This window comes from Miscanthus floridulus, chromosome 8 (genome assembly GCF_019320115.1).
Source record: "Miscanthus floridulus cultivar M001 chromosome 8, ASM1932011v1, whole genome shotgun sequence".
Taxonomy (NCBI): Eukaryota; Viridiplantae; Streptophyta; class Magnoliopsida; order Poales; family Poaceae; genus Miscanthus; species Miscanthus floridulus.
In genome coordinates, this window is record NC_089587.1 from 58,671,764 (window position 1) to 58,742,729 (window position 70,966).

At 47.3% G+C, this 70,966-nt stretch overlaps 5 protein-coding genes across 13 annotated transcripts; 2 read left to right on the top strand and 3 right to left on the bottom strand.

Annotated features, from left to right (window-relative positions):
• Positions 1–16,153: 16,153 nt before the first annotated feature.
• LOC136476468 (transcription factor BHLH6-like) lies at positions 16,154–18,405 on the bottom strand. Its single transcript, XM_066474322.1, has 4 exons — positions 18,233–18,405; positions 17,852–18,113; positions 17,341–17,721; positions 16,154–16,685 (listed from the first exon to the last, which is right to left on the bottom strand). The coding sequence occupies exons 1-4, from the start codon at positions 18,298–18,300 to the stop codon at positions 16,581–16,583; spliced, it is 816 nt and encodes a 271-aa protein (XP_066330419.1). The 5' UTR covers positions 18,301–18,405; the 3' UTR covers positions 16,154–16,580.
• A 2,482-nt stretch (positions 18,406–20,887) lies between these two features.
• Positions 20,888–36,147, bottom strand: LOC136476465 (uncharacterized). 9 transcript variants are annotated; one of them, XM_066474319.1, is made up of 8 exons: positions 36,041–36,147; positions 35,784–35,963; positions 33,319–33,372; positions 32,921–33,232; positions 32,159–32,795; positions 25,690–25,769; positions 21,868–22,430; positions 20,888–21,009 (listed from the first exon to the last, which is right to left on the bottom strand). In XM_066474319.1, exons 2-5 carry the CDS (start codon positions 35,898–35,900, stop codon positions 32,190–32,192), a joined length of 1,089 nt encoding a protein of 362 aa, XP_066330416.1. In that variant the 5' UTR covers positions 35,901–35,963; positions 36,041–36,147; the 3' UTR covers positions 20,888–21,009; positions 21,868–22,430; positions 25,690–25,769; positions 32,159–32,189. The 9 variants fall into 9 exon arrangements, with proteins under 9 accessions (XP_066330416.1, XP_066330415.1, XP_066330417.1 ...); XM_066474318.1 differs by having other exon boundaries at positions 21,868–21,994; positions 22,083–22,430; positions 35,784–36,111; XM_066474320.1 differs by having other exon boundaries at positions 32,921–33,217; positions 35,784–36,111.
• On the top strand, positions 26,570–30,083 carry LOC136476467 (pentatricopeptide repeat-containing protein At1g07590, mitochondrial-like). Its single transcript, XM_066474321.1, has 2 exons — positions 26,570–26,992; positions 27,361–30,083. The coding sequence occupies exons 1-2, from the start codon at positions 26,570–26,572 to the stop codon at positions 28,609–28,611; spliced, it is 1,674 nt and encodes a 557-aa protein (XP_066330418.1). The 3' UTR covers positions 28,612–30,083.
• A 4,667-nt stretch (positions 36,148–40,814) lies between the features above and the next one.
• Positions 40,815–42,020, bottom strand: LOC136472212 (uncharacterized). The gene has a single exon (XM_066469944.1). It carries the CDS (start codon positions 42,018–42,020, stop codon positions 40,815–40,817), a length of 1,206 nt encoding a protein of 401 aa, XP_066326041.1.
• An 11,314-nt stretch (positions 42,021–53,334) lies between these two features.
• LOC136469139 (uncharacterized mitochondrial protein AtMg00810-like) lies at positions 53,335–53,883 on the top strand. Its single transcript, XM_066467455.1, has one exon. The coding sequence runs from the start codon at positions 53,335–53,337 to the stop codon at positions 53,881–53,883; it is 549 nt and encodes a 182-aa protein (XP_066323552.1).
• The last annotated feature ends 17,083 nt before the right edge of the window (positions 53,884–70,966 follow it).

Genomic DNA, 70,966 nt, shown 5'->3' on the forward strand with positions numbered 1-70,966 from the left:
CAGAGGATGAAGCCACCTAGGAATAAGAGAGTTACCTATTGTAGCATTACCCCCACCTTTTCGCTGGCTCTGATAGTTAGTTGCTGCGCCAAAAATGTATTCCCTACCTCTTTCTCATACTAGACACATGAAATCTCGGGTCAAGATTTTGTTTTAGGGGGGTAGATTTGTAACACCCTCAGTGTTACATTGTATAGTTTTTGCTAAAACACTGCATGGGCATCATACTTATGTGTAAATATATGTAACATAAAGTATAAATCAATGTACGGCACTTGAAACATCCATCCGAAACAAGAAACAAGTGTTACGTTTCATGTCGCTTTATATCGTTTAGTATTCTAAGCGAATTTTTATCGAATAAAATGATGTAGAACGTGTATGCGAACTTTAATAAAACTTTGTAGTACGTACTTCGTAGGCGATGATGAAATATGTGCGGTCGAGGATGAGGTTCGTTAGCTAGTATATCAAGTAGGTCGGAATTTGAATTCGACGCGAAACCGTTCGAAGTTTAAGTCATTTCGCGTAAGTTTGAAAATGGGTCGACGAAGCCACATTTGACAATTTTTATATAGAGATCGGCTTAAGAAGTGGTGTGATGTCATGGCTTGGGTCGATAGCCCTACGTACCCTCTTGCGTATAGAAGAATTGGTTTGGCGTTTGGACCATCGGGTAGGATTTTGCAACAGCTTTAAAAAGCATGCACGTCACATAGTTCAACCAAGCCAGCGCTGGCTGCGGTCACCGCCTTTGCCTAGCACTGCCGCTGCCGCTGCTGGCCGCCAACAAGCACTGCCGAGCTGGCTACGTTGCCACTGCTGTGCTCGAGCGAGCACACCGCGCGCGGGCCGCTGCATTGACCGTCCCGTCCGCTGCCCTTGCCCTGGCTACGCTGCTGTGCTGGTGCACCGCAAGCATTTCCAAACTGGCCACCGTCGCGCCTACGTGTGTGCACCGCATGTTGGTCCAGCACTGCCGGCTTGGGTCCCCTTTAGTCGTGCGCTGGCACATGGCGCACGCGCGTTAGGCCCGGCAATGACTGGCAGCTCTGCTTCCCCTTCAGCGCGTCCGCCGTGGCTGCTGCTCACATTGTGTCGCGTCACTCGCATTGCGTGCCGTCCAACACTGCCGTCCTAGTACTACTCCCGTTAGCACATGGGCTCGTCCGGCTTGTCGCATTCTCACGCTTGCGTTCAAGGCCACGCCAAAGGCGCCGGTCACTTCGCCTGCAAGGTGGTCGGTCGGCCGAGCCATGCCAAGCAAACGAATCGATGCGTTGTCCTTTTTCTGTGTACCGTGCAGTGTGGTGGTCGTGTGGAAGGACGGTGTCATGCAAAACCAATCACTATGGCGCTGGTACAAGGGAAGGACGCTAATTTGGAATTTTGTCGCCGTCGGCCGCCATAAGTCCTTAGGAGTCACCACTGCAATTGGCCTCAACCACTCTACCGTTTTCCAATTAACCGTGCCCACTACGAGCCCAAATAGTTAGCATGTGAGTGAAGCCGTCCTGGCTTTCGTTTGGCCTTCAGTGAGGTGAGACGGGGCGTTTCCCTTACGACGGTCTACCATGGCTGCCTGAACGGGTGCACGGCCAGAGCGTCGTGGGGTGCTTCGCCATTTCAATTAGGTTGTGCCTTGAGTAATGGTTGACTTGGTTATCACAATCATGGAGTGGTTTCGTCGGCAAAGCAGTGGGTCACCGGAGACACCGTCACTGTGCTCTTTGGGAACCAGCGTCACCCCGTGTTCGTGGCCAACCGTCTTGCCGAGCCCTGTGCCTTCGCCTAGTCCATCCATCACACCGCTGGTGAGGTCCTCTTACTCCTAGAGTACCTAGTTGACTCGATTAGGGTAGACATGCATCGGAGCACGTGGCTGTCCCCGGTGGACGTAGGTAGATGCCATTTTCGTGGCTGACGCATTTGAAGGTAGTAGCAAACCAATCAATTAGAATTGCCACTTTGTTCAACGTAGCCTGCTGGTGGTCACTGAGTAGTATTTGAGGCGTTCAAATAGGTGATTTCGCCAGCGTCAGGCTACCGCGGCCAGTCATCGCCACGGCATGTGGCCACGCCTACATGGTGCGCCATTTTGGGTGTGTGTTACCTCAATCCGTTTTGTGTGGCACGTGGAAGCTCGTGGGGATGCTGGTGTGTGCCGGCGTGGTCGGTGCTCACCGGCGTTTGGCCGGTGAGGTCGCAGCTCTATTAAGTCCGGCCAGGGGCGTCGCGACATGAATTTGAAGTAAACAAAGGGGTTAAGTGCTAGAGTCAGTGAGAGGAGGGAATAGTGGAATGGACTGCGTTGTCATTTGATGGGAACCCAAGGGCTCTTTTGCATATTGTGGCATGCGCGCTAGTCATTCCCGCCGCGGGCCGTCGTCCGGCCGGGCCGCGCCCGCGCGTGGGCCACGCTACGCGAGTTGGGCCGTGGGTTAGAAATTGGTTTCTTCAATTTCCAGTAAAGTAGAAATACTTATTTAATTTAGTTATGAGCTAAACTTCGATAAATTGTAGTAAATTATGTAGATGTCCAAAAATAGTGAAACCAAGTTTGTTAGGTTCACAAAATTTCCATCTACCTGTTAGTGCAGTTAGATTACAGTTAGCCGTGCAAATGGTAGGTTTGTAAATTCAAAACTAGAGAGCTAATATTATGTAGATTAATATTTGTAGGAATATTTGTGAAAAATTGGTGATAGCTATAGATATAATAATTTTACAGTAGGCTCACTAGGTTATTATGTACTTGCTGTAAATTTTGTAGTCCTAGAGTTGGATGCTAAATAGAGTAGCTATTACCCTTGCTTTATCGTATATAGCGTAAATTAGTATTAGGAGTAAGAACACCTGTAGTTGCTATAATAATAATGAATGTTATGTTTCAAACTTGTTATCGGTAACAATAGATAGCTTAGCACCGTGGTCGGTAGCACTAGCGTAGTAGTTAAATCGATATACTTTTATTTTAAGAGTTGCTATTGTTATATTCCTCAGCATTGCATCATCATTTCATGCGTGTAGATCATGAGCTGGTAGACTTCGTGCCCATCGGTGAACCGGAGTACGATGAGGTGATCGAGGAGTACGAGGATGAGATCCTCGTGTAGGAGGGAGCCTCGGAGCCTGTTGGTGCTGACCTTACTGACCCGTTGCCTGCCCAAGGTAAGCCCCGGTGCATAACCCCTATTTTAATGATCACTGAATATATATATATGTGATGTGCATTTAAGTTACAGACATTTTATAAAAACTACATGCATAAATATATCTACCCATGAGTCCTACTAGTACAGATCGAGTAGCTGCTATGCTCAGGATATCGGTAGCGTGAGTAACCTGTCGTTACTCGCAAGTAGGTGATAAATATGATCACTCATGATAAAATATGTAAAGGTAATTGGTGACCGGGCAGGGATATGGTTTGGGTATTGGTGGGTGTAAAGGGTTGTGTCCTATGGCCAACAGGGCATAGCTCAGTTACATTTTTTCCCTGTCTGTGTCGATTAAGGACCGGTCGTTGCATATGACTCTAGCCAAGTCATAGATTTATTGTCTCGAGTGCATACTTGGGTATGGGTGTAGGGAAGACTTGTTGATCTCTTGTCGCGGATCCGGCTCTTTCTAGACCGACTGATTGGAGGTGGAGATGGTGGAGGTCCTTGCACCACACTGAGTTCGGGACTCAGGAGTGGGGGCTTGGAGTCTAAGTTTGGATGGGGACCTAGACACCCAGGATAGGAGAGTGATGGGTTAGTCCTACTTGTGCCTAGGGTACAAGCGGGGCATGTGTTTTCGTGGCACCCAACTAGGCACATTGATTCATGAATCGTTGGGAAATCCGGTACGACTTGTCTGCGGTTTAGCACCGTAGTAAGAACTGAAAGTTGAAAGGAGAAGAAATGGAACTGATTGCTCAACTCTTGCCTGAAAGTAGAACATGTGCTTATATAGACTGGCCAGATGATAACTTAATCCGGCTGATAATAATACATAAATAAGAACTCACTATTAGTATTGCTTTCTGCCAAAAGAAACCAGCAAACCATAAAGCTTATCATATTCCTTAGACTTAGGAAATTATTCCCACTAGTCGGATAAGTCTTGTGAGTACATTGTGTACTCAGGGTTTATTTACCCCTATTGCAGGTGATGCTTAAGAAGTATCTTTGTGTGAAGGATTCTTCTGGTGGGCTCAGATGGAATCCTCGCCCCTATTGCTAGATGTTTATTTAAATTTCGCTGTTTATCATTTCACACTCTGACATTTGGTAATGTAATAATGTACTTTTAAGAATCTCTTATGTATGAAATGGACTTGTCTTGTAACTCATTCTCATTATTTGGATCCTTGGGAGAAATGTGGATCTTTTGGGTTCTCCCTTGTGGTGTGCCTGATGGATACCGCTCGTGGTAGCCTATTTTCAGGGTGCTTAGTATCTGGTGGGAGACGAGCCCCTCTGTTAGCGTGCTATTTTGAGCAGTTCTGCCACACCTGGTCACGCACGGCCCTAGCCAGGCCGCCCTGAGCTACCGCTGCTATGCCCATACTGTGTCTGGCCTCGTGCTGCTGCCCAGTCGTGCACGGCGCGTCACCAGCTTGACCGTGCGAAGTCGTCCTATGCGACACTGTAGCCACAGCGATGGACCAGTCCTTACTTCCTTCGTACCGCTGGATTGAGCATCATGGCCACCGATTCCATAAAACCATGGCCACAGCCGTTTCTCTCTCGCCCGGCTCTCGTCCGCCATGGACGCTTGCTCGAGTTTCGGCCATTGCCGCCCGCTCCCCTTGCTCTAAGCCTCCCCGAGCACAACCCACACATCCACCATCTCCGCGACCCTCTCCTATCCTCTGTGCACATGCGCATCCAAGTCGGTGTCGCCAGTGACCGCCGCTGCCGCCAGCCGTCGGCCATCGCGCCCGACGCTGCGCGCGGCCACGTCTCTATGGCCACGATGGGGATTGCCTTGGCCACACCCATGCGCATCCAGGTCCACCGCTGCCTTGCGCCATCTCCCCACCACCGGCGGGTGTGTAGGATGGCCGGGATTTGGCCGACCTAGCCATCCCGTGCCTCCTCTGTTCGTAGAAGAAGAGGAGGTGAGAAATTGAAATAGAAACTTTTCCTTGGGTCCAGATGTGAAACACTAGACTCAGATGAATAGTACCGTGTAGTGCCTGATGTACTATGGGTTGAATTGTTAAAAGTTCAGGGGTCTTTGTGCATGTTTGCCACCGATGCCTGGGCTCGTCCGCGTGGGCTGGCCACTTTCGGCTTGCGGGCCGCTGCCTGCGAGCCTGGGCCGCCTGCACCATTACCGCGCGCCCCGCTGGGCCGACCTGTCACCGCCGCGCTTGGGCCACTCACGCCCGTGCGCGCGCCCTGCCCCGCCTGGGCTGCCTTGCCCGCTGGACCAGGCCGAGCTAGGCCGCTTTGGGCCCAAGGATCCTTTTTCTTTTTTGGTGTTGTCTTAATTTTAGTAATCGGCTGAATGCTTGAAAATTCATAGTAAATAGTAGAAAAATCATAAAAAAGGAAAATGAATATGTTTTGGAATCCTTGTTACTAGCTCTATGCAGTAGACATATTATATCATATGCTTTAGAGTAAAATTTTTGGTTGTTTGTGCAATCTAGCCTTTATGTGTATTTAATAAATCATGTTCTATTAGTCCAAATGTAGTAATTTTTTATGATAGACTAGTGTTGATATGTTTGTGCTGTGGTAAAAGTTCCAGGTGTAGTGGATGCTTAATTTCTGAGTTATTGATTTATTTCATAATACGCTTGTTCAGTGGTTTTTAAATTGCTAAAAGAAGATAAAATAGAAAATGTGACTCGGCTATGAAATTTTACTATTGGTGTGTTCTCTTAACCCATAATAGGGCTCTAGTGTTTAATAAAATGTGTTGTATAAGTTTCATGATGCTATATGCGTTATTGATTTTAATTTCACGTTGCATGCGATTAAGCTTTTATATATACTAGATGTTTAGAATAATGTTAATAACTGCTTTATATGCTATTTGTTACATATTACCCGAGTAATGTTGCTTTACTTTGTTAGTAAGTAGAAGTGTGCTTGGCACATTGCGGTAGCTCTCGTTTGTATGTATAAATGCAAAGTGGTGATTTTAATAACTTGCGGTGGTTTGATAATAGTTAAGTCACAAGAAAGTCGTTTGGGAGAAGTTGAGAGTAGAATCTAGAACATTTTATACCCTAGTTTAACCACGGTGACATGTGCTTGTCCTTTCATGCTTGTAAGTATCTTTGTGTATGCCTGTTTGACTTAACCATGCATTGCATTTATGCATATCATTTAGGAACAATGATGGATTGTGGAATCAACTGGAGTAGCTAAAAAGATGGTGCCAGGAATCATGTCACCAAGATGGAATGCTAACTTTTGGTTATATTTTACCCAAGCAAACCCCGATGGATAACCCCTACTTTTCTGCACTTTATATTATGTTTGTGCATTAAGTTTCAAGGAGTTGAATGAAACCCACATGCATATATATACCTTTATCCTATGAGTCTTACTAGTATGACAGGATCATGTAGATTGCTATGCTACAGGACTCCGGTAGAAGTCGAGTGATTGCCTATCACTCATGAGAGATAGAAAATATATTATTGTTGTTACTATATTGTTATCACCTAGAATATATATGAATGATAATTGAAGACCAGGCAGAATGGTACTTTGGATCTATACTTGGTTTGGCATTCGAGCGAGGCTCAGATTGCATTTGTTCCACCTGTGTTGGTTAAGAACCAGTCATTGCATTGGGTTCTAGGAAGATCACAGACTTATTATCCTAAACACATACTTGTGTATGGGCGCGGGAAGACTCATTGCTCTCTTGTCATGGGTTTTGGCTCTTTCCGGACCGACTGATTGGAGACAGGGATGGTGGAGGTCTAAGCACCGCACCAAGTCCGGGACTCAAGAGCGGGGGGCTTAGAGTCCAAGTTTGGATGGGGACCTAGACCCTGTGATAGGAGGGTGGTGGGTTGGTCCTGCTTGTGCCTAGGGTACAAGCGGAGCGTGTGTTTTAGGGTACCTAGCTAGGCACATTGATTCGTGAATCACCAGGCGATCCGGTACGACTTGTCTATAGTCTAGCAACATAGTAAGAACTGGAAGATGAAAGATGGTAAAACTGATTCTGATTGCTTACCACCTGCTTAAAAGTAGCACAGGTGCTTACATAGAATGGTTAGTTAATGAACTAATGCTGACTGCTAATAAAAATCAAATATAAGGACGCACACTTACTAATGCTTTCTACGGATGCAATAAACCCACAAGCCAGATAGCCTTGCATATCCTTAGAGTCTTTTCTTTTCGCCTGTCGGGTAAGTCTTGCTGAGTACAATTGAGTACTCAGGGTTTTATTTCCCCCTGTTGCAGGTGACAGGCAGATGTTAGAGCTGACTCTTGTATGTGGATTCCTCCTGGTGGGCTCAGAGGAGATTCCTTTACACTACGATCATAGTTTTTATTTATAACTCTCACCAAATGTTTTATTAAATAGAATTTCTATAATCTGTTGTCATAGCTCATATACCAATGCTTCATCTTGTCATGAATAGATATTTATTTCTGCTATAATTCTGATCACATGCTCATATTATGCTATTATAAATAATAAATATTATACTCTGATGTTACATGGAAAGTGATGTAAGAAATGGCTAAAATGTTGTAAGCTTTATTCTCTCATTTGTGACCCTGAAGGAAAAATGTGGATTTTTGGGTTCTCCCTTGGGGTGTGCTCGATGGAACCACGTAATTTGGTGTCCTCCCTTGAGTACTTAGGGTCTAATGGAAGACGAGTACTCCTGGGAGGCATTAGATTAGGCGGTTCTACCACAGGTGGTATCAAAGCATAAGTAAGGAAATAAAGCTTCAAAATCCTTTTCTAAACCAAAATTTGACAACCTATTTTTGCAAAAAGTTAGGGCATTTAACTACGAAGTTATATAAGTAGCCCTATTACTATGGTTATGTATCTAGAATAGATGGCACTCTGCTGACTTAGGTAGACTTAATCAATTTTTCTATAGGTACACTGACCCTGATGCATAGTCCGATAGTATCGACCAGTTACAGGGAGAGAACGATGTGCCAAAAATCTGAGAATGGTTGCCCTATATGGTGGCAACAGTGGAAGGATGTATAGGACGTGCATTCATGAATATCCTGTTTATGTGTTGTAGTGCCCGTATTGCTTGCGGATACGCCATCCATAGGTGTCACGCGTGTCGTATTGTGCACGACTGACTCGTTTCTGTTCTAGAGTTATTTCTACACTATGGCTTCGTGCTCCACGTTCGCATGTGGTTCACGCCTATCGTGATCTAGCAAGGTAGTCACCTCCTAGCAAAAATTAAAATACATTATTTTATTCTAAAATATACTATAACATATCCAAAGTATCTTTCCGCCCGGTCTTCGATTATCGTCCATATATATTCCATGTCCAGCAGATTTAGAAATAGGAGACTAAGAAGTCAATCATCGTGAACCCTAAGACCAAACTAATCAAAGGTGGACTTAAACTTCTTCAACAAAAACTAGATCCCTTCTTCTTCTCAGATTATGCAATCACCTCTGATAGGCGACCTTAGTTCTACGAGCGATGGCTGGATCCTATAGCTCTGCTTTAGATTTGAGGGGAATGGGGATGAAGGAGGAGAGCAAGGGCCAAGGGCATCTTATAGTGGCGAATGGAGGTGGTGGTGCAGCGCACTAGGAAGTGCAGATGGAGTGGAAGGGAAACACTGGCGGGTCACAAGGTGGGGAGAGCATCAGCCATGGTGCACTCCCTGCACGAGCTTGATTGGAGGGAGGAAAAAGGAGAGGAGAGGGGGTTCGCTCGATGAGGAGGCGTGCGGGTGGCCGTGTCCCCAAAAGAGGAAAACAGGAGGGGGGGTCCGATACAGGGACGAGGGCGAGGATCGAGAGCCAATAGGATGCCGGGAAAGGGGGAAGCGCACAGTGCACGAGGACGGTGGATGCGGCATAATGCCCTGGTTACGCGAGAATGGGGTACTAGTGGCCCCTGACATTGACGGTGTCCACAGGGCACATGGCAATAGTGACTGGCGCGCATAACGTGGTCGAGCTGGACATAGGGCTTGGGACATGACGTCCACTCAGGCTTTTCCAATCACTCCCTACTACCCGAGGCCAACTTTTCCCTGTTGCTCTTTTTTTCCTTCCCTTCCCTATCCACAATATGAGCCAACCTTTGTATGAACTGAGATCACGACATACGTGCTTCCTCCAAAACCACATTCTCTTGGTTACTTTGGGGGAACACTATCTCATCAACCCGTTGTGAATTTCCCATTCGAACACCCGAATATTTCCAAGAAGAATATTTTGTATCAAGAGCGGTATGGCGGTGTAACTTGGTAAAGGTGCTTGGTCAACAACCTCGATACCAGCGTGTGCTGAGCAACGTCACCATGTGGCAGCTGTTCCACAGGGGCCCTCGGTTTTATCGTGGCACCATAAGCTATTAACCATGCAACTATTACCAACTTACACGCAATGAAGACGGTGGGGTCATAGACCACAGAATCAGAGTATTGCAAGGGAAGATTCAGACAACAAGGGTTCCTTTCGCAATAAGGGACAATGAATTCAAATCCCACAATGCATTTGATTTAAAGAGATTCAAGTGTTCTGCTGGAACATCCACAATTAGTTGATAGTGTCCTACGTTATCCCATCATGGCTGGTCTGCTCGCATCTGAATGGTTGCTCTCTTGTAACCCACTTAACATCATCCTTGAAAACCCTAAGCACACCTAACGAGACCTAAGGGTAGATGGATGCAATAAACACAATGAAATAAAGAAAATGCACATTCCAAATGTCCTTATGCTGGTACAACATATAGACACTCACTCTCCCATTCTCGGCACATCATTCACCTTCCTTATAATCGGACGATCTCAACAACTACGGACAAAATACAGCAGAAACATTACAATACTGAAGGACAACGATGAAAGACACCACTAACTACGGGTACATCTCTCCCAAGGCAACTAATCTACTTTGTCAGACCACACATCTTCATTCCTGGGCTTGATGGTTTCTTCTACTACCCTGGCTATGGATCTGCCTCCTCTCTTAGTAGTGGCTGAGTGAGGGGAAGCAAGGGCTCTACTTCTGATACCTCCTAGGGTGGGGGTGCTGGCGGTACTACAACACCGGTTCTCCTTCTTTCCGGCGGGTGGATAGGGATTCCCTCCAAGATCAAGGGATCCTGCCTTTCAGCGGCTAGCATCCTACACTTGGCCCTGGTGACAAGGTAGGCCTCTCCTAGCTAATGGGCATGTCGATCTTCAGCCTCCTTTAGGGCTTTTGACATGGCAGTCTCACGACTCTCTGTGGCTGCCACACTGGCATGCGCTTCAGTGAGCTACACTTGGAGCATCCTGGAGAAGATCTCGGCTTCCTTGGCTCACCGGAGGCACTTCCTCATCTCCGAGGCTTGCTGGTCATACTGCTCATCTAGAGCAAGCAGGTACATGGTGCACCATGGTTGGGCTATCTTCTTGCGCATCCCGCCCTTGCAAAGCCTCCATGCGAGCCCTCCATACCCGTCGATTCTTTTCCAAAGGTGGAAAGAACCTCATGGGGGTACGTGCAATGGGCTCTTCATAGATCTGGCAAAGGTGCCGCAAGGCTTTGCGAGCCACAACTTGGTAGGTGTCGATGAAGCAAAACCCGGTTGCGATCACATTTCAGGCCTCAGTGATGTCAGGGAACTCCTCACTCTTCCTAATATAGATGGTAACTTCACACCGCTTAGTGCCATGCTTTTCATACTCACGGCCCTCATACTCGGGATGATCCTTGATTCCGAGTTTTTGTAGGGTGGCATATAGGATTTTGGGAAAACCCTCAATGTTCAGGCAGTAACTACCAACCCAGACTCCTACCATCCCTGGTGGGTGGTTGCAAGGGAGGATTGAGCGAAAAGCTTGCTCAAGAGGAAGGGCTAGGTGAGCTAGAGTGCATCGAGTGGTGCTACCAATGGCTAGGCCAGACCCTTCTTGTAATGGCAGAGCAGTTAGTGGTCCTAGCGCAGTCCACCTTCGGTTCCTACGTGAGACCACTACAAATAAACCAGCCAAAATTTTTGTGCGCTCGAGGCGAGCAGTGTCCGAGGCCATTAATGACTAGCACAGCCATAGGGCAAGGGTCTGGGAAGAGTGCTGAAAGGAGTACATAGAGACGTGGGTCACGATAGGCGTGAACCATAGGTGACGCGAAGCATGAAGCCACAGTTCAACAGTAATTTCTGAACAAGGGCCGGTCAGTTGTGCACAATACGACTCGTGTGACATCTATGAAGGGCACATCTACCAGTAATACGGTCACGATGACTAAGGTAGTAACAGCGCGACTGACTTAAAGATTGTAAATTACGCGAGAGTCAGTCCACCAAACAAAGCCTAGTTAAACCTATTTAGAATACTTAACCATAACAATAGGGCTACTTATATAATTCATAGTTAAATGCCCTAACTTTTTGCAAAAATAGGTTGTCCAATTTTAGTTTAGAAAAGGATTTTGAAGCTTTATTTCCTCATTTATTCTCTGATACCACCTGTGGCAGAACCGCCCAATCTAATGTCTCCCATAAGTACTTGTCTTTGATTAGACCCTAAGTACTCAAGAGAGGACACTAAACTACACAGTTCTGTCGAGCACACCCCAAGGGAGAACTCAAAAATCCACATTTTTCCATCAGGATCATAAATGAGAGAATAAAGCTTACAACATTCTTAAGCCATTTCTTACATCACTTTATTACAGTAATAGGATATTACCTCAACTGATTATAACAACAGAATATAACAATATTATCAAAGTTACAGAGGAAACAAAGATTAATTTAAGGACATGGTGGAGTATTAACATAGTGGACATTTATATACGAGAGATGCTAGCAGATTTTACATCTTTTCTTATAAAAACCTTTAGTGAGGGTTATAAATAAACACTATGGTCGTAGCATGAAAGGAATCCTCTCTGAGCCCACCAAGAGGTTTCCACACACAAGAGTCAGCTCTATGTATCCTCCGATCACTGCAACAAGGAGAATAAAACCCTAAGTACTCGATTGTACTCAGCAAGACTTACCCGACAGGAGAAAAATAAAAGACTCCAAGGATATGCAAGGCTTATTTGGCTTATGGGTTATTGCATCTGCGGAAGCATTACTAAATGTGCGTCCTTATATTAAATTTTATTAGCGGTTATCATTAGTTCATTAACTATCCATTCTATGTAAGCTCCTATGCAACTTTCAAGCAGATGGTGAGCAATCAGAACCATTTTACCATCTTTCATATTCTAGTTCTTACTACGGTGCGAGACCATGGCCAGGTTGGTACCGTCTCACAGAAACAACGATTCACGAACCAATGTATCCTAGCTGGGTACCCCGAAACACACACCCCGTTTGTACCCCAGGCACAAACAAGACTAATCCATTCCACTCCTATCAAGGGGTCTAGGTCCCCATCCAAACTTGGACTCCAAGCCCCCACACTTGAGACCTGGTCTCAATATGGCGCTTAGACCTCCGTTTTCCCGCCTCCAATCAGTCAGTCCAGAAAAAGCCAAAACCCATGATAAGAGCGTAACGAGCCTTCCCACTCCCATAAGTAAGTATGTGCTCAGGATAATAAGTCTGTGACCTGACTACCATCCACATCAACGAATGGTCCTCAATCGACATAGGCGGAACACGTGCAATTCGAGCCTCGCTCGAATGTCTAACCAAGTCTAGATCCAAAGTACCTTTACGCCCGGTCTCCAATTATCATCCATATATATTCCATGTGATAGTAATTTAATAACAACAATAATATCTTTCCTATCTCTCGCGAGTGACAGGTGATCACTTGACTTCTACCGGATCCTACAGCATAGCAATCTACATAATCTTGACATACTAGTAGGACTCATAGATAAGGATATATATATGCAAGTGGGTTTTCATTCAACTCCTTAAAACTTAATGCACAAGCATAAAATAAAGTGCAGAATAATAGGGGTTGGGTAAGATATAACCAAAAGTTAGCATTTCATCATGGCGATACAATCATTAGGCACCATCCTTTCCGCTACTTCGGTCGACTCCATGATGCATCGTTGTTTCTATTATGATATACGTGGATGCAACACAGAAAACGTAATTAACCAATGACAACTGCAACTCTAAATTACGATTATGCTCCGCAAGCTAACAAGCTAGCTTTAATGACTAACGTACTAGGCTATGTATTCATGTTGTCGAATAAGGCGTGATTTCCTAGAAAATGCTCTAGTTTTAAAATCCCAAGGTGTTTCGGCATTTTATTGATTAAATATATATTTTTGAATTAGGGCTCATTTAGCTACCTTAGCAAACTAATTATTATAGAGCTACAAAAATTACAGTGAGCATCTATTAATATTAGGAATTTACTGTGAAAGTTTTAGAATTAATACTTGCACTGATTAATCATAAAAATTCCTACAAGTTTATATTTTACAATATTAAGCATCTCAAATTAATCAGATAACTCCTAAAAATATTATAAAACTATGTGAACAAAATATACTAGCAGATAGATCATGATTTTAGGAACCTAACAAAATTAGTTTCATAATTTTTGACCAACTACACAAATTTATATTGTATTTACATGTTTGCCTTAGAAACTAAATTAGAAAATGCATTAGAAAAAGGAAAGGGCCGGCAGCAACCCCCTTCTGGCCTGGCAGCCTAGCGTGGCGCGGCTGCGCGCATGTCGCGGTAGCCCAATGCGGCACAAGGCTGGGGGCGCCAGCGCACGTTGGCTGTTTTGCAGAAAAGCCCCTAAACTTTTAGAGATTAATACGACTACTATGCGCACTATTCCTACCTTAGCATAAGGGGGTTACGCCGGACAACCTAGGCGTGCTACGACGGAAATAAGGGGGCAACCACCATCTACAGCTAAACACATAAGGATGGGTGGTGGTTAGAGACTCGGAGGCGCACTGTCGCGGGCTACAGCGGCGAGCGGCTATCCGCGGCGGCGGCGCGACTGTCCCGGTAGCCTAAGATCCTATCGGGGTGATAGAGATAACGGATATGCACCATTAGCTCACCAGAAGTCGTGCTGTAGTGACGGTTGAGGCAAGGAAAAGCTAAGGTGGTCTAGCCACGTGTGCCTAGGCACGGCGGCGACGCCCCGAGCCGGACACCGACGCGTCACCACGTTGCCGATGAGTTCCCTATCCAAAATAGTGCAAGCACCGGATAGAGGGAGTGAAGGCGAGTTCAGGGTTATGAGCAATTGAATTGTTACCACTCCTACGGGCCTTACCCCCAAATCTATTGGCTCGGTGGCGCGCCTGGCCGGTGGTGAGCAAAACACCAATTAGTCGGTCGGCAGTACTTGGCCAAGCTTGAGGAGGATGGAGTGCCTAATTAACTTCCTATACTACTCATGGCATGAGGAATTGGACGGAGTGCCTAATTAGAAGGGATGGTGCGCTATCGCTGCAACATCGTGGCCCGTGGCCTCGACTTAACGCAGACCGACCAAGACATGACGAGGGCACAACCACGTGGGGACATGACCGTGGAGGCGGTAATAGAGGCGCGTCGGTGAGTGAGGGGATAACGTTGGAAACGAAACAAGCAAGAGCGCCAGGCGCAGCGCGCCAAGGCGACAACGGCGCGTGAGCGGCAGGGCAGTGGGGGCGAGATCGCAGCGCTACAAGACAGCCGAGGCAGGCAATGACTCGGCGGGTAGGTGAATTGAGCGACGAGATGAGCGCCATGACAGCCAGACGACGACTACTGTGGCATCGGCTTGGCCCCATGCATGGCTAGGCCGACAGCGTGCTCACGGCAGAGACAGTGCCATCGGACAGGGCCAGACAGCGATGTAGGATTGCAGAGAGCACGGACGTGACGGCGACGCGACGGTGCCGACAGCAGGGACACGCCCACGCGTATGATGGCGAGGACAACAGCAGCACCACAGTGCAAGGCGAGAAGGGCGGCAGCGAGGGCAGTAGCGCGGCGGCCAGCTGCTGCAAGGCGATGACGGTGGCCCGCCAGGGCCGGCCACGGCCACCCACGACCAGACAGGACGACCGGGCTCGGCACCGCGGTGCACGGAACGTGGCCAGCCGCGCGGCGCCGAGCGGCCGCGCGCACGGGCCTGACATACGACGTGCACAAATTTTAAAGCGTGTCTAAAAACTAACCTAACACAGTTGAAGCTAAACTACCTCGACCATGCTAACGAGGGTACATCAGTCTACCATAAGGAGCAAAAACACATCATTGACCTTTAGCTAGATTTTCCAGAATTAATTCACCGACATGGCATTGTCACACTGTTTTCAACTTAAAATTTCTTCCAAGTCTTGAGCTGAATTTGACTTCAAGTTCCATTTTCAAGCCATTAGAAATACTAGCTACTCATATTATTTTTCTACAGCAAGAGTTGCATTGTCATCTACAAAGTTTGTACTTCAAACCTTATTTAGGTGTCACATACATGTTCTATAATACTTTTGCTCAATAAAAATTGGTTTTCCACCCTACTTAAACATAACAACACATGGATTTCAAACCTTATTGAATGAATTTCTATTTAATATTTTCATTGGTCATTTGAGGCTACAAGAAATTTATCAACACCTTCTATCACATGGATTACTACATAAACATGATGCTCATGACATAATTTAGTAGTTTGTTTAGGGCGTAATACCGAGGGTGTTACATGTGGGCTCTAGTTTGATGACCATTGCTAGAGTGCAGCCTAAAAATAGTATCCTTAAAAGTGGGGGAGCTCTAAAATGAAACGTAGGGGCCTGTTTTATTGGCTTTCATTGGCTATTGCCCGAGTTGCTCTAACATAAAGCTAGGAGTCGGCCAATAGCTTTTTATAAGATGGGTTGTTGAATAGTTCAAACTAATTTACAAGCTAGGTTGTTTAGATTAGCAAACTATTTTTTAGTAGCTAGCAACTTATTTTATTGTTCTAAATAGGGTCTCAGACTTGGTGTGAGAACATGCTGGTTCATGAAAGAAACATGTTATCAGTGGATCAGAACTTGAAAGTAATTTTTCATAATCATAGTTTCATTTGTTACAACAATTTTTTTCCCGCGAACGTGCAACTTGCTCATGTTTCATTTGTTGCAATAAAGAATCATAGAAACTATTTTTTACCATGACTTTCTTTCCTTGTAGAGACCATGCAGAGTCAATGAACTTCTTATTTCGAAATTTACACATCTCGGTTCATTGCGTCAAAGTTCTATAAAGCCCCATCGCAAAGCCCCTGACCAGCCTCTAGAGTATAGAAAAGCAGCCACCTCCTAATTCCTATAACTATAATGCGCAAGGGGCGTCGAAAAAAAGAGCAGCACATGAAACACCATTGGTTACGCATTCGTTGACTTTAACTCCTACATGGTCGACCACAACTGCTAGGCCGGCTCATGTCAGCAGCGTGATTATCCATTTATCCCATTCTAATAGCTCATCACACTTGGCGGACTCCCGGCGGTATCTAGCTGAGTCAGAGCAGCCTCAATCATGGGCTTCATTTGAACAAGATTCGCTTGATCCAAATCCACCTGAAAAAACAAAGTGACCCGATTGGACTAAGTCTTTTTATCCAAAAATAGCGAAATATCAATGCTAAAATGTCAATCAGTCACCCACATATCATATTATTCATGAAAAGAACCTCAGCTAATTAACCACATGCTAATCATATGCAAGAATTCGAGCACGTGCAGCTTGTGTTGTGCCTGACATAGGACAAGAATCAGTCGCGGCATGTGGAAAATAATTTGCTGTGTTATTATTACTAATTCATGGATGATGGAGACAGACACGGCGAGACTTGCAGAGTGTCACGAGCACGTGCGCATCGTTTTCCACCTGCTATGGGCATGTGAGGCAGCCACATGGTCGCTCTGTTTTTTCTACTCAAGCACCAATCAGACTCGCATCTGACGTGGATCACGAAAAGGAACTCGTGGCGGATTTTTTCAGTTCGTGGCGTTCGTTTTAACAGCCGCAAATGGAACAGGACGACCTTTTTCTAATAAAAAAGGAAAAGAATTCAATGTGTGAAAAAAGTCAAATTCTAAGGTCAAACCTACAAAAGCTATGGTGTCTGACGTCATCCTAACCATTCGAAAACTCCACAAGAAAAGCAGAGCAATCTGTGCTTGGCAAACAAAATACGATTGCTGCATGCTGCGTGCCGACGAAACGACGTACCTCGACGAAGATGGTGTCCATGAGGCAGCCGGCGACGGAGGTGATGTTGGAGGCGATGACGCGGAGCCGGAGCTCCTCGACGGCGCGGCACACGCGGGCCATGGCGTCGCGGCCCTTGCCGCACGTCACGTTGACCACAAGCACGCGGTCGCCCACCTCCGACACGCGCAGCTCCAGGACCTCCACGGGCGCCGGGACGACGGAGGAAGGCACGGACTGCGTACGCTTCGCCGCCTGCAGGAGCGCGCCCTCGTCGTACTCGTAGTCGACACGCTCCTCGGCGGCCTCGAGCGCGCGCACCTCCTGTAGCATCCGCCGCTCCTCCGCCTGCAGCTGCTCGATGTACTCGATCGCGTCCTTGATGATCGACGCCTTGTCCATCTGCAATGCATTGCAAACAGGATCGAGTGTGTTCAATTCGCCGCCCGCCGTCAGAACCAAGACGTACGGATCCTCACTGGATTTGATCGGCAGTGCATGCAATGCCGACGGGCGGCACGGACTCTCTCACCTTGGTGATGTTGGGCACGACGCTGCGCAGCGCGTAGAGCTTCTCGTTGAGCTTGCGCCGGCGGTCGCGCTCCATGAGGATGTTCTTGTTCGCGGCGGCGGCCGCACCTCCTCCCGTGCCGGCGGGGCCCTTCTCTTTTCCGGCCGCCGCCGTGGTCACCATCCCCGCCGCCGCCGGCGCCCAGGACGAGTTGGAGATGGAGCCGTCCGGCGAGCTGGAGTCGTAGCAGGACAGGGCGTCATCCTGCGTGCCCAGGTAGATGCTGCAGCAGCAACAACGGCAATTCCAAAGCGCCATTCAAATCAGACTCCCTGCGAAATGCAATAGCAATGGCGGCATCGCGCGGGACGAATCGATGGCGGATGGCCGGCGCGGGCGTACCTGAGCTCTTCTGACTCCAGGTACTGCTGCGTCTCCCAGTAGTACTCGAAGCTGTCGCCCATTTCCATGGCTGCCTGGCTGTCTCTTCCCCTCCTCTGTTATGCTCTGCTCGGTGCTCTCTCTGCTCCTTTTTGAGTTCTTGCTCGCTGTGCTGGAGTGATGAGTTCACTGGTCTCCCTCCAGCTCTTTTATAGGCTCCGGCACGTGAGCCTTACAGGTAGGGCACCGCACCCGACGCGGACGCGACTTCGTGTAACGACCAGGAGGGAAACGTGCGGGAATTGAACCCGACGCGGACGCGCATGTCTCCCGGACAGCTCCTCTGCCTCTGCGTGACTCCGTGTAACGACCAGGAGGGGAACGTGCGGGAATTCGAGAGCGCCCGTGGCCCCACCTTGGCAGCCGCGTGGACTTAAGCCTCTGACAGCGACTTCAACGTGCGCGCACGCCTCGTTGATTATTTTATTTTATTTATTTATTACACCACTAACAACAAACTGTTACAATCAATTCTAGTAAATAAAACCATACTAAAAGCTAAAGCCATTAGCTGTTCTATATGAGTGGGGAAATTTCTAATTTTAACATTTTTCCCAAGCGCAGAGGAAGACAAAGAACTACTAGCTGAGAAATCCAAACGAGTTGTAATGTTGCCTATGCAAACCCCCAATTTCGACGGATTCACGGGGAAGAGAGTGAGAGAGCATCGAGCTAGCGGACGAATGATGTCGTTGCTAATGACGCCGCCCCCCGTCCCCGCCGCAGGATTCTTCACCAGCTCCTGATGCAACGCCACCGCGCCTCCTCTTCGTCCTCCTCCTCGTGCGGAGGGGGCAAGCGAGGATCCAGGACAGGAGGGCTCGCTGGCCGCGGCGGGGTGGAGAGGGCGGCGTCGGTCGGCGCGGCCATGCGGGGCTGGATGATGGCCGACGGCCGCTCCGTGCACCGCGGCCACGTACTACACGCCGTCAACCGCCTCCAACGACACCGCTCTGCAGGTGCCCCATTTCCCCCGACTTCGCCTCTGCCCGTTCATCGCATTCCCAGCCGAGAGCTTTCTTTGCTCTTTGATGATTGGCGCGAGTTGAGCTGTGCAGTGACATGAAATTTTCAGGTTCTTTGGTCTCCCTTCTGTTAGTGCTCCTGTGTTCTGCTGATTTCTGTACTTGGTCCCATTTAGTATCAACTACTCCATGTCCATTGCTGTAATGTTTGATACGTAAAGGTTCTGATTTTAGCTCTGTCGGTCCCATTTAGTATCAACTAATACGTAAAGCTTTATTTTATCGTTACTAGTTGCCATCTGTCATATGTATTTCTTAATTTTAGCTCTGTCTTGCTCTGTAGTTTATCTCTCTACCGCCATTGATGGAAAAAATCAAAGCATGGTTGTATGATTGCTTGGGCTCAAGAGTTGACTATGATGCTCCTGGAAATATCTTACAGTGCTGATGGGACAAGGTGAGACATAGCAAGTGTTAATATAGAGTTTAATATCTGCTGATGAGTAACAAATTATATTAATTTTCAGTTTCACTCATTTCATCTGTTCACTTACAATTTTTTTCTTGCGGACTAATCTCTTGTGGTACCAGTAAAGAAGGTGATTGTTCAGTGCTGCAATTTGCCACAAAACTCAGGCAAGCATGTCTATCCTAGGCAAGTAGTCACTCCAGACAACAATAAGTGGGCTCTCTGAAGTCAGCTATACTAAATTTTGACTTCTATTTATAACACACCTGTAAAATATAGCAAATATAAACTTCTCTGAAACTATTTTCCAAGACGTATCTACTCATATTACATGCAATTAGTATTCTGTAGTCAATTTGGAACGGTTGACTTCTGAGAACCTCAAAACGTCACTTATTTTTGACTGGAGCTGGAGGGAGTATCTTATTTTCTGCATCTGGAATTGTGGTTAGCTACTGTCATAGGCATAATTACTTGACAATTGTTGTACATTGTGGTGGACAAAAGCTAATTGTTTCTTTCTCCTGGTGCATTGGCAAGATACACCAGAAGGGGTGTTATGTAGTCAAGTAATTCATCCGACTGGACTTCACCACTTACCTGCCTTCTTTTGCTTTCAATTTGTGCTGGAAATTTAGTGAATATTGACAAGGTTTGTTGTTACCTTATTCTCACGTTTGGTTTTACTGCAGCCTCCAATTGTTGCCCTTGCTCCTGTTTCAAATGTCAGCAGTCCTATAGCAGTAAATGCCGAGCGACCTGATCGGATCTTGCCTGAAGTGTCGACAAGTGGCTTGGTGAGTTCCTTCTGCCTTTACCATCCTCTCTTGCTCTTCATTACGGAGGTTTGCTAAAGGTTTAAAAATCGCAGGCACCTATGGATGCAAGCAGAAGTCCAGATGTTAAACCAAGAATAACAGATGAATCCGAAAAGGTCAAAACCTGGAAATTGGCTGACATTGTTAAACCAAGAATGACGTGGCAGAAAGATGATAGGCGGTAAGGGGTCTGAGTACCCGGAGTAGCTGGGTGCATGTTGCATAAATCTGTTCTATTGATCTTGCTCATTTTGATCATTTGGGTCAGTTACTCAGTTGACATGCAACTCAGATTTGGGCACCTAAATTTGGGAAGATGAGTCATCAATGGCAGCAGTTGTTTAGTTATTATCTTCATGGAATCCCCACTCATGTTTCTTGACTTCTCTACTTGGGTTCAGAACCGATTGGACTCAGTTGTTCTTGTGGTCCTGCTTGGGAGCTTTAGGGCATCTCAGCTATCTTTAACATTAATCCTCATCACATCTGATTGCCATTATGTGGAGAAGACAGGGGAGAATGGACATTTAGATACAAGAATATAAGAAACGAGAAATCTGAAACTGCATGGACGTGCAATTTTGACTAATGCATATTTTGATGAGAGGAGCGCTGAAGAGGTTATGTTAAATTGGAGAGACTATGAGCTTTCTCTTATGTTCTCTAGATGATACAGAATTACGGATGCTCCATGAAGATGCTCATATCCAACCTTGCTACCTAGAAAAGTTCGAGCTTTCGTCATGAAACTCATAATTTGACTGTTGGCAACTCCACCACCTTTTACTTAACTATATCTGTACATATGCTCTGCGATTTTGTACTATCTACGCATTGCCTTACACCTCATAATCAATGTTAACTGGTCTGTGCATAGAGTTACATGTATCTATCACAATTTACTCTGCAGTTGTGCATAGCTATGCAGTGCCTTGTTCCTTTCACAATTGATGTTAATTACTCTGTGGATAGAGTTGCCTATATCTATCAAAATTTACTTTGCACTGGTGCATTAGTCATGTAATGTCATGTGCCGCGACAGTTGATGTCAATTGCTCTTTCTACAGAGTCATCTGCATCAATCATAATGTACTTCAACGATAGTTTAGTTATGTAATGTATTGTGCCTGAGGTAATTGATGCTATTTTCTCTGTGCATAAATTATGTATCATATTATTCTTTGCAGTTATGGATTAGCTATCTAATGTTTTGTGCCTTCCATAATTGATGTTAATCGTTATGTGTGTCTGTCCATAGAACTGACCATGAGAAATGTTGATGTTATGAAGAGTTGCTTACTGAAATGTAGGACGACAGCTATTATCAAGTATTAGGTACATCACCTTTTGAAATAGTCAAACAATGTTTTTTTCCCACCGTATGTACCATTGCATGATTAGCATGGAGGTTATCCTTTCATTTCAAGTTCCAGATGGATTCGGTCACCCTTTTTCTAATATTTTCCTCATTCTGGAAGAGCATGCAACATCCAATGGTTAGTGCTATGTCTGTTGAACTTAGATTGCAATCAGTTGATGAAGCGATGAAGTAGAATCACCTTTATAGGGTTCAGAAGACTAGCTAGCTTTCTTATAATACCAACCGTGAGGCTTGTCCTTTCAGACCCCTACCTACCACTATCAGCAATAATACTTGATTGGTAAATTAACACAGCATACGCCTACATGCTCTCCAGATACTGCTCTTACCTCTTATGGCACTTTTGAATATCTCTGTATCTTTTTCTAAGAAGAATATTTATGTCCTAAATCAAATAGTGCCGTTTGAAAGTGTCTCCAGGGGCCATTAGTAAAAGAACACTTGTTACACCCTTTGTTGTGACCATTGCTAGGGCTCCTTTGGATTGAAGGATTCTTGCAGGAAAAATAATGTAGGATTCCAGTTCCTGTAGGAAAGAACAGGGTTCAAAAGTTCAGTCAGAATTCACGATTTCGGAGTTTAGATGTTGTGTTTTCAGAGGGGAGCCAAATTGTGTTTTTCAATTTGAAACACTGGTATTTAGATGTTGAATACAATCTTTGTCAACCAAAATACACAAGTTAGCTTTTAGTATAGTGGATAACTTCCACCTCTGCCTTTTAGGGGTTAGAGCGTGGTCATGCGAGCAAGCCCACATCAGGTACACAAAGTACATGAAATAAGCATGTGTACAAAACAAAGTACTCATTTGACATAGAATGTAATGAAAGCACAACAGACGAGCAACATACATGACATGATATAACTATATAAGATAAAAGAGAGCACATACATGTCACAAAGTATCATAAGGTACGAGCTAGAAGCAAATAAGCATAAATACAATGCACAATGTGAACATGATGCATGAGAGAGCACACAAAAGATCCAAATTCCTCTCACTAGCTCTCCCCTATCTCACATACTCTCCTCTCCCCCCTTTGGGTCAAACACCAAAATCAAAGAGTCGGCTGGAGGGGTAGTCACAGACGAGCCAGGCTAAGAAGTACGCTGAGCGAAGTGGAACTGTGAAGCGTCCTGGTCGTCGTCGGCCTCTGCTATCATCATAGTCTCCTCAGTCTCAGTAGCTATCCTTTGAAACTAAACTAGCTGGAGGAGGCTGACTCAGTGGGATCTACTGCTGGGATGACCCTACCGAAGAAGGTACAGTCTCCGTGGAGGCGGACTCTAGAGCTCCTGAGGCTGTCACAGGTGCCTTAGCTGTCGCTGATGAAGTAGGCAAGCCTATGGTCTCATTGAAAGTAGCTGAGAGACTACAAGAGGCGGTAGCTGCTGATGTGGAAGCCAACACTGACTTTGTCTGTCCTGCAGAAGCTGCTGGAGCGGACTGAGACAAGCCAGCGAAACCCTGTGGCACACCCGAACCCGGTGTAGTGAAGGCACGTGGGAACTCGGTTAACGGGGACACGAACTGTTGTTGAACGAAACCACCCTGTCCAAGAAGTCCACTAGACTGTAAGGCTGGGACTACAGGTGTTTGGAGTGGAGCAGTTGGAGCCTGCTGCACAGGAGGAACCAAGGAGGATTGTCCAAGGAGGTGTTGGAGTAAGCACTGTGTAGTCTGCCTCTCCTGAGCTAACTGTGCCTGGAATTGGTCCTGACGAGCTGAGAGTCCAGAGATCAAGGCCATCATCTGCTCGTGTGCTGCTGCCTGGGCCTGTAGCTGTCTCTCATGGGCCTGTTGCTGGCGCTCAAACATCTCTCGGATCCACTGATCTCGAGAGGTGTCTGCTGCTGAACCAGAGCCACCAGCCTGTGCATTGCCTGAGCCAGAGCCCCCAGCCTCTGCGTCGTGTGCTCGAGGAGGCAGTGGAGGTGAAGGGACTCTAAAGTCGTCATCAGAGCTGTCACTAGAAGGTAGGTCCTCGCTGAACAAGTGTGCCAAGTCCTCGTGCTCATACTGACGAATAGCCTCGTCCTGCTCCTCCTGCTCCTCTCTCTCCTCAACTGACAAGCCTCTGCGAACCTTTCTGAGAACCCTGCTGCCACGGCGAGCGTCGCCGGTGTGAGTAGGTCTGTAAACTCCAAAATGCTGAGAAGATGCCTGAAGGGTGTTAACGTGCCTCGGGTGCTGAATCATTTGCACGAACATGTGTGACAAGTAGTGAGCGTAGGGCAGCTGACGTCTCATACGAAAACCGTCGGAGATCGCATCCTCAATCTCACACAATAGAAAGTCTGCCACATCGAAGACGGTGTGAGAGGCAAGAGCACCAAGAAGCCATTGTTGTATGTTGGTCAACGCCTCTTTGAAGCCAACCCTAGGAAGTAGAGTCATCCTCATCGCTGCGTTCAGGACCCGACCCACTGGAGTCAAGTCATCTGGAGTACGACGGGACTCAGGTCCGAACGGTGGGCGGAACAGAGCTGCCACATGAGTTGCTGGTGGACACACTCCGCCGTGAGGGCGTCTCGGGGGGTCTATTGTACCGTAGCACAAACTGTGGATCCTAGTCTCTGACTGAGCAAAGCCGAAAGTCTCTCGGATCTCTTGAGTCAAAAGTCTGTAAACCTCCCCTCTGAACATAAACTGTATGAACTTGTGGTCGGGGTCAATCCAAACTGTAGAGTAGAAAATCTTGACCCACTCCTCCACGTACAGCCCTGGTCTTGTCACAAGCGCCTCTAAGCCAGGCAGGTACTCAATGTGTTGTTGTATCTCCTCTGAACCAGCTGCAGCTCTCAAGAAACCCAACTGCAAGAGCCTGTGAGAGCGCAATGCTATCCTCTCTGACTCAAAGGTCCTGAAGAAAGAGGCCTGGAGAGTAGTGTAAAAGCTATCACCTGCCCTGACATCCCGCTGCTCGGGGAACCACTGGTCAAGTGAGGCAAGACGGTATCGCTTGACTCTGCTAGTTGAAGCACCACGGAGGTTGACGTGGCAAGGTGGCAGACCATCCTCCTCTGTAGGTGGGACCTCTGCATCGTCCTGCCCTCTACAGCGCGACCTGCTCTCCTCCTCTGCCTCTGTAGGTGGGACATCTGAGTCGTCCCGCGCTCTGTGATGCGACCTGCTGCCTAAGCCAGGCTCCGGCTGCTGCTGAGGCTCTGTCGGGTAAACGAATGCGCGTCCACGAGGAGACCGACGGAGTGGCTGAGTAGAGTGCGGTCCAGAGCCACCAATCCTGAGAGCACCATTGTTGCCTCCACACTTTGCGGCCTTTGTTGTTGCTGCAACCTCAATAGACTGTTGGGTCTGTCTGTCGGGGTGCTTCTGCTTCTTCTGACGCGGCTGCTCCACTGTCTTGCCCTTGTCCTGTCTAGGAGGACGAGGCGGCCTGTCACCATCATCGCCCTTTGGATGAGGGCCTAAAGTCTTGGTCCCAGCCATCATGAGAGAGATCCACTAACACAAGAGCACACTGACAGAAACTATAGGCACTGCAAATAACTCCCTCGGTCACTGAGAGTCAACTGCAAAAAACCATTGCTCCCCCTAACACCGACCACAAACAAATAAGTGTCACTTGTGAGGCTTGGCCTATCCATACCCGCAGGCTTGGCCCCGGGTTCTACTCTGCCCAACTGACCAAACCGTCATCTCACAAGCCTCAGCTCGCTGCACGATGAGTAGAGAGAGATATATAAATGAGCACAATATAGAGATGAGGAGCATCCTAGACACAATAGAATGAGCAATAGAAATTGTGGCCTTTCTACCTTACCACGAGTAGAAACCGGCCGAGATCATGACGCCAGAACACCACTATGCCGAGAACACTTCGTCGAGCCGGACGACGATGCGCTGCAATACATCAAAGGGTTCCAAGATGATCAAAACAGGAGCACCTTAATATAATTCACTGATTCAACATGCACCAAGTAACCAAGATCTAACTGTCCAAGATCTAACAAACTTATAAATTTAAAGAACATATCGGTTAATGTATAATATAAGATTATATGTGATAATACATATACGAACAGTACACAACCATGACAAGACATACCACTAACAACAAACTGTAACAATCAATTAGTAAAACCATAAAATCAACTGCCATTAGCTGTTCTATAGGAATGGCGAAAATTCCAGTTTTGATCTTTTCCCAAACGCAGAGGAAGACAAGAACTCGCATAAATCCAAACGAGTTCCATTGTTGCCTATGTAAACCTCAATTTCGACGCGCTGGCTCATCTCAAACGAGAGCCTCCCCGTCCCAACGGATTCAGTGGGGGTTCACTCAATAAAAAACGGATTCAGTGGGGGGGAGGGGGGAGCATGGTTGGGAGGGGGCATCGAGCTAGCGGACGAACCTCGTACATGGCCTTGGTAAATCCATACAAGTCATGGATGGCGTCGTTGCTGCCGTGGATGATGCTGACCGCCGGCGTGGCCATCTCCCAGTGTCCCGACCCGACGAGGATGGCGCGCGACGGCCGGTCGGCGGGACCCACGCCGGCAGCCACTACGCGGCGGTGCAGCTTGCAGCTTGCAGCGTCTAGGGGCGGGCCGGCGGCGGAGCAGCGCCCTGATGCCAGTGCGACTGTGCGAGCGGCGCAACGAGCGACATAGTGTGAGAGGGCCGGGTGGGTTGATGGGCTATGTTGTTGTGTTGGGAACTTGGGCTGATGATGGGCTCCTCGACCGATCGAAGTTGGGCCACGACTCGGGCGCTCGGCGTTAGGCGAGACAGGCGCCCCACCCTGCCGTACTGGGGCCGCCGCCTCTGCGAAGCCGTGATGCTGCTGCTCCGGTACCGGCGGCCGCCGCTCCCCGTCCCCGCCGCAGGATTCTTCACCAGCTCCGGAAGCAACGCCACCGCGCCTCCTCCTCATCTTGGGGCGGAGGGGCCCCGCAACGAGCCAGGGCAGGAGGGCTCGCTGGCGCGGCGGGTGGAGCGGGCGGCGTCGGTTGGCGCGGCCATGCGGGGCTGGATGACCGACGGCCGCGCCGTGCACCGCGGCCACGTATTCCACTCCATCAACCGCCTCCGACGACACCGTCTACACCGCACCGCCCTGCAGGTGCCCCCTTTTCCCCACTTCGCCTCTGCCAGTTCATGAGAGCTTTCCTTGGTGATTGACGCGAGTTGAGCTGTGCAGTGACATGAAATTTCCATGTTTCTTTGCTCTCCCTTCTGTTAGTGCTCTTGTATTGTGCTGAACTGTTGATCTCTGTACTTGTTCACAAATGTGGTGGAAAGCTTATTTGAATGGTACTAGTTCACTTCCACCTTCTAGTTAGCTCATCACCATAGAACTAGCTTCTCTTTATTTGTGCTTGAACAATGTGCCGAGCAGTGGTAATTAAAATAGACATAAGATCCCCTAGTCCTTGCCTTCTAGTATTTGCTCAGGATATGACAGTTTTTTTTTCCTTTTTTTTCCCACAGGTTATGGAATGGATTGTGAGAGAGAGGCCCTACAAGCTGAGTGAGCTTGATTACTCGTATCTGCTGGAGTTCACAGCTAAAGTCCATGGCATTTCTGAAGCCGAAAGCCTCTTCCTTCGCGTGCCTCAGGAATACCAGAAAGATCTCCTCTACAACAACCTTGTCATGGCTGCTTTGGATCTGGATCTCATTAAGCATTCATACGCTTACATGAGGAAGATTAGAGAATTGTCCCTGCCGATCTCGCCGTATGTTTACAACCGCCTCATCATCCTTCACTCATCACCCAGTCGCAGGAAAACTATATCCAAGATCCTTTCTCAGATGAAAGCTGACCTTGTGATCCCTCACACGTCAACCTACAACATCCTGTTGAAAATACAAGCCAATGAACACAACATCGACGGGCTAGCCAGGGTGTTCAATGATATGAAAAGAGCAAAGATTGAGCCCAATGAGATCACTTATGGCATTCTAGCTATTGCACATGCTGTTGCAAGGCTATATACTGTTTGCCACACATATGTAGATGCCATTGAGAATTCCATGACAGGTACTAATTGGTCCACGCTAGAAATTCTTCTTATCTTGTATGGATACCTTGGGAAGGAAAAGGAGCTAAAGAGGACATGGGAGATCATGCAAGACCTCCCTCATATTCGATCAAAAAGCTTCACACTAGCAATAGAAGCATTTGGAAAGGTTGGTTCCATTGATCAGGCAGAGAAGATATGGGTCCAGATAAAATCAACAAAGAAGTTAAGCCTTACAGAACAGTTCAATTCCATTTTATCAGTTTACTGTAGGCACGGTGTTGTGGATAAAGCATCATCTATATTCAAGGAAATGAGAGCAAACGGATGCCAGCCTAATGCTATTACTTATCGCCACTTAGCATTGGGTTGCTTGAAATCGGGTCTTGTTAAAGAAGCTTTGAACACAATAGATATGGGAAAGAAGGAAGTTGTCACTAAAAAGGTGAGGAGTTCAACACCGTGGTTGGAGACCACACATCTGTTGCTTGAGAACTTTGCAGAAATTGGAGACTTGGAAAATGCAAAGAGACTATACAGTGAACTGAATGAATCAAAATATTCTCGGAATTCCTTTGTGTATAACACTCTCCTGAAAGCTTATGTGAAGGCAAAAGTTTATGAGCCAGATTTGTTGAGGACAATGATTTTGAGAGGGGCAATGCCTGACGCTGAGACATATGGCCTTCTTAGACTGATTGAACAGTTCAAGATCTAATGCTCTATGTGTGTTGGTGCTTTCAAGGAAAACCACTGCTGGATTTTGTCATGCAAAAATCATTAGAGAACTTGTGGACAACATGTTGCGGCACATGTCTTCTGGCGATCATTTTTTGCACAGTAATCCCAATATCTGCACAAATCAATTGGAAAGATACATCCTGAACAGTTTTAGAACTGCAAGGTATACGAAACTCGTGCATATTCCAAATTTTGAAAATGTCCCATTTTTCTCATGCGGAAGGTATATCAACTGATTCAACTTAATACTGGTATCATATTTGTCATCCAATGCTGCATTCATTTCAAGTACAAAAGATGGAATACAGTCGCTCAAACAAAAAAGGAAGCCATTGTCTTTTATCATGCCACACGACATGCTACACATCCTGAATATATCATTGTGCTGCTACTGGTAACAGTGTTTGCAGACCTTGCTCCTGCAACACTTTTAAGGTGCTAGGCTACTAGCTATACAAATGAGAAAGCAGTAGAAGCATACCTCTGCAGTCTGCACATGCTTTGCCAGAATAAAGCTGAATAAACATGTGCTATTCTCTGGTTGCAGAACTGAACACAGAACTCCATGTGCCTTTTGCCTATACACAAATCAAACATGCTCGAATTCTCCATATGGAAGGATAGTGAATGGAATCAAAACAAACACAAAGCAATTTCACCAATGATGTGAACTTGGCCAACCATTCCAAATAATTTGCTGTTGAGCTCATTGCGTCAACAAAGAATGTGAACAGCTAGTAGGCCACAAAGAATGTCGTCAGTGTTATCATGAGGATGTGTGATGTAATCTTTCTGAATGTTCAGGTCGGCGAATGACATGTAAATGGAAAATACCCCACTGATTTGATCGTCTTCATTTGCCATATAAATCTATTTTGGGCTGATTATAGGTGAATGTTGCATGAAAGATTGTGCTAAAACTAAGGGTCCCTTCTCTTTTTGAGCCTTTGAAGTAAACATACACCGGTTCTGTGAATTATATATGAGAGAACCTAGTTGTGTGCTATCCAGTTATAGAATGCCAAAAAGAAAAATACCTAACTGCTGCGACAAAATGCAAAAAGGAGTGCTCGTATTTTGCAGTATCACATCTGTATAAGTTTTGTGTACTAATACCCAGTGGCATAACAAGGCAACTTTTGCAGAACGAGGAACGATACGGTTGACCACAGTACCACACAGTCACAATAAATTCCCTGTGCTACTCATTGGCAATTTTGAGTACAAATACCCAGTGGCATAACAAGGCAACATGATTCTGGTATCACTACTTTTGTGCTGCTCAGTCACAACGAGTTAGCTGCTATAAGCTTCTGCTCCAATTGCTAGTGTCATAACAAGGCAACATGATTCAGCTATATGTAACATTCAGAGTAGGCATGCATTGAGATTCAGAGGACAGAGGAATATTAGCTAACAATGTAACATTCAGAGTAGGCTGACCTGTATAGAAACTTATAGCAGCTAACTATTTTCATGTTTGCATGACAGGAGCAAGAACGTAGGCTGCGGAATGCCGCATATCTCTGTAAGGCACATTCGTCCCAAACAATTGGGGTGACTACCAAAAGCATTGGAGACGTTGACAACGAGGATGAAGACGAAAACTATGAAGCCTCTACAGAAGACGAGGAGTCCGATGAAGCAGACTACTCCGATGCCAGTGCAGACAACTACTCCGATGCCAACATCCACCTCCGCCGGTCATCAAGGCAGCGTCAGCCACCTGAACGGTACATTGGAGAAAGTGTTTGCCTAGTCAGAGAGGTCGAGGGAGAGGTCGGAGTGGTGATGGTGAGCGAGAGATTAATCAGAGAGGTCGAGGGAGCAGAGGTGGTAAGAGAGGTCGATCGTAACAATGACTACTTGGGCTGCATTGATCATTTTGGATGTTACTGGACTATTAAGGTGATGCGCGAGGAGATCATGGAGCCTGGGAGCATTTGGAGTGATGCTTGAACTGTGTTGGTCGATGAAACTTGGTCTGTGTGGCCTGTTAGTAGTAGTGAACTAGTGGGCAGTGGCTCGCTACTGGCTAGTGTGGCCACTGCCCAGTACTATTCTATGATTAAGTTATTGTACTGTTGTGCATTGCATTGCATTTGCATTTGCACAAGACTAAGTAGGTAGTACCCAGCGGCTAAGATGGAGATCAAGTCGTTTGTGATGACCTGCGAGCTGCGGTTGAAAACTTGAACCTCTATAATACGAATCCGGAGTCCAAGCTCGGCCAAACCAGAAGGCCACGTCGCCTCCATTTCTCAGCCGTCGGATCGCGCGAAGAACGGCCCAGATCGACGGATAGCCTGGTGATTTTGTAGAAAAACCCTCGACCTTCACCGAAATATCATCCGCCGTCCCCAACAGCCTTCTCCAACACCTCCCGCTCTCCGCAGATGATATTTCGGTGAAGGTCGAGGGTTTTTCTACAAAATCACCGGGCTATCCGTCGATCTGGGCCGTTCTTCGCGCGATCCGACGGCTGAGAAATGGAGGCGACGTGGCCTTCTGGTTTGGAGAGCTTGGACTCCGGATTCGTATTATAGAGATAAGTTCAAGTTTTCAACCGCAGCTCGCAGATCATCACAAACGACTTGATCTCCATCTTAGCCGCTGGGTACTACCTACTTAGTCTTGTGCAAATGCAAATGCAATGCAATGCACAACAGTACAGTAACTTAATCATAGAATAGTACTGGGCAGTGGCCACACTGGCTAGTAGCGAGCCACTGCCCACTAGTTCACTACTACTAACAGGCCACACAGACCAAGTTTCATCGACCAACACAGTTCAAGCATCACTCCAAATGCTCCCAGGCTCCATGATCTCCTCGTGCATCACCTTAATAGTCCAGTAACATCCAAAATGATCAATGTAGCCCAAGTAGTCATTGTTACGATCGACCTCTCTTACCACCTCTGCTCCCTCGACCTCTCTGATTAATCTCTCGCTCACCATCACCACTCCGACCTCTCCATCGACCTGTCCTCCCTCGACCTCTCTGACTAGGCAATTCAACACTTTCTCCAATGTACCGTTCAGGTGGCTGACGCTGCCTTGATGACCGGCGGAGGTGGATGCTGGCATCGGAGTAGTTGTCTGCACTGGCATCGGAGTAGTCTGCTTCATCGCTCTCATCGGACTCCTCGTCTTCTGTAGAGGCTTCATAGTTTTCGTCTTCATCCTCGTTGTCAACGTCTCCAATGCTTTTGGTAGTCACCCCAATTGTTTGGGACGAATGTGCCTTACAGAGATCTGCGGCATTCCGCAGCCTACGTTCTTGCTCCTGTCATGCAAACATGAAAATAGTTAGCTGCTATAAGTTTCTATACAGGTCAGCCTACTCTGAATGTTACATTGTTAGCTAATATTCCTCTGTCCTCTGAATCTCAATGCATGCCTACTCTGAATGTTACATATAGCTGAATCATGTTGCCTTGTTATGCCACTAGCAATTGGAGCAGAAGCTTATAGCAGCTAACTATTTTCATGAAAGTCGCAGGGCAGTCTTAAGCTCACATACCAGCGGGAAGACATCACTGCTCATATGGAAGTCAGTAGTCCCTAGATGCCTGAGACAACTGGCAAGAAGATGACGCCCCCAGCACTTTCATCAGCACTTCTTCTATCTGACTCAGGAGGAACTCTCTCCTTTCTGGATAGGATTCATAAGCCCCAAACACATCCCGAATCACTTTATCTTCCAGTAAATATGAACTAACAAAGAGTTCATGATTAGAAAATGGATTGCTAGCAACCCTATTAGCTATCATAAAATTTAGTGCAGCCTTTTTAAACTCTGTAAAAAGCACTCTGGGTTCCTGCACCACTGAAGATAGTGATACGAATGGGGTAGAGAATCCTGATGCCTCATCGAGGTAACTTATCTTTTGTTCCATCTTCTGTCCACGGCAACCGTGAGCCCAAAACACATCCAGATGGTGTTGATCATTCAGTAGATGTGCATACTTCACCAAGTCTAACCCTTTGCACCCAAAACTTTTCAAATCCTGCAGTGCAGCATGTATGCCTTCATCTTTGACTGTGCTTGGACCCGCAACTGCTCCACTTGATGAATCCATGGGGTAACCCGTACCAAAAGGCGGGTCAATTGAACCAATACGAATGCAAAATTGTTGGTCTGGCCGTGTGTATGATTTCTGGGATAACAATACAAGATGAATCAGCGTGTGAATCCCTAATAAACCATGGAGTATTTATTTCTAGTTCATTCAAATAATGCTAACCCAACAAAACTAAGAACGAGCAGGAGTGGGGCACATACCAAACACCGTTTACAATCTGCACGTTTGGCCTTGACCTTCAGTATGTCCAAATGAACATAATCCTTCCTGAGGTGACTGCATTCTTTATTCACTGCATCAGCAATAGCCTGATAGAACTCAGAATTCCAACCTCGATACTTGGGAGCCAGTTCAGTAACTGCATTGACATAAGCTTGTTCTTCAGCCAGTGACCAAAAATGTTTGCCATTTCCACTGCTTTCAGCTGATTGTGTTATTTTATCTTCAGTCTTTCCACTGCGTTCAGCTGATTGTGTTTTTTTAGCTTTATGTTTCCACTGACAAAGCATAGTCTATATATCAAAACCAGAGGCAATATTAGAGGCAATGCATACGGCCAATGGCCAAAATGCTAAGTTGGAAAAAAAAAGGAACAAACCTTTTTCATCGTTGAGGGGACAAGAGAAGAGCTCGGCTCCCTCTGTTGCTTCAGCTGCAGCCATAAAGAAAGGAGCTTAAATGCATACAATTTGTGATATTCGCAGTAAGCAAATAAAGTCTTGATCTGACAGTGAGTCTGTGACATGCAAACAGAATTCATGCATAGGGGAGAGGATGAGCTCAGAATTGTTGGCTGAATCTGTTGCTTCAGCTGCATGACAAAGCAAGTCACTGCCTAAGTAAGAAAGTACAGTTCAAAGCTATATTGTGTGTACTGCATTTTCAGGCAAAATCAAGTTTCAAAACTGTTGCACTTAAGCACATTATCCACCAAACCCATTACCACAAGCACCGTACAACCTTTTAAACAGGAATGAAATTAGAAGAGCAGCTCTCAGCCAGTCAGCCTACAGAGATAAACAACAAGAGGGTTCTGCACCAGTGATGCTAATAGCTCACAATTTTTCAAGGGCTTCATGTGGGCCGCCAAAGCTGCTAGACTAGGTTTTAGGTGCAAAATTGGTAATGGTAGGAATATAAAATTCTGGGAAGACAACTGGTTAGGCTCTTCAAGTCTGGCCATACAATTCTGGGATATTTATGTGTTAGTTAATGAGAAAACTAGCTCTATTGCTGATCTTTGGGATGGTCATAATCTGAAATGTACCTTCAGAAGAACGGTGGATGAGAGTTTATATAGAAAATGGCTAGAAATGGTTCAATTAGCCTCAACTATTGAACTGAATGATGATGATGATACTATGATTTGGAAATTTAACTCTAATGGCATTTATAGTTCTCAATCTCTCTACAGAATTATTAATTTCAGGGGTATTGTTCCTGTTCATGTTCCTAGTATTTGGTCCCTTAAGATACCACCTAGAGTGCAATTTTTTCTGTGGCTCTTAGTGAAGAATAAAGTCCTAACCAGGGATAACCTGGCCAAGAGACAAGTGGTAGAAAATGAAACCTGTCTTTTTTGCGAAGAGCATGAATCCAGTCAGCACTTATTCTTTGATTGTGTTGTAGCTAAAAGAATGTGGAATTGTATCTCAGATATAGTAGGAAGAGAACTAGGCTCTTCTTTTGATAGCATTGGTGTTTGCTGGTCGAGTAGTAAGATTCATGTAGCAGTTAACATAATTAGCTCTGCAGCTCTTTGGGGGTTATGGAAAATGAGAAACGATTTATGTTTTCAGAATGCAGCTTGGATAAGCATGAAGCAACTTCTGATCAGGATAGCTGGGATGGCACAGAATTGGCTGATTTTGTGCCCGCCCAACAAAAAGGTGGAACTGGAATCATACATTCTGAAGCTGCGGGCCTCGGCAAGAGATCCAGAAGCACTAACGGGATGATGGAGACCGGGAAGGCGATGTGTATGAAGTACTGGATCGCCCAGCTCCACGAGATGGAAGCGGCTCTATTTCAAGAGAGTGGAGTGGATTCCGGGAGCGCTCTCCTGGTTGGCTGAATGGTGCTAGTGCTCCACAAGATGTTTAGCTTTTTCTGCAGTAGCCCGTCAGACTCTGGTTTAGCTGTTTTGTTTTTTCCTCAAGTTCGCTGAGGTTGGCTTAAAAACCTGATGCATGTATCAGGTCTGGAATGGTTAAGAAATGAATGTTTCTGTGGTCTTTTGATTAAGACTGGGGCTTGGCCCTACTTCTATGACGGTAAGTCTGCTATCTATCTTTTCTCCTCTATCAGTGGGATACTGGGATGTCAATAAGAAGTCTCATTCTAATTCTCTACTTCTACGATTGTAATTCTGCTACCTATGTTTTGTCCTCTATCGGTGGGATACTCGGATATCAATAACAAATATCATGGTAACTTTTTTGGTTGCAGCAAAACAAAAGAAGCACACATTTTGAAAACGACAATGCAAGATATTCACAATTGAAATGACTCAGGAAATTCAACTTCGAAGAGACAAATCAAGGCACGTTGACTACATCTTCTATATTTTCTTATCCGGCTGCTGGAACTATTGCAGTATAGGAACTTCCAATAACAAATCCAATATTGGTTCGTCAGCTAAAGGAACCAGTTTTAAAGCTCTTGAATTTGCCCCTCTCCGTCTGCCGCAGTGTTGATATGTATGGTTTGAGTACACCCGGTTACTAGGAATGTGAATCTGTCAAACCTGACTTTGTATAAACACTTATTAGCTACCCTTGAGAACTAGATCTACCCGCGCGATATATATGTTTCTTGTCAAAAAAAAAACATAGGGGAGCTGTGCTACTGCATGCTCACTGATGTTCACCGAACCCACCCCGACCCAATGCAAATCAAGTTATCCCAATTCCAAATCGCGTTGCCATGGATGCGTGTACAGAACGAAGCCCATTCATCTCCGAGAGTTCATACAAATTAAACAGCAGATCCGGCGAAGAAGAACCACTGAACAAGGCACAGAAGATAGATCCGGCGAGCAATTATAGGAGATTGAAAACATACCTTCCAGGAGCCCGGGTACTGTCCAGGAGCAGCAGCAGCATCAAGCCGGGCACTGCGTCGCCGTCCACCCGAGGAAAGCCGGGCACTGCGTCGTCTAATGGGCATTTTCCTCTCCATTTTTCTGGGTACAAGTAGAAATTAATCCGGTGGCCAGAGGGTAGGAGAGAGTATCGATTTGACCTGCATTGGAATCAGCAGCAGAGCTGAGCAGAGCGCGGAGAGGGAGGAGGGCGGAGAGAGGAGAGGAGAGAGCTGACCCTTTGCGTGTGGCAGTCAAACGGCAGAGAGAGAGAGGAAAGGAGAGGCCTGGGAACCAGAGAGCGAGCGGCGGGTCATGGGTGGTTGGGGAGGGGGCGGCGCCCTGCCCCCTGCTCCCTGCGCCTATAGCCCATCCATAGGAGCGTCTGCAGCCTTTGCTTCCCCTAAAAAAAACTATAATTTTTATTTTTATATATTTTACTATTTTTATGTAATCATAATTTAATTTAAAAAGCTATAGTTTTTTATAAAACTAGTAAACATGCACATGCTTAAATATTTATATTTACAATAAAAATATAATTGAGCTTTTGTAATAACATATTAAATACTTCCTCTGTTTTAAATTTTAGTTCGTTTAACTTTTTCAACCCCAACTTTGACCACTCGTCTTATTAAAAAATTTATGCAAAATATTACTTCTTTTGTTGTAGCATGCTTTATTAATGACGTGACACCTGCGTAGCGGTTGTCGTCTCCTGAGTTGTAGTGGTAGTCGGGGTCCTCCTAGTCCAAGCTTGCGTCTGGCACGGGGTTTAACGGAAGGAAAAGTAAGATTACGACAGTCATCTACTCCAAAAAGATCCAAGAACTCTATTTTAGAAAATCCAGCAAGAAGCACTCTACCTACAATCAGCAAGAGTTCGCAATTATGGATTTTTAGAAATTAATTTTGTATTTTTCGGAGATTTCTACAATTTCCTATGATTTTTCAAAGGTAAAAGGGTTTTATTAGCCATTTATTTATTTAGAAATGAATTCCCTTTTTATTTTTATTTTATAAAACTCTGCTGACGTCAGCCTAACGTCAGCATTGGAGGCCCACGGGCCCCAAGGGTAGGGCCAAGAACCATACAAGAAAGGGTCTTTTGTGCAACTGCCCCTGGAGGCTAATTGCTCGTTTGCCCCCGTTTTTTAAACTTTGCTCGTTTGCCCCTATTTTTCTTAACCGAAGACTCCGTTTGCCCCTATTTTGCACTTCCGTCATGTGATAAAAAATTAAGGCCTAAAAATAAATGTTTTGGAAATAGAAAAAAAGAAAAAAGACCACAATACCCTTGTCTTCTCCCGATCGTTCTGTACTCTCCCCATCCGTTCCTCTCTGTTCGTCCTGGTGGCAGGCAGCAGGGCTCCTGGGCGGCTGACGTCGAGCTCCTGGGCGGCCAGCGGGCGGATCCCGCAACTCGGGGTGACGGCAAGCGGCGCGCGGGCGGCGCGGCACCGTGGCACGGTGCCAGGCAGGCGGCTCGCGGCTGCAGCGGGCAGCGCGCGTCGTCAGCGGCGGTGCACCCCGACCGGTGGGAGTTCGCGTACGAGTCGTTCCTGCGCGGCCAGACGTACCTGCTGCCGCGCATCGTGCGCGGCAAGAAGCGCGGCGAGCGGGGCGGCGGGGGTGCCTGCTCCGCCTCCAGCAGCGATGCGCAGGCGCAGTACGCGGCGATGGACGGCAGCTGGATCAGTATGGGCGAGGATCATCATCATCATCAGGAGGGGCATAGGGATCCGGACGACAAGGAGGAACCTCCGGGGCGCTGCTCGAGGAGGTGCAGCGGCTGCAGCAGGAGCAGTCGGCCACCGAGAAGAAGCGCCGCCACATGCAGCTCGCGTCCCAGCCCGTCCACCCGCTCCCGCCGGCGCCGCCACCAGTGCCAGTGCCAGTGCTCCACCACGACCCGCTGCTGGAATCGCTCGGAGGCGCCGCCGCCAAGGGCCTGGAGGGGCGACCGCTGCTCGTAGTTTAGGTGATCACGAAATGACCATAGAGGAGTGCCCACACTACGCCGCCGCGATCCCAAGAGCTAATCGTGGAGGCGAGACTGGGAGGCTGCCACCCACCTCCGCCGTCGTGCCGCCCGTACCCACAGCCACCGCGGGAGGAAAGAAACAACTGAAAAAAAAAGCATGTCGACCGCGGGAGGATCAGATCCAAACGTGACCTTCCTCAGATCTGCATGAAAGATGGGGTAAATGGCATCACACACAAGCGTCAAACATCATAAACACAAGAGATAATTCCAACATGCCCCATGATGAACATAGCATTTGGATAACATACAGTTCACAAATGACATTGATAACTGATGCTTACTACTTAAGTCTCCTCGCACACCAGTACATCATGACACATAACACGAGACAAGAACATAAATTTAAAAGTTCACGACACTACTTATGCCCTGCATTCCAGCTTCCTTCTCATGCAGCAAGCTCCTCGTTCAATTATTCTGCTGTGTTGCAGGAAGATGGACCAACAGCAGAAGATGGACCAACAGCAGGTCCGGCCGCCATTCTCTCTGCCTACAAAGATGAGAAAATGTTCGTGTCAAGAGAACACGAATCATACCCGCAAAAAAAAGAGAACACGAATCAAGTGAAAACAGCCCTTTACTGCTTACCAAAATGTCCTTCAGGAATCTTAACTTCTCTAGATAACTCTCCTTCTGATTAAACACAAACAGAATTGATGGTTCATCCAGTAGACATGCAAACTTATATAAGTCAGTGTTAGGGCAGATAAGTGGGCGCCTATGCATGAATCTCCACCAAATATGATCCGATAAGATAAGTGGGCGCCTATGCACTCCTGGACAGTTAGTCGTTCAATGCTCCTATCCTCATGTAGATGGGCAATGTATCTTGTATCAGGCTTTACTCTCAGTAAACCTGACTAATGTTACAATCTGTGCAGCTCGTTGCTGCTAATCTATAGTTCTTCTTTAAACGTGGTGAAACGGGTTAGATCCTCTCCATCTCACAGTGCACTGTATACCCTCACACAGAAACCTGTTCACCTCCTCACAGAAACATTGTACATTAACAGTACCGGGTCCAGCTTCCCGAGCGGGCGCCGTCGCTCGGGCGAGGCGGGAGCCCTGGTCGGGCTTCCCCGAGCGCGCGCCTTCGCTCGGGCGAGGCGGAGCCGTGGTCGGGCTTCCCGAGCGCACGCCCTCGCTCAGGTGAGGCGGAGCCGTGGTCGGGCTTCCCGAGCGCACGGCCTCGCTCGAGGCGGGGAGTTGGTCGGCCTTCCCGAGCGCGCGCCCTCGCTCGGACGAGGAGGAGGCCTGGTCGGGCTTCCCGAGCGCGCGCGGATACTTGGTCGGGCTTCCCGAGCGCGCTCGCCCTCGCTCGGGCGAGGCGGAGCCTTGGTCAGGCGAAGCAGGCCCTTCTCTACGGCGCAGTGGTGTTCCACTGGCCGGAGCGCGGGGAAGAGAGCGAGGGGCTGGGGAGGCGCACGTCTCGGCAGGGCCATCCCCTCCGCCGCCGCTGGAGACTGAGGAGGCCGCCCCGCAGCGCCGCCGAGGCCAGGGAGGCCAGGCTGCCGTCGCCGAGCGCGGGGAAGAGGAGGGGCCGGCGTCCGGCGTGCGGAGAGCGGGAGGTGTTGGAGAAGGCTGTTGGGGACGGCGGATGATATTTCGGTGAAGGTCGAGGGTTTTTCTACAAAATCACCGGGCTATTCGTCGATCTGGGCCGTTCTTCGCGCGATTCGACGGCTGAGAAATGGAGGCGACGTGGCCTTCTGGTTTGGCCGAGCTTGGACTCCGGATTCGTATTATAGAGATAAGTTCAAGTTTTCAACCGCAGCTCGCAGGTCATCACAAACGACTTGATCTCCATCTTAGCCGCTGGGTACTACCTACTTAGTCTTGTGCAAATGCAAATGCAATGCAATGCACAACAGTACAATAACTTAATCATAGAATAGTACTGGGCAGTGGCCACACTGGCCAGTAGTGAGCCACTGCCCACTAGTTCACTACTATTAACAGGCCACACAGACCAAGTTTCATCGACCAACACAGTTCAAGCATCACTCCAAATGCCCTCAAAATGCTCCCAGGCTTCATGATCTCCTCGCGCATCACCTTAATAGTCCAGTAACATCCAAAATGATCAATGCAGCCCAAGTAGTCATTGTTACGATCGACCTCTCTTACCACCTCTGCTCCCTCGACCTCTCTGATTAATCTCTCGCTCACCATCACCACTCCGACCTCTCCCTCGACCTGTCCTCCCTCGACCTCTCCCTCGACCTCTCTGACTAGGCAATTCAACACTTTCTCCAATGTACCATTCAGGTGGCTGACGCTGCCTTGATGACCGGCGGAGGTGGATGCTGGCATCGGAGTAGTTGTCTGCACTGGCATCGGAGTAGTCTGCTTCATCGCTCTCATCGGACTCCTCGTCTTCTGTAGAGGCTTCATAGTTTTCGTCTTCATCCTCGTTGTCAACGTCTCCAATGCTTTTGGTAGTCACCCCAATTGTTTAGGACGAATGTGCCTTACAGAGATCTGCGGCATTCCGCAGCCTACGTTCTTACTCCTGTCATGCAAACATGAAAATAGTTAGCTGCTATAAGTTTCTATACAGGTCAGCCTACTCTGAATGTTACATTGTTAGCTAATATTCCTTTGTCATCTGAATCTCAATGCATGCCTACTCTGAATGTTACATATAGCTGAATCATGTTGCCTTGTTATGACACTAGCAATTGGAGCAGAAGCAGAGAGACCCCCAAGCAGACTCAATAATTGTTTTTTCGCAAGAATAGTTTGCTAATAGTACATGCTTGCAATTTTGAACAATAACTATGTTGAAAACTCAGGAATAACCACAGCAGGGAAGTTATAATGACATATCATACCAGACGCATAGGCTAAATCAGAAAATATACTCCGATTATACAGAACATGTTATGGAACTAATCATGGGTAATAACTAACACCGGGGCATGGTCTGTAGGTTCTTTTGAAGGGAGTGACAACACTCTGGTACCTACTGTGGCCTCCTCCTTGTCCTTCTTATGGTTGGAGACTCCGAAGGCCTTCTTAACCGACTACTTGGCCCAGGCTCGCCCACTACAGCAGCTGCAGTGCTAGAAGTTGATAGCCGTTCCACCGACGATGACTGCTGAGGAGCTACAAGAACCACCTGTGCAGCATGGTTATCCTGCCTTTGCTGTCTCCGAGCGCCAGCCCTTTGCCGGGCTGCAGGAATCGAAGTCGTCTCGACTCCCGCTGGGGTTGCATCCCAACCCTGGTTCTGGTTTTGAAACATCTGCCTCAGCACCCTTGCCATTTCTCTTGCGTTCCCCTCCGTTCCCGCCATTTGCAGCTGCCGCCTCAGGCTCTCCCTTCTGTGTGCTTGCGGCCTGGGCGGCAAGTCAGGGTTGGCAGTGGAGCCCCCTTCTTCTTCACCGCCTCTTCCGTATATCGGAGTGATATCCCCTTTTAACACCTCGCCCTTGCAGACAGGGCACTCAAAGGAGGATGATTGTGCATGGAGCCACTGGTACAAGCATGGCCGGCAGAAGAGGTGGCCGCAAGATGTAACCACGGGTTGTCTAGCCAGCTCAAGACAGATGTTACACTCAAAGCTGGAGTTGTCGCCGCCATCCGGATTTTGCCCCCTCGCAGCTTCAAAAGAGCTTTGACTGAGGTTAGCTGATCCTGGCCTCACAATGTTGTGCTGCTGGCTGATCTGTATCACCCTCAGAAAGCGGAGCTCGGGAGCTCCTGCTTCAATTGCAGTTGCAGCAGCCCCTTGAGTGGACTGCCCAAATGTGCTTGTGTTCACCATCTCCATTCCGGTAGCAGCAGCCACCCGGCTAGGACGCACAGACCTTGCTACCAGAAGACCATCCACCGGCGCTGGCGCCGACGACTCAGGAGCATCAGTGTACTCTTCACTGCCGGCACTGTTGCCGTCGAGCCAGGAATAAACAACGGGATCAAGCATTGGGTGCTCCTCCAGGGCGGAGAGCACATTCGACGGCGAATAGGTCGCCGCTGCCGGGGCGAGTGATCCCTCGGGCTCGCTGGTTCTTGGAGCTTCTGGTGCAGCACTGTTGGGCATCAACGCCGGGGAAGCCGCCGAAGTGTCGAGCCTGACTCGAGGCCGTGGCAATGGAGGGAGTCCGACATGCAGGTTTAGATCCATGTGCCTCCTCCCGCTGACCTCCGTGGTCTCTTCGCCCGCCATGCTCGCGCAGTCGCAGCACTTACTTGCTCTCCGCCGGTTAATGCACGGATTCCTACACCTGCAAAACCCCATGGAAGGGAAGAGACACCAATCAAAAACAGCAAGAGCAAGGCTCCTACCTCAGAATGGGGGTATCAGGATCATGTCGGATCAAAAGGGACCAACAGAATTGAATCTGTTAGGATCGAAGTGTGTGTACCTTTCTGTGTGTAACCTGTATATCTGGATAGGCTCCTCGCCTTTTCAGTAGATGCACCGCAGCCGGTGCCGCGGTGTAGAAGACGTCCAGCGCCGGCGAGATGAAGCCCAATGACGCCGGCGATGTCCTGCAGGGGCGAGGCAGAGGCGGCGGGGTTGGCGGACTCATCCCGTCGCTGGCAGCACTCTTTAGGATCAGATTAGGGTTTCGCTGTAGGTGGGTGGCGGCTCCGTTGAACCTCGTAGTCCGAGCCCTCACCCCACCTTTCTTTTATGTGTGCTGTGCGACAGGGACCCACCAACCGAATTAGGGTTGGGCTCCCCCGATCAGAGAGCAGAGATAGGGCCCAATAGACCGTTGGACCTATTGGTGGAGATCAACTAACATTCTTCCCCTTATCTCATTCTATCTTTTACTTTCATATCATTTGCTTTTGTTCATTCGATTACAGATTAGCTCATAGAGCATGTCTCATCGTCACGGTTCATTGCCGATAGACTTAACAGCTACAACTCACTACTCTGTTCTGAAATAGATACTTATCTTTGGGTCTTCTTTTGTCCAGGAATATTTTAGGCTTTCCCTTAAACCCAAGCTAGCTACATGTTCTCTGAACACCATGTTCTCTGAACATGTTGGGTGGTAAGCCATTTATAAACGGATCCGCGAGCATCCTTTCTATACTTGTATGCTCAAGATTTATGACTTGATCCCGGACTTTATCTTTCACAACATAATACTCCATGTCAATGTGTTTGGCAGCACCACTTGACTTATGTTGTGAGCATCCTGTACTGCCAGATTATAATCGCAGTATTACTTTAGTGGTCTATAGATGTCGTCAACCACCTTCAAACCGGGTATGAACTTCGTTAGTTAGTTCACCTGCCCGTTGCCTCATAACACGCTACAAACTGTCATACATTGTGGACGATGTAGTGACAGTTTGCTTTGAGCTTTTCCATGAAATAGCTCCCCTTTGCGAGATGATAGAAAATCCACATCTGGATATGCATTCACTCTCGCATAATCAGAATCTGAATATCCCACCATGTGGAGTGAATCAGATCTTCTATATTTCATCATGAGGCCTTTCGTTCCTTGCAAATAATGCAAGACTTTCTTTACTAATTTTAGTGTTCTATTCCAGAATTGCTCTGGAATCTGCCAAGTAAAACCCGGTAACAAATGCCAAGTCAGGGCGCGTACATACTTGAGCATGTTGCAAGCTTCCGACAGCTGAAGCATATGGAACCACTTTCACTTTATCGATTGAGCTCATATTGGTTCCTGGGGCATTTAAAATCCCCATATCTGTCGCCCTTGACTATAGGAGCAGGTGAGAGACTACATTTGTGCATACTGAATTTCTTTAAGATCTTTTCATGTATGCCTTTAGTGACAGTCCTTATACCCTTTTCTTCTATCTCGGTGAATCTCGATCCCTAGAACGAACGAGGCTTTGCCAAGATCTTTCATATCAAATTTCTTTGTCTCCAGTAGTAGACTGACATCGCTACTAGCAAGTAAGATATCATCTATATACAGGACAAGGAAGATAAACTTCCCATTCTTTAAACTTTGTATTGACACAATTGTCCTCTTCCTTCTCTTTAAAACCCAAAATTCTTTATTGACTGATCAAACTTCAAGTACCACCGTCTTGAAGCTTGCTTTAATCTATAAATGGATTTCTTTAGGTGGCATCCCATTCGTTCTTTTCTTTCCATGACAAAACCTTTCGGTTGTGCCATGTAAACCTTTTCCTCCAAGTCTCCATTGAGAAATACCGTCTTTACATCCATCTGATGTAATTCTAAATCGTAATGTGCCACTAATGCCATTGTGATTATGAAGGAATCCTTACATGAGACTGGAGAAAATGTCTCATTGTAATCAATCCCTTCTCTTTACATAAATTCTTTTGCCACAAGTCACGCTTTATATATTTCTATATTCCCTTGAGAGTCAAGTTTTGTTCTGTAGACCCATTTATAGCATACTGTATTGGCTCCTTTAGGAATTATTTCCAAATCCCAAACTCTATAGGCATTCATCGATTTCATTTCATCTTCCATGGTCTCAAGCCACTTTGATGAATAATCACTTCTCATGGCTTCTTCAAATGAGGTGGGATCATCCTCCATTTGAAATTCTTTAGTGTTATACACTTCATAATCAGCAGAAATAGCTGATTTTCTAACTCTTTGAGACCTTCTAGGGGCCTCCACATTTGGCACAACTTCTGTTTGAGGCTATTGTTGCTCCCCCTCATGTGTGGTAATAGGTTCTATAGGATCCTGAGGAACAGATTCCTCATCGTCATTCATTGTTGCCACAGGTGGGATAACAACAGGTGCTGGCACCACAGTATCTAGCACTGTCGGTGCAGCTATAGCAGGTAGTGAGAAAAATGGCTCATGAATCATTGGAGCGGACGCATACACCCGCTCCACTTCAAGGACAATTTCTTGAGCTACCATGCTCCCCCTCATCTTTTCATCCTCTAGGAAAACATCGTGTCTCGTTTTCACAAACTTTGTATGTCTCTCTAGACAGTGGAAAACAAAAACCTTTTGACTTTTCTGTGTTGCCAATGAAATGACACCTTACTGTTTTGGGATCTAACTTCCCAATGTTTGGGTTAAATACTTTAGCCTCAGCAGGGCTCCCCACACACACGTAAGTGGTTTAGTAAGGGTACACTTTCTGTCCACAACTCATACGGTGTTTTGGGCACCGATTTACTTGGTACTCTTTTGAGAATATGAATGAGGTTTTTAACGCCTCCATCCACAGGCTCAACTGTAAGGTGGAGTAACTTATCATACTGCCCACCATATCCTTCAGGATACGATTGATTCTTTTAGCTACTCTATTCTGCTGAAGTTCACCCGGTATAGAATACTGGGCTACTATGCTATTCTTTTAGGGTATGCCGACCGTAGTACTCTCCCACGGTCAGACCTGACTATCTTAATCTTTAATATCTTAAATTTATCTAATACATCTTTTCTTTCTTTGATTGGATAAATATAGTCATAATGGGAGTAATCATCTGTGAATGGATCATAACCATCCACACTCTTTACAGGAAAGCTGACCACAGATGTCAGTGTGAATAATCTGTAAAATTCCTGTGCTTCGTTTGTCATCTTTCTTTACATACTTTCCTTTTATGCATTCTCTGCATTTTTCTTAATCTGAGAGCTTTAATGGAGGAAGAGTATCATTCTTAACTTGTCTTTCTATTCTCCCCCTCGAAATATGGCCTGAACGATAGTGCCATAATTTCGACAACGCATCGTGAGCTCTCTTATGCCACCATTTCCAGAGTAACACTCTATCACCAGCTGCTTTATCAGCTGAGTAGCATATGTCTTTGAAGTGCCAGTAAACTGACTCTTTATTCTATCGAGGTACTCGGTGACCATGTCACACATTTGTGATTGAGCCCACAATTGCAGGTTCAATCATGTTCTTTATCACAGCCAAAATTTTCTTGTTGGCAGTGACCCACTTCCTATGCTCAAAAATCATAAGACATCTTTTGGGATTCAAATCCCTTTCTTTAGTTGCCCAAATGGCATCATTCTCATTTGTCTCCCTCATCGGTGCCACAAACTCAGTGGAACACGGTGAGGTGACTACCCAGTCTACCTCAGACAAGATGAAAAAACCAGATCAAAACCTTTCTTAACATAAAAATAACATCATTTGCATGCAATTATTCTTATACACTAATTCTACATCACCGTTGGGCAGAAATAGAATTAATGCATAAATCTTTAACTTTCTCAACTGTTCTTACACACTAATTCTACATCACCGTTGGGCAGAAGTAGAATTAATGTATAAATCATTAAAATTAACATCTGTTCTTATATACTAATTCTACATCACCGTTGGGAAGAAGTAGAATTAATGCATAAATCATTAATATTACGATATTGTTATTAACAACGTTGGTCAGAAAATAACAACATCATAATCATATGAAAACTCGTTTTCTCCAATTAAATACCACATTGGTTCAAAATAACTGGAGAATCAACATTTTCTTTAGCAGCGGAATAACTTTCTTTTTCTCCAATTAAATACCACGTTGGTACAAATTAACTGGAGAATAAACAAATTCTCTTTAGCGGCGGAAAAACAATTCAATTTCTTGAATTTTACCCACAGGGAAATTCTCTTTTCCATTTTATTTAAGCCATTAATCAATTTCTAGGAAATAAACATTTACTGGAAAAACTTTCATTTTAATTACTTTTTCTATTTTCTTTTGAGCCATTCCTTCATTTTCCAAGAAATAAAACCTTATTCAATGGAAAATCAAAAAACAATTTCTCACTTGTTCTTTGATTTGGACTGGAACTGCCACAGTGGCCCGGCCCATCATTCTTTCTCACTCGGGCTCAATCCTTCTCTGTTGGCCCAAAAAACGGCAAATGCCGGCTCGGCCCAGCTCACCGCGCGCGCTCAGGCCGCACCCAGGCCACAACCTGGGCCTGGGCTGGCAAAGCATCACGCCCCGCGCGGCCGCCTGGGCCGCTCGATCGGCCCAATCATTTGCAGCCATTCGATCTGATCGACGGCTCGCCCGCGCGTTTCGGGAGGTCAAAACCCCGCCGCAGCTAGTGCACAGCCAAACCCTAGAGTCATTTTGCCACTCTCTCCTCTCTCTTCTTCGCTCTCTCTTCTCAGCCGAGCACAACCGAGCCAGCGACGAGAGCGAGTCGGCGAGCGAGCGGACGGTGGAGCGAGGCAAGGCGCCGTCGCCGGCCCCCTCGTCGGCGCGCGTGCTCCCCAACGGGTGAGCACGCCGCCGTCGAGCGGCCTGGCCGCGGTGCCCCCTTTACCGAGCCTGGCGAGCAGCTGCCTCGATTCGGCCTTTCTTCTCCCGCGCCGGCGAAGGTCCGGTTCGGGTGGATTTCTTCTCCCTTCGCCTAGTTCTTTTCGATTTGGTTGTGCTTCTCTTATCCGAACTGATGTGGAGAATAGGGTTAGGGTTAGGGTTCGTATGCCGACCCCTGTTTCTCTTTGATTTGGATTGATCGTCTCTCTTTCTGTTTCAGAGTTCATCCGAAAACAAGATCTAGGGATACGGTTCCATTTTCTTTTTATTTCTTTTTCTTTTCGGAGTTCATCCGAATCGGTTCCCTTCCCCTTCCTTGATTCTTTTCTGTTTCTCTTTTCGATCGAGTCCGATTTGGATTTCTTTTCATTCTTCTCGGATTCAACCGGTTAGGGATGAGGATTCGTTCTAGGGTTAGGGTTTCGGCTCTGTTCATCTTAAGGCCGAAAACTTTTCTTTTCCCCCTTTCTTTAACCTAGTTAGGGTTAGGGTTCAAGTGCCGAGGGCCCTTGATTTTCTTCTTCTCTGATCCGAACACGGATCTGTTCTCTTCCCCACACGCGGTGGCGGTGGTGACTGGTAGACAGTACCCCGGTCTCTCTCTTTTTGCTTTTACCCGGTTAGGGTTAGGGTTACACACTTAGTAACCTGGCTCTGGTACCATTGTTAGGATCGAAGTGTGTGTACCTTTCTGTGTAACCCGTATATCCGGATAGGCTCCTCGCCTTTTCAGTAGATGCACCGCAGCCGGTGCTGCGGTGTAGAAGATGTCCAGCACCGGCGAGATGAAGTCCAATGACGCCGACGATGTCCTGCAGGGGCGAGGCAGAGGCGGCGGGGTTGGCGGACTCATCCCATCGCTGGCAGCACTATTTAGGATCGGATTAGGGTTTCGCTGTAGGTGGGTGGCGGCTCCGTTGAACCTCATAGTCTGAGCCCTCACCCCCATCTTCCTTTTATGTGTGCTGTGCGACAGGGACCCACCAACCGAATTAGGGTTGGGCTCCCCCGATCAAGGAGCAGAGATAGGGCCCAATAGGCCGTTGGACCTATTGGTGGAGATCAACTAACAGAATCTTTAGCATGAACCTATGGAGATTTCACGGAATTTCATGGCGTCGGAGGACCGGGTGGATTTGGGCCTAGTGGTCCAAATCCCCCCTTATAGCCTCTTTATTTTTTTTTATTTATGGCCCAGCTACAAATATTATGACATGGCCCTAGTCGGCCCATCCAGATAGCACCTGAACCAGGTGTCTAGCCCAGTCTTTTGTAGCCTATCGCCTGCAGAATGGAGCCAGGTGCCCATCGCCTGCAGAATGGAGCCAGGTGCCGCACGTGACTCTGTCGGTCCATTTCGCCTTTTCCTAATCCCGTGTGCTCCGTCCTCGCACTTCTCAATTGGGAGAAGAGCCAAAGCTTGCTGCCTCCACTCCTCCAGCCAGCCTCCCGACGCTGACGACCGGCGGACCTACGCCTGCTCAGGCAGCTTCATGCTCGACGCCTTAGCAGGCTACTCATGTTGGCCGCACAGCTGCATCAGCACCAGGCAAGATCCGTAGCCTGGGAAGCAGGCAAAGCACGTTCTCCTTAGCAAGTGGACGCGGAAGCCGGAGGATGTGCCGTCCACCACGCCTGACGCGGCGATTGCCTCCAAGTTCCACGACACCTTCATGGTACCGCTGTCGTCTTCCAAAAGGGCTGCCATGCGTGAGCTCTTCCCTAGGCGCGCCGGCCGCGGTGCGCGGGCCGCGGCAAGGCTATTCTGATCGCCATAGAACCGTCGCCTAAACATCGTTCCGCCATGAGTGCCAACCACCTACTAGTTTATTTGGAATGCACGCGGCTTGAACAGTCGTGCACGTCGCAGTGTTGTTAGAGACATTGTCGTCCAGCAGCGAGCTTCGATCGTCTACCTGCAGGAGTCCAAGGTTGCAAACTTCAGTGTAACCTTGCATCATGAAATAACAGGGATCAACTTTGATTATGTGTGCCTCCCGGCTATCGGCGTCGCCGATGGAGCCGTCATCTCTTGGCGTCGCGACCTGTGGCGCGTGTCTGCCCCCTTCGTGCGCCGGTTCTCGATCACTATAGAGCTCACTCCGATTAACGGACCCGGCGAACCGTGGTGGCTCACTAACATGTACGGCCCAACGGCTAGATAAGATAAGCCCGACTTCCTCCTGGAGATCCGTGCTGTTCGCGCTGCCTCTCCGGGTCCTTGGCTACTTTGCGGTGATTTCAACTTGATCTACAAAGCTAGTGACAAAAACAATGGCAGATTAGACCGCAGCACCATGTGCAGATTTCGCGGGGTCATCGACGACCTGCAACTCGAAGAGCTACACCTCTTCGGCCGGTGATTTCAACTACAGCCACGGCAGAGGCAGACGCCAAAGTCAGTCTTACTGTCACATCTAGTAACTGTAGCAGCATGACAGCTGTACTAGAACTAGATGGGTAGAGTTGTATATATAGTTTGCCACTGTAACTCAGTAAAGAGAGTTTAGATTTATCATCTCCTATACAGGGCTTCGGCCAACGCCGGTGTATCTGCTATGTGTGTATGCTCTGTTCTCCCTCACTTCTTCGATCTCTAGCTATAGTGTGTGGTCGGACAACGTTTGTCATGGTCGATAAGACTGGTGAGTGGTCGACTCACCTGAGCCGGTGGTCGGTAAGACTGGTGAGAGGTCGACTCACCTGAGCTGAGGGTCCAGCGGACTAACAAGTGGTATCAGAGCTGTACAAGCGTCGTTGCTGGACTAACCGCTGGCGATGATGGACGGTTCGAAAATGGACGACAACAGTGGCACTGCTGTGGCTGCCCAACCACGATAGGAGGTCGTTGTTTGCACGGTACGGGAGGTCAGCAGCACCAGTTGGCCGACGCTGACTCGCACCAACTATGGCAAGTGGTCGGTGACCATGAAGGTCAAGCTTAGAGCCCGACGGCTCTAGAATGCTGTTGACAAGGACACCGACAATGAAGAAGATGATATGTCAGCATTGTAGGCTATCCTCGCTGCTGTACAGGTGGAATATAGGGAGCCATTGGGGCGAAAAGCTTGGCATGGGAGACTATTGTGGCGATGCGTGTCGGTTCCAACCGTGCAAAGAAGGCGACAGCCCAGCTTCTGAAGCAGGAGTATGCCAACCTCAAGTTCAAGGATGGTGAATCGGTGAAGGACTTCTCCCTTTGCCTGCAGATACTCATCAGCAAGCAGAAGAGCCACGACATCACCATCGACGAAGAGGACGCGGTCTCCAAGTACCTCCACTAAGTGCCGGCAAAGTACATCCAAATCGCTCTCTCCATAGAGACGATGCTAGACTTGTCCACCCTCACCATCGAGGATGTGACAGACCGTCTACGAGCGGTGGACGAGCGCCTGAAGTAGGCGACAAGAACGAAGGACATTAGCAAACTACTGCTGACAGAGGAGGAGTGGGCTGCTCGGAGAAACTCTGGGGTAGCCTCCTCCAGCCGCGGTGGTGATGGCAAGCGCCGCGGCAAGGCTTCTTTGGAGAAAAAGAAGCAGGTTGACCCCAACGTCTGCCGACGCTATGGGAAGACGGGCCATTGGGCAAGGGAGTGCCCAAATCGTAAGCAGGAGAAGAAGGCTGAGGCTCATCTGGAGTAAGCTGATGATGATGATGAGGCCACTATCCTAATGCGCGACATTCTGTGCACTGTACGACGTCGAGGCCGAGGAGAAGGGAGAGGTAACGATGGTGGAAGGACCTGGGAAGGCCCTGAAAGCTGTCAACCTCGATGAATCGTGCATCCAAGTCCACCTCAGACATGTGGGCGGCAAGCAGGAGCAGCGGTGGTACCTAGACTCTGGTGCCAGCAACCACGTGATGGGCTCCAAGGCAGCCTTCTCCGATCTCGACGATGATGTTACCGGTATGGTGAAGTTTAGTGACGGCTCAAGGGTGGCTATCCGAGGACGCGACACCATCATCTTTAGGTGCTAGAACAGCAAGCACCGTGTGCTAACGGATGTATATTATATCCCACAGCTGCGTTCCAGCATCATCAGCATTGGCTAGCTGGATGAGCGCGGTAGCGAGGTACTAATCAAGGACGAAGTCCTTAGGAATAGGGACTGGGAACAGCTACTTCTTGCCAAGATGAAGAGGTCCTAGAACTGGTTGTACATACTCGACCTGAAGGTAGAGCAGCCGGTGTGCCTGGCGGCAAGGCACACCGAGGAACCATGGCTTTGGCATGCCCGGTTTGAACATCTCAGCTTTGACTCGCTTGGTTGGCTGGAGAAGATGGCCCGAGGGTTACCCCACATCGAGCACGGAGGTGAGCTGTGTGATAGCTGCCTGGCCGGGAAATAGAGGAGGCTATCGTTCCCAAAGGTGGCCAAGTATCACGTGGAGGACGATGTCGAGCTCGTCCATGGCGATCTCTACGGGCCGATCACGCTAGCCACAAACGGTGGTTGATAGTACTTCCTCCTACTCATGGATGATTACAGTCGCTACATGTAGCTTCAACTCCTAACGAGCATGGACGAAGCGGCAGCGGCGATCAAGAAGTTCAAGATGCGCGTGGAGGCCGAGAGTGTAAAGAAGCTGCGCGTGCTGAGGACTGATCGCGGCGGCGAATTCACTTTGGTGGAGTTCGCTGCATACTGCGTGGATCAGGGTGTGGCGCGCCACCACACCGTGCCATACTCGCCATAACAGAATGGCATGGTGGAGCGAAGGAACCAGACGGTGGTTGGCATGGCTCGATCCATGATGAAGGCCAAGGGCATATCGGCAAGGTTCTGGGGTGAGGCGGTGACCACGACGGTGTTCATCCCCAACCGCGCTCCCACCAAGGCCTTGAAGGGCAAGATGCCGTTCAAGGCTTGGCATGGACGCCAGCCGAGCATGTCCTTCCCCTGAACATTCGGCTACATCGGCCATGTTAGGAAGACGAAGCCGGTCCTGACCAAGCTGGAGGACAGGAGCACACCGATGGTGTTCCTGGGCTACACGGAGGGTACCAAGGTGTATCGACTCTATGACCCACGTGGAGATAAGGTGCTTGTCTCGCACGACGTTGTGTTTGATAAGAAGGCGGCTTGGGACTAGAATAGTTCGAGCATGGGGGAAGCTGGTGGTTTCACCAGCACCTTCATCGTCGAGCAGGTGGTGGAGACGCTGGGGAAGAGGTGCCGAGAACTCTGCGAGGGGTGCCGAGCACTCTAGGAGGGATGCTGAGCACTCTGGAAGGGGTGTCAAGCACTCCAGGAGTGAGCTAGGAGGTCCCGCAGTGGTGGCGACCACTCTAGGATAGGTGCCGAGCACTCCCATAGCGGAGCTAAGGGGTCTTGTAGTGGTGCCGACCACTGTAAGACGTGTGCTGAGCACTCTGGGGGGGTGCAGACCACTCTAGGAGTGGTGACGAATGGTCCAGGAGTAGTGCCAAGCACTGCATCTGGGGTGCCGAGCACTCCAGGTGCTGTGCCAAGCACTCCGACAGAACAGGGAACTCCATCAACACTGATCAAGTTCACCTCACCTCCAAGTAACATCACTGAGTTCGTGGATGCCTTCCATGATGGTGAGGAAGTGCGATTCCGCAGGCTGGATGACACCGTTGATGACACAGGGCGCTCAGGCCTGGTGGGTAGGCTGCTCAATGACCAAGAGCTACTTCTCGTCAGTGCAGAGGAACCACCCACGTTCGTGCAGGCCGAGCACGATGGAAACTGGCGATGGGTGATGCTGGAGGAGATGAAGGCGATCAAGGAAAACAAGACTTGGCAGCTCATCGATCCACCTCTAGGATGCCGTCCGATCAGCTTGAAGTGGGTGTACAAAGTCAAGCGGGACGAGCAAGGGGCCATTGTCAAGCACAAGGCATGCCTCGTCGCACGAGGCTTTGTCCAGCATAAGGGCATCGACTTCGAGGAAGTCTTTGCGTCGGTAGTGCGCATGGAGTCTATCCGTTTGCTACTAGCTTTGGCAGTAGCAAAGGACTAGCGCGTCCATCACTTAGACGTTAAATTGCCTTCCTCAATGGCGAGCTAGCGGAGACGGTTTTCGTTAGGCAACCTCTAGATTTTGCTGTCATGGGAGCGGAGCATAGGGTGCTCTGATTGCCCAAGGTGCTCTACGGGCTACGGTAGGCCCCACGAGCATGGAACGCCAAGCTTGACGCCACGCTGGGTGAGCTTGGGTTCATGAGGTGCGCAACCGAGCACACGCTCTACATGCGGTGATGGGGGAAGCAGGAGCTCGTCGTCGGCATGTATGAGGATGACTTGATTGTCATCGACACGCGTGTGAAGGACATCGACAGCTTCAAGCACGAGATGGTGGCTCATTTTCGAATGAGCGATCTTGGTGCGCTCTCCTACTACCTCGACATCGAGGTAAGACAAGGGAAGGAGACACTCATGCTCAGTCAGAGCGCGTATGCCTCAAAGCTATTGGAGCAGAGCGGCATGGCTGAGTGTAAGCCATGCGTGACTCTGATGGAGGAGCAGCTGAAACTGACGAAGGCCAGTACCGCGGCGAAGGTGGATGCAACACTCTACCAAAGCATCGTTGGTGGTCTACACTACCTAGTCCATACGAGGCCGAACATTACGTTCGCCGTGGGCTACATCAATCGCTTCATGGAGGATCCTCGAGAGGATCACTGGGCTACAGTAAAGCGGCTACTACGCTACATCAAGGGGACGATGGATCAGGGGATCATCTTCCCCAAGACCAATGGGAGTAGGCTACAGCTCACTATGTTCAGCGATGTAGACATGGCGGGGGGACATCGACGGACAGCGGAGCACCTCTAGCATGCTCGTCTTCCTCGGGTCGGTTCCAATTTTATGGTTAATGCTGAAACAGAAGGTGGTGGCACTGTCTATGTGTGAGGCAGAGTACGTAGCAGCGGCCATAATGGCATGCCAAGTTGTGTGGCTGCGCCAGTTGCTGGGCGAGCTGACCGGTGTGGAAGCTCACCTACCAGCACTGATGGTGGACAACCCTCCCGCCATCGCCCTCGCAAAGAATCCGGTTATCCACGACTGGAGCAAGCACATCGACATGAAGTTCCACTTCCTCAAGGACTGTGTCGATGGAAGGCAGATCGTCATCGAGTTTGTCAAAACTGGTCGGCAACTCGCAGACGTCCTCACCAAGCCGCTTGGACGTCTTCGACTGATGAAACTAAAGAAAATGATCGACATGGAGGGGGTTCAAGGGTAGCAGAAGGATTAGGGGAAGAATTGTTAGATAATCTTCTACATCCCTTGTGTGAATGCATAGCAGGTGAAGGCAGCACCGAAAAGGGCTCCTTGTTGTTGCACTGTAGCAGCTACAGGGGCAGGCACTAAATGGCTCACCTGTCGCACTATAGCCATAGTAGGGGCAGGCGCCGAAGTCAGCCCTGTTGTCACATCTAGTAACTGTAGCAGCATGGCAGCTGTACTAGGACTAGATGGGTAGAGTTATATATATAGTTTGCCACTGCAACTCAGTAAAAAGAGTTTAGATTTGCCATCTCCTATACAGGGCTCCGGCCAATGCTGGTGTCTCTACTATGTGTGTGTGCTCTATTCTCCCTCACTTCTTCTATCTCTAGCCATAGTGTATGGTTGGACAATGTTTGTCGTGGTCGGCAAGACTGGTGAATGGTCGACTCACCTGAGCCAGTGGTCGGCAAGACTGGTGAGAGGTCGACTCACCTGAGCTGAGGGTCCAGCGGACTAACACCACTCTCTCTAGGAGATTGATTTTAGAAGTTTCTACCTGCTCAATGAAGCGATCATGGGGTCATCCATAAGATGCAGGCTCCGAATGGCCTCAAGGATTACAGGCCTATCAGCCTAACCACTCCATTGGCAAAATGTCCGCTAAGGCGCTAGCTCGGTGTCTTGCACCTCGTATGCCAGAGATCGTCAAGATCAACTAGTCGGCGTTCATCCAGGGCCGCCGCATCCATGAAAACTTCCGCACCGTGCAACTTTCTTATTGCTGGCTGCATGCCAGACACCACCCTACGGTATTGCTCAAAGTCGACCTAGCCAAGGTGTTTGACACTGTGGCCTAGCCATTCCTGCTAGAGGTGCTCGAGCACATCGGCTTCCCTACGCAGTGGCGCGACTGGCTATCGGTGATGCTGGGAATGGCAAGCACCAAGGTGCTCATCAACAGCCATCCTAGTCGACACATCTGCCATGCTCGCGGCCTATGGTAGGGTGACCCTCTGTCGCCTCTCCTATTCGTAATTGTCATGGAATTTCTAAATGCGCTTATCTCCGAGGCGGATCGTTGCGCCATCCTAACTCCGCTACCGGGCAACACGATCAAGTATCACACCTCGGTATACGCCGCCGACCTCGTCATTTTCCTCGTGTCCGCGCCGCAAGACTTCTCCTGCATCCGCTACATCCTAGAGTTGTTTGCTGGAGCGTCTGGCCTATCCACCAACCTGGACAAATGCACAATCACCCCTATCTGGTGTTCCACTGAGGTGATCCAGGCCATCTAGGAGGTGTTCCCTTCAAGGCTCCATGACTTTCTAACAAAGTACCTAGGAGCCCCTCTGTCGCTGTCCAGGCTGAACCGCAGCGTCGAACAATGATTGATCGACAAAGTCACCACCTGGATCCCGACCTAGAAAGCCGGCCTTCTCACAACTACGGGAAGGGCCACGTTGACGCAGGCGACGCTGTCCGCGATCCCTGTCCATGTCTCTATCTGCTGTAGCCTTTCCGCCTTGGATATCGGGGAGATGACAAGAGGAGGCGCGCTTTCCTCTGGGCGGGCACGGACTCAGTCACCGATGAGAAGTGCAAGGTCGCTTGGCCCATTATCTGCTCGCCGAAGGAGGTCGGCGGGCTTGGGCTGTTGGACCTCCGGGTTCTCGGCGTTGCCCTGCGCCTACGCTGGACGCAACCGGACAGTGCCTGGGCGTGCCTGCCTTGCAGGATAGAGAGAAAGGTAGACCACATGTTCCGGGCATCGGTCACCGTCTAGGTGGGCGACCGCACCTCCGCCCGCTTCTAGATGGACTCATGGCTACCGGACGGGGCCATCTGCAACTTTGCGCCAAACCTCTTCCAGGCGGTTGGGTGTCGCCGGCGTAAGTGCACCGTCAAGGAAGCCGTTACAAACCACCAATGGGCGAGGGATATCACTGGTGCTCCGACTGCCATTGTCCTCTGTGAGTACGTCTGAGTCTGGGACATGGTCGAGCCATTCCAGCTGTCGCCACACTCCGCCGACCGCTACATCTGGAAGTGGACGGCAAACGGTAACTACTCCACCTCCTCTGCATACAGAGCCGTCTTCTGTGGAATGACTTCGTTGATTGGAGCTAAGTTCGTCTGGAGGGCCTCTGTGCCGCCAAAGGTGAAGTTCCTCTTTTGGTTTGCTCTCCACAGTCGCTTGTGGACTGTCGAGCGCCGGAAACGACATGGCCTTCAACCGGAGGCTAACTGCGCTCTATGTGACCAAGATGACGAGACCACCGATCATCTTCTGGCTTGTTGCCCCTTCACGCGCGAGGTCTGGTCCGCCTCCTTGCAACCGCTGACTGTAGCAGCTGGGGCCGCGCCATGACTCGGCCGTGGCCGATTGGTGGATGTAGACCCAGGCGGCCTTCCCACAGACGTTCAGGCGTGGCTTCGACTCCCTTGTCCTGCTTGTCTCTTGGATCATTTGGAAAGAACACAACAGGCGGACCTTCGACCGCGCGCGAGAACGACCGCTCAGGTTCTTGCCGTTATCCGCGAGGAAGCTGACGCCTGCATCGCCGCTGGGTTTCGGTCCTTGTCGTCGCTGCTCGCGGTAGTGAACTAGAGAGTGCGGTTACCTTCCAGTCGCGCAATTAGTTTTTCACTTAGTACATCTGTTTAGCTCCACCGTTGAAGCCGGTGATCACTGTCTGTGTTCCGCCTATTGCCTGGCTGCGGCATCTTGCCGTCACAGGCCATGGGCTTTGTAACAGTTCCCACTTCCCTTAACGAAGCACGTGCTAATGCACGCTTTCAGAAAAAAAGGCATTGGGGCGTGCCACACTGCCGTATGTAGGGCACAGGGGCAAGGCGCATCGTGCAACACCACGGCCTGATGAAGGCTGAAGCGGCCTCAACTAGAAGTCTAGAATTGTTATATTAATTAAATTAAATGGATGGTTGATTTCACAGTCTGTTAACTAGCTAGTCAGGCTTTTCACGTCAGTTTTTTTGCCTACAAGGAAACTCTAAATGAAGATGCATCAAAATTATATTAAGTCTAATTAATTAGTCCATGGTTTGACAATGTGGCGCTACAGTAAATATTTGCTAATTATAGATTACTTAGGTTTAATAGATTCGTCTCGCTAATTAGTCTACTCTTGTGCAAGTTTTATAATTAGCTCATGTTTAGTCCTCATAGTTAGCATCCAAAAGTCCAATGTGACACGACTAAACTTTAGCCCCTGGATCCAGACACAGCCTAAATGTGTAAATTTTAGTAAAATTGTATCATACTTATTCTTAATTATGAAGATATATAGTATTGGTCTACCTAATGAGATTTTAAAAAAATATATATGTTAGGAATGACTATAATGTTAAAGACTTTTTTGGCATTAATGTTTTCACCAAATTTGTTATTAATTTAGGCATGGGATAAAAATATCATCTACTTATGCAGTTATGTGTTAAATTTGTTTAATATTTCGATAGTCTCCTCTTATATGACAGAATGGCTAGTTACAAGTGGTTTACATACTTTTATATAGTGGCCCTAGACGTTGAATTTGACGAGCTAGGAGCCTAGGAGGACCGAGGTTCTCTCAGGCCCCACCATTATTAGTGATAATAGTGGTGGGAAATCGCTGGAGGAGCATGCGGAACTGATTCCTGGATTGAATAATGTTTTTAAAGAGTTTTACCTCTCCTTTAAGAAAACATAGTAACCGATGAGGAATGGGGATACCACTTCAGCGAAAAGAAAGGATCACAAACTACCTAATACAGAAACTAAATTTCAAATATGTCCGAAGGCTCCACAACGCTAGGCATTCCAGAATTGAATCATGTGCAAGCAAAGACATGGAATGGAAGGGATTTGTGTTTATTTATTCCTTACCGAAGTCGGAGACTCGAGAGTGGATTGGACTGTCAGGCCCGCAGCTGCTTGAGAAAGAGAGGGACCAGGAGGAGAAAGGCTGGCACTGGGTTTTACTTCTCCTCTTGTCTTTGTGGCCTCGAGAGCCCCCGCTGGTGTCTCATTTTATAGCATGGAAATCATTATATTTCGAATCAAAAAGATTTGGTGCATTAATGAAAAGTATTTTGGTAGATATTATATTATCTAAAGATTTTATATCCTAGAGATAGAGATACTCTAGTCTTTCAAAAAAAAGATAGAGGTACTCTAGTGCTTGATGTTGTGAGAGCACGCTTACTCCTTGTTTCGTCAGCAAAATGAGTAGAGCGTGTATAGATTGCTAGAGGTTTGACAATGACAGAGCCACGGCTAGATCCTTTGTTTCAAGTTTTTAGTCGTACCCAAAATCATCTGTTTCTAGTTTCGACAATAACACGACAAGCAGGTGTGTAGCATTAGCCGAACCCAAAATCCTCTGTTTCGAGTTTCGACAACAAAACGACAAACACGTGCATAGCATCGTAGTCATACCCAAAATCCTTTGTTTCGAGTTTCGACAACAACACGATAAGCATGTGCGTAGCATCATTAGTCGTACCCAGAATCCTTTGTTTCAAATTTCAACAACAACATGACAAGCAGAGGCGTAGCATCATTAGTCGTATCCAAAATCCTCTATTTCTAGTTTCGAGAACAACACAACAAGCACGAGCGTAGCATCATTAGTCGTACCCAAAGTCCTTTATTCCGAGTTTTGATAACAACACGACAAGCAGTTATGTAGCATCATTAGTCATACCCAAAATCCTCCGCTTTGAGTTACGACAACAACACGACAAGCAGGTGCGTAGCATCATTAGTCGTACCCAAATTCCTCTATTTCGACTTTCGACAACAACATGACAAAGCATGTGCGTAGCATCATTAGACGTACCCAAAATCCGTTGTTTCGAGTTTCGACAACAACACGACAAGCACATGCAAAGTATCATTAGTCATACCCAGAATCTTTTGTTTTGAGTTTTCAACGACAACACGACAAGCAAGTGTGTAGCATCATTATTCATATCCAAATGACAAGTTCACTACTAGTTCCCATGTTTCAAGAGCAACACGACAAGTAGAGGCTTTTGTATATCGCTAATGTAATAACATCATATCTTGACAATAAAGAGCTTGCATGCTAGTTTCCCATTCTAATAGCAATGTGATAAGCGAAGGGCATACACATAGCCTACGATTTAACAATAATGAGCTCCCTTCCCGAGCTCCCTCGTTTTGAGAAACACGACAAGCAAGACTGCATGTGCCTTGCAAAACAGTTTCAGACAACAAGATGTTATGACTGTTGAATCCCTAGGACCATAGATCTAGCCAGGGTGCTTGATGAAACAAAGACCTAGAACACGTTCTAGTGCAACAATAGAGAGACAGAGTGAGGTAGATGAGGTCTGATGACCTGACACCACGGAGGGGGTAGATCCAGAGGCCTCCATCGGGTTCATTGGTGAAGTCTGCGCACGGGCAGCGACAGTCGGGAAAGACATGTCAGAGATGCGGTGCCGGCGGTGAAGATTGATGACGGCACAGTGCTGTGGCGGAGGTACTTCCCGTCACTGGCTACGCCCCTCACTTAGATCGGGTTTAGGGTTTGTCGATGGGGAGCTCGGCTCAGGCGAACCTCGTGATTAGAGCCGTCAGACCCCACCTCTTTTTATAGCGTAGGGTGACAGGGGCCCTCCAGCCATGGTGGGCTGGGCGCCCCCGATCAGGGCGCGAATCAAAGGCCCAACTGGGCCGTTGGGTCCAGTTAGGTTGGAGATCGATCTAACAATCTCCCCCTTGATCTCTTTTCATCTTTCACTTTCATATTATTTACTTTTGTTCATTCCATTACAGATTAGCGTATAGAGCATGTCTCATCGTCACGGTCCATTGCCGATAGATTTAACAACTACAACACACTACTCTGTTCTGAAATAGATACTTATCTTTGGGCCTTCTTTTGTCTAGGAATTATAGGCTCTCTCTTAAACCCATGCCGGCTACATGTTCTCTGAACATGTTGGGTGGTAAGCCTTTTGTAAGCGGATCCACGAGCATCTTTACTGTACTTATATGCTCAAGACTTATGACTTAATCCTGGACTTTATCTTTCACAACATAATACTTTATGTCAATGTGTTTGGCAACACCACTTGACTTATTATTATGAGCATACTGTACTGCAAGATTATTATCGCAATATAACTTTAGTGGTCTATAGATGTCGTCAACCACCTTCAAACCGGGTATGAACTTCTTTAGCCAGTTCACCTGCCCCATTGCCTTATAACACGCTACAAACTCAACATACATTGTGGACGATGTAGTGACGGTTTGTTTTGAGCTTTTCCATGAAATAGCTCCCCCTGCGATAGTGAATACATATCCAGACGTGGATTTTCTATCATCTCCCGCATAATCAGAATCTGAATACCCCACTATATGGAGTGAATCAGATCTTCTATACGTCATCATGAGGCCTTTCATTCCTTGCAAATAATGCAAGACTTTCTTTACCAATTTCTAGTGTTCTATTCCAGGATTGCTCTGGAATCTACCAAGTAACCCAGTAACAAATGCTAAGTCAGGGCGCGTACATACTTGAGCATATTGCAAGCTTCCGACTGCTAAAGCATATGAAACCACTTTCATTTGATCGATCTCATATTGGTTCCTAGGGCATTGAAAATCCCCATATATGTCGCCCTTGACTATAGGAGCAGGTGAGGGACTACATTTGTGCATACTGAATTTCTTTAAGATCTTTTCTATGTATGCCTTTTTGTGACAGTCCTAATACCCCTTTACTTCTATCTCGGTGAATCTCGATCCCTAGAACGAATGAAGCTTCACCAAGATCTTTCATATCAAATTTTGAGGACAAAAACTTCTTTGTCTCCAGTAGTAGACTGACATTACTACTAGCAAGTATGATTTCATCCACATACAGGACAAGGAAGATGAACTTCCCATTCTTAAACTTTGTATAGACACAATTGTCCTCTACATTCTCTTTAAACCCAAAATTCTTTATTGTCTGATTAAACTTCAAGTACCACTCACTGTCTTGAAGCTTATTTTAATCCATAAATGGATTTCTTTAGGTGACATCCCATTCGTTCTTTTCCTTCCATGACAAAACCTTTCGGTTATGCCATGTAAACATTTTCCTCCAAGTCTCTGTTGAGAAATGTCGTCTTTATATCCATCTGATGTAATTCTAGATTGTAATGTGCCACTAATGCCATTATGATTCTGAAGGAATCCTTACATGAGACTAGAGAAAAGGTCTCATTGCAATCAATCTCTTCTCTTTGCGTAAAGCCTTTTACCACAAGTCGGGCTTTATATCTCTCTATATTCCCTTGAGAGTCAAGCTTTGTTTTGTAGACCCATTTACAGCCTACTGTTTTGGCTCCTTTAGGAATTATCTCTAAATCCCAAACTTTATTGGCATTCATTGATTTCATTTCATCTTCCATGGCCTCAAGCCACTTTGATGAATGATCACTTCTCATGACTTCTTCAAATGAGGTGGGATCATCCTCCATTTGAAATTTCTCAGTGTTGTACACTTCATAATCAGCAGGAATAGCTGATTTTCTAACTCTTTGAGACCTTCTAGGGGCCTCCACATTTGGCACATCTTTTGTTTGAGACTGTTGTTGCTCCCCCTCATTTGTGGCAATAGGTTCTATAGGATCCTAAAGAACAGGTTCCTCATCATCATTCATTGTTGCCACAGGCGGAATAACAACAGGTGCTGGCACCATAGTATCCTGCACTGTCGGTGCAACGACAGCAGGTAGTGAAAAAAATGGCTCATGAATCATCGGAGTGGGCGCATACACCTGCTTCTCTTCAAGGTCAATTTCTCAAGCTACCATGCTCCCCCTCATCATTTCATCCTCTAAGAAGACAACGTGTCTCATTTCCACAAACTTTGTATGTCTGTTTAGACAGTAGAAACGAAAACCTTTTGACTTTTCTAGGTAGCCAATGAAATGGCAACTCACTGTTTTGGGATCTAGCTTCCCAATGTTTGGGTTAAATACTTTAGCCTTAGCAGGGCTCCCCCCCACACGCAAGTGGTTTAGTGAGGGTACTCTTCCTGTCCACAACTCATACGGTGTTTTAAGCACCGACTTACTTGGTACTCTATTGAGAATATGAATGATGGTTTTTAACGCCTCCATCCATAGACTCAAAGGTAAGGTGGAGTAACTTATCATACTGCACACCATATTCATTAGGGTACGATTGCGTCTTTCAGCTACTCCATTCTGCTGAGGTTCGCCCGGTGTTGAATACTGGGCCACTATGCCATTCTCCTGTAAGAACCTTGCAAAAGGTCTAGGAACTTGGCTATATGGGGTATGCCGACCGTAGTACTTCCCTCCACGGTCAGACCTGACTATCTTAATCTTTAAGTTGTGTTGGTTTTCAACTTCTACCTTAAATATCTTAAATTTATCCAATGCTTCTGTTCTTTCTTTGATTGGATAAATATAGCCATAACGGGAGTAACCATCTATGAATGTTATGAATGAATCATAACCATCCACACTCTTTACAGGAAATGGACCACAGATGTCTATGTGAATAATCTATAGAATTCCTACACTTCGTTTGGCATCTTTCTTAATTTTCTTTACATACTTTCCTTTTATGCAATCTCTGCATTGTTCTAAATCTAAGAGCTCTAATAGAGGAAGAATATCATTCTTAACTAGTCTTTCTATTCTCCCCCTCGAAATATGGCCTAAACGACAGTGCCATAATTTCGATAACTCATCGTGAGCTCTCTTTCATTTTCTGTTTACATCCGTAGACGAGGATACATTCACATTGTCGCACGCAACGTTCCCATCATCGCATACAACATTCACATCATCACGTAGTGATAACAAATAAAGCTCATTTTGTAAGATAGCAAGACCAACACATGCATCATTAAATGTTATCTTACATTTGCTATTTCCAAAATGGCAATTATATCCATCGTTGTCCAAACATGAAACACTAATCAAGTTCCTCTGTAATGAGGGAACATAAAAAAATCTCTAAGTATAAGTTTGAAACCATCAACAAGCTCTAGAGAAAGATCGCCAACGGCTTCAACTTCTGCTCGGACTCCATTTGCGACTTTAACGTATCTTTCGCTTCTTTGCGTAGTCCTCATCGAACGGAATCCCTGTAAAGAATTAGCAACATGAATAGTTGCACCTGAGTCAATCCACCAAGTAGATTTCGAATACTGTACATACAGGGATTCATTTATGAACGTAATAATGTTCTCACCTTTCTTTGCCATGATCATCTTTAGGTAATCGGGACAATCTTTCTTATAATGTCCCGTCTTCTTGTAGTAGAGACATTGATCTTTCTCTACTATGAACTTGTTTTGCTGAGGCTGATGCAGCATGGGACCCTTTCCCTTTGACTTTGAGGAGGAGTTAGCATTATTATTCTTTTTCTTATTATCTTTCAAATAATTGATAGAGCCACCATTGGTAGCTTTTATTCTCTCCTCCTCTTGCACACACATAGCCATGAGCCTCTCCATGTCCCACTTCTCGGGCTATATGTTGTAGTTGACAACAAAAGTATCAAACTCTTTGGCAAGAAAGCAAAAACCAGATGGATAAGGAACTCATCCTTGAGAGCCAGATCCATTGGTTTTAGCTTAGATGCCAAATTGCTCATCCTTAGTATGTGCTCTCTTATGCCACCATTACCTGAGTACCTCTCTGTCACCAGCTACTTTATCAGCTGGGTAGCATATGTCTTTGAAGAGCCAGCGAACTGACTCTTTATTCTTTTGAGATACTCGGTGACGGTGTTACACTCTGGGATTGATCCCACAATTACAGGCTCAATCATGTTCTTTATCACAGCCAAACACTTCTTGTTGGCAGTGACCCACTTCCTATGCTCAAGGTCATAGGACATTCTTTGTGATGCAAAATCCCTCTCTCTGGTTGCACTACTACAGAATATTTATCCGTGTCAGGCGTTTTGCGTTTTCCGCGGCAAACCGGTCTGCCGGCGTCGAAAGGCCACGGTAAATCATGGCTTCCCGCGGCGGACAGCTTTGCCCGCCGCGGTTATTCGATTTACCGCGGCGGCCACATAAGAACGCCCGCCGCGGCAAATCGTTCAGGAAAAACAAAAAAAAACAAAAAAAAGCCCACACGGGCTTGGATCAGGGCCGCACTAAACCTAGATCCCGCCGCCGCCGTCGATTGGATCCGCCGCAGCTCCAACCCGCCGCACCGCCGGAGGGAGAGGAAGGGCCGGGGTGGGCGCCACGCCCACCGGATCTGCGCCGCCATCGATTGGGTGGGAGGGAGACGACGCCCCGCCGTGGATCCGCCACGCCGCTGCTCGCCACCGTGCGCGGAGGAGCACCCGTCACCCGCTGCTCGCCACCGTCGTCGAGGATCTGCAAGGGTGCGAGTGTGAGAGGGACAAGATCCACCATTGATCTGAGAGAGAAGAAAGAGGGCTCCACACCTTGCGCCGGATCCGCCGCTGCCGCCGGGGCCTCCATGCCGGCGTCGGGGCCTCCACGCCGGCCGGAGGAGGGAGAGGAAGGGGCGCCGTCGGGGCCTCCACCGCCGGCCGAAGGAGGGAGAGGAAGGGGCGCCGTCGGGGCCTCCACCGCCGCCGTCGGGGTGGCCTGACCTGGAGCGCATGGGGAGGAAGAGAGGCCGACTGCGCCTAAGTATACCTATATATACGTGTAGGGATTTTCCGTGGCGGGCTTTCAACGTTGTCCGCCACGGTAAATTGATTTACCGTGGCGGACACCTTACGATGTCCGCCACGGTAAATAGGGTATTTACCGCGGCGGGCATCTTAATATGTCCGCCACGGTAAATCGATTTACCGTGGCGGACACCTTACGATGTCCGCCACGGTAAATAGGGTATTTACCGTGGCGGGCATATTAAGATGCCCGCCACGGTAAATCGATTTACCGTGGCGGGCAAAAGTGACCGCTGTGGTAAATAAAAAATGCCCGCCGCGGTAAATCGTGGGATTTACCGCAGCGGGCAAAAATAGGTGCCCGCCACGGAGTGCAAAAGTGCAACGCTGCGCATATTCGTTTGTGTAGTAGTGTTGCCCAAGCGGCATCAGCCTCGTTTGTCTCCCTCACCGGTGCCACAGGCTCTGTGAGACACGGTGTGGTGACTACCCAGTCCATCTCAGCCAAGATGAAGGCTAGATCGATCTTTTTCTTCCACTCAATGTAGTTATCACCTTTGAGAGTGGGGATTTCTTTGATACAACTCATCAAGTTGTATCCACCTAAAAACACAATTCAAATAGTGTGAGAATATAAATAATAACAATAACAATTGCATGCCTTAGTTTCAACGTTGGTCAAAATTAAAACATACAATTGTTCTCTACACTAATTCTACATCACCGTTGGGCAGAAATAAAATTAATGCATGACAAAACATCATAATATTGCCATTAATCAATATTGGTCAGAATAATAACAATATTATAATCAATTAAAACATATCTAATTTTCAAAATTAAATTCTCCCATTGGTTCGAATTTAATAACGAAAATAACATCTTTAAATACGTAGCGAAATAAATGAACTCATTTTCTTGAATTTTACCCACAGGGAAAAATACTTTTTCTATTTTTCTTTTGAGCCAATTTCTATTTTCAATTTTCTGGAAAAAAGAAAATGCGAAACCGGGCTCATTCTTTACTGTTTTGGCCCAAAACCGGCAAAAGCCGGCTCGGCCCATCGCTCCGCGCGCGCGTAGGCCGCGCGCAGGCCGCACCTAGGCCGCAACCTGGGCCTGGGCCGGTAAAGTCACGCTGCCGCGTGCGCCCGCCTAGGCTGCGAAATGGCCCAATCAATCTCGGCCGTTCGCGCCGATCTGACGGCCGTCCGCGCCCGTCGCAGGATCAAAACCGGCGACTGCCGCGGCACCCTTGAACCCTAGTGCCATTCGGCCTTCACCTCTCTCTCTCTCTTCGCCGCTCTCTCTTCTTTCTTTCCTCAGCGCAGCAGCAACCAACAAGCAATGACAGCGACCGAGAGCAAGCAGCCGCGGCGACCGAGAGCAAGCAGCCGCGGCGACCGAGCGACTAGTGCCGTTGCCAGCCCCTTCGCCGGCGCGCGCGCTCCCCACACGGGTGAGCGCGCCACCGTCGAGAGGACTAGCGGCGACACCCTTTTCCCCTCGGTGAGGAGCTCCCGAAACCCCAAAACCCTAGATCTCCCGTCCTCTTCTCCACCTTCTTTCTCTTAGCCTCGCGAGCACGCGCCCGGAGGCGGTACAGTGGTGAAGTTTGCCATTTCCCCTTCCCCTTTTTCTCTTTGATTGGATTTCTTTCGTCTTTTCTTCTCGGATCTATCCGATTTCTACCTTTTCTTTTCGGATCTATCCGATTTCAGGGTTGGGGATGGGGATGGAAGTTAGGGTTAGGGTTAGGGTTCTGGGTTCATTGTTAGGGTATCATTGTTGTTCTTTTCCCGAATTGATTGCGGGTTTTAGGGTTCGGTTTAAACGTGAAACCGAGCCCTCCTTCTTCTTTCTTTAACCCAGTTAGGGTTAGGGTTCATCCGAACCCTCCTTTCTTTTCTCAGATCCGAAAGGATCTAAACTGATAAGCTAGATCTATTCCTAAACGAGGCTCTGGTACCATTGTTAGCACTGTTGAATCCCTAGGACCATAGATCTAGCCGGGGTGCTTGATGAAACAAAGACCTAGAACACATTCTAGTGCAACGATAGAGAGATAGAGAGAGGTAGATGAGGTTTGACGACCTGACACCGCAGAGGGGGTAGATCCAGAGGCCTCCATCGGGTTCATTGGTGAAGTCTACGCACGGACAGCGATGGTCAGGGAAGATGTGTCGGAGATGCGGTGCCGGCGGTGAAGATCGATGACGACGTAGTGCTATGGCGGAGGTACTTCCCGTCACTGGCTGCGCCCCTCACTTAGATCGGGTTTAGGGTTTGTCGGTGGGGAGCTCGGCTCAGGCGAACCTCGTGATTAGAGCCACCGGCCCCCACCTCTTTTTATAGCACAGGGTGACAGTGGCCCTCCAGCCATGGTGGGCTGGGCGCCCCCGATTAGGGCGCGAATCAAAGGCTCAACTTGGCCGTTGGGTCTAGTTAGGTTAGAGATCAATCTAACATAAGACATCGAGGTGCCCCTCCAACTCTAACCCCAACCATCTTGCTTCACCCACTTTCTGGCAAGAATGCTGCCCACAACCACCTTTATAGCCTCCTCTTCCACCTTCAAGTACTTCACCCAACCAAAATCAACCCCTAACTCGATTTCTTTTTTCTCCAATGGGAGGCATGTGCTGATGTGCTCCAAGTAATTTAATCAATGGTTGCCACCATGCCTGCTTCCGATCAAATAGGGAGAAAGAGTGTGAGAGAGATTGAGAGAAAGATAAGCGGCAAGGGAAAACGAGTGCCTCCTACCCAAACGACAAGTAGGTGTCTATCATTATTAGCCATACCAAAACGACAAGTTCCTTGCTAGTTCCCATGTTCCAACGGCAGCACGACAAGCAGAGGCACATCCTCTATTTCGAGTTTCGACAACAACACGACAAGTAGGTGCGTAGCATCATTAGCCCGTACCCAATGACAACTTCACTGCTAGTTGCCATGTTCCAACAGCAACATGACAAGTAGAGGCAATCCTCTGTTTCGAGTTTCAAAAACAACACGACAAAGCAAGTGCATAGCATCATTAGCTTGTACCCAAACAACAAGTTCACTACTAGCTAGTTCCCATGTTCCAAGAGCAACACGACAAGTAGAGGCTTTTGTGTATCGCTAACGTAGTGATGTCTTGACAATAAAGAGCCTGCATGCTAGTTTCTTGTTCTAATACCAATGCGACAAAGCGGAGGGCATACACATCGCCTACTATTTGACAATAATGAGCTCACGTCCTAGCAGGGGCGGATTCAAGGGGCCCCCCTTGGGCCAAATATTCTACTAGCAGGTCTTCACAAACAGTCCAAAAGTTCCCCTCTGCAGCCCACCACACACTAGCTTTTCGTAATTAGTTAGTGCTTAAGTTGACTAAATTGATATGGTTAGCAAAGTAGCATAATTTTTTATATAAATTGATAGGTTCAAGATATAATTGAAGATTTTATTTCGAGGAATACTTGGAAGATGATTACATGATGTTAGTGCTATCTTTACCTTCTTATAATTTCCTTATTTGTATTAAGACGAGATTAAGTTTTTTTTAAAAAAAAATCATAGAGCGTAACTTACATTCGAATTTCTAGATACGGTCCTAACCAGTACCATTTCTAGCCTTCTATTATTTAGCCCTCCTCTTGATCCGCCACTGCGTCCTAGCTCCTTGGTTCTGATAGCAACACGACATGCATGTGCCTCGCAAAACAATTTGTGAATGGCAAGGCAGTGAGTGAGGTACCTCTCCACTAAACTTTGACACCAATCATCTTGCCTCCCCCGCCATCAGGCAAGACAGTTGTCCAAAACCACCTTTATAGCCTCCTCTTCGTCCTTCAACTACTTCACCCAACCAAAATTAACCCCTAACTTATTCTTTTTTCTCCATTGGTGAGGCATGTGGTCCAAGTAATCAAGTCGATGGTTGCCACCATGCTTCCGATCAAATAGGGAGAAAGAGTGTGGGAAGGAGTGAGAGTAAGAGAAGTGGCAAGGGAAAACGGGTGCCCCTAACCATGTGCATTGGCACATGACTCGACTTTGAATTGCGGGTGCAGTGGTATACTTAAAGCCAACATATGTGCTAAAAGAAGGAACCTAAGATGTTTCCCTATTTTTTGGCAGGAAATTCAGTAACTTCAAACAGGATATCAAAATTTCCACATACCATCTATAAGGGGGAGAGGTGATCATGTCATAGAGCGTGTGCAAACAAGACATCAAAGGTGAATGTATGAAAGTAGGTGCGACGCCGAGTAAAAATCTAAATAAAAATGGGCATCTAAAAATGCAAAATTAACAAAAAACAAAAACAAAATGCATGTACTACACAAGTTTTTCATTCAATATTATGAAGTTAAGAATTGAACTTGTGGACAATGTGTTGCAGCACATGTCTTCTTGCGATCAATTTTTGCACAGTAATCCCAACATCTGCACAAATCAGTTGGAGAGATACAGCTATCTTTTCTATCCTAAACAGTTTTAGAACAGCAAGGTATACAAAACTTGTGCATTCCAAATTTTGAAAATGTTCCTTTTTTTCTCGTGCAGAAAGTATATCAACTGGTTCAACTTAATATTGGTATCATATTTGTCCTCCAATGCTGCATTTCATTTCAAGTACAAAAGATGGAATACAGGCACTCAAACAATTAAGGAGGCCATTGTCTTTTATCATGCCACACAGCGTGCTACACATCCTGAATATGTCATTGTGCTGCTACTGCTACTGGTAAGAGTCTTTGCAGACCCATGCTCCTGCAACACTTTTAAGGTGCTAGGCTGCTAGTTATACATGTGAGAAAGCAGTAGAAGCATCCTCTGCACATGCTTTGCCAGAATCAAGCTGAATAAACAAGTGCTATTCTCTGGTTGCAGAACTAAACACAGAACTCCATTCTCCATTTTGCCTATACACAAATCAAATATGCTCGAATTCTCCATATGAAGGGTAGTGAATGGAATCAAAATGATCACAAAGCAATTTCACCAATGATGTGAACTTACCAACCATTCCAAATAATTTGCTGTTGAGCTTGTTGCGTCGGGTGCTGTCAAATTGCAAGGTGTAAGGAGCTTGACAATTCCCTTTGCTGTTGAGCTTGTTGCTTTAGCAGATTCTGTTTGATTCTGAGGTTAAAGGAGCCTGGAAATTTCCATGGAGAGGGATCCAAAAAATTCTACATCATCTATTAATTTAATTATACAGGGATTCATAATAATTAACTATATATAGGCTTACAGGTTAGAAGTCTACATACTGGTTAAGTGGTCATGTGGGCCTGCAACATTATGGTGTTTTTTTTAAAAAAAAATCTGTTGCTCTTTTAGAGCTTGTAGTTCAATCTTGTGGACCTTTACGTTCAATTATTTTATAAATACTTCTACATCAAGCTGTTCTTTGTCTCCAGTAATGAGATGATTTTCCATCAGAAAATGTGAACAGCTAGTATGGCACAAAGAATGTCATCAGTATTATCATGAGGATGTGTGATGTAATCTTTTTGAATATTCAGGTCCGCAAATGACATGTAAATGGAAAATACCCCACTGATTTGATCGTCTCCATTTGCCATATAGTCCTTTCTCTTTTTGAGCCTTTAAAGTAAACATAAACTGGTTCTGTGAATTATATATGAGAACCTAGTTCTAGTTGTGTGCTATCCAGTTATAGAATGCCAAAGGAAAAATGCCTAACTGCAGTGACAATGCAAAAAGGAGTGCTCGTATTTTGCAGTATCGCATCTGTATAAGGCAACTTTTGCAGAACAAGGAAGTACACCTGACCACACAGTCACAACAGATTTCCTGTGCTACGCAGTGCTTTTATGTACTATAATACCCAGTGACATACCAAGGCAACATGATTTTGGTATCACTACTTTTGTGCTGCTCAGTCACAACGACACTAGCAATTGGAGCAGAAGCAGAGAGACCCAAGCAGAGTCAATAATTGTTTTTCCGCTAGAATAATTTGCTAATAGGACATGCTTGCAATGATGAACAATAACT

Excerpts from the sequence above, each read along its gene's own strand:
- LOC136476467 (XM_066474321.1), top strand. The coding sequence starts at position 26,570 with ATGTTGTTGTGTTGGGAACTTGGGCTGATGATGGGCTCCTCGACCGAT. Across the intron at positions 26,993-27,360 it reads TACACCGCACCGCCCTGCAG|GTTATGGAATGGATTGTGAG; the intron begins GTGCCCCCTTTT and ends TTTTTCCCACAG.
- LOC136469139 (XM_066467455.1), top strand. The coding sequence starts at position 53,335 with ATGTATGAGGATGACTTGATTGTCATCGACACGCGTGTGAAGGACATC.
- LOC136472212 (XM_066469944.1), bottom strand. The coding sequence starts at position 42,020 with ATGGCGGGCGAAGAGACCACGGAGGTCAGCGGGAGGAGGCACATGGAT.
- LOC136476468 (XM_066474322.1), bottom strand. The coding sequence starts at position 18,300 with ATGGAAATGGGCGACAGCTTCGAGTACTACTGGGAGACGCAGCAGTAC. Across the intron at positions 18,114-18,232 it reads CTGGAGTCAGAAGAGCTCAG|CATCTACCTGGGCACGCAGG; the intron begins GTACGCCCGCGC and ends TTGCTGCTGCAG. Across the intron at positions 16,686-17,340 it reads TGGACACCATCTTCGTCGAG|GTGGATTTGGATCAAGCGAA; the intron begins GTACGTCGTTTC and ends TTGTTTTTTCAG.
- LOC136476465 (XM_066474314.1), bottom strand. The coding sequence starts at position 25,358 with ATGATGGCTGGGACCAAGACTTTAGGCCCTCATCCAAAGGGCGATGAT.